At 35.2% G+C, this 72,089-nt stretch overlaps 1 protein-coding gene, 1 non-coding gene and 1 pseudogene across 2 annotated transcripts; 1 reads left to right on the forward strand and 2 right to left on the reverse strand.

The window, feature by feature from the left end:
- Positions 1-16,659: 16,659 nt before the first annotated feature.
- LOC124886527 lies at positions 16,660-17,530 on the reverse strand (annotated as a pseudogene).
- Positions 17,531-40,843: 23,313 nt separating this feature from the next.
- On the forward strand, positions 40,844-40,950 carry LOC124886826. Its single transcript, XR_007044233.1, has one exon. It is a non-coding gene; the product is annotated as a small nucleolar RNA R71 (small nucleolar RNA).
- Positions 40,951-43,084: 2,134 nt separating this feature from the next.
- On the reverse strand, positions 43,085-47,559 carry LOC107838972 (ultraviolet-B receptor UVR8). Its single transcript, XM_016682278.2, has 5 exons — positions 47,314-47,559; positions 47,051-47,227; positions 44,958-44,993; positions 44,704-44,819; positions 43,085-44,634 (listed from the first exon to the last, which is right to left on the reverse strand). Exons 1-5 carry the CDS (start codon positions 47,411-47,413, stop codon positions 43,327-43,329), a joined length of 1,737 nt encoding a protein of 578 aa, XP_016537764.1. The 5' UTR covers positions 47,414-47,559; the 3' UTR covers positions 43,085-43,326.
- Positions 47,560-72,089: the final 24,530 nt, after the last annotated feature.

Genomic DNA, 72,089 nt, shown 5'->3' on the forward strand with positions numbered 1-72,089 from the left:
ACAGATACTAGGGCCCTTCCGGTAGGAGGAGCCAAACCCATATAGCCCTAGGTGTTTTTAGGACGGTCAGAGATACACTGTATAGGTTAATAGGTTTAAATCTCATGATAAACCTTATTCCCTATCCAAACATCTTATATATATGTATATATACATGAATGTGAACATGTACACTGAGTTGCATATATGTGAACATGTACACTGAGTTTGAACTTGATTTTAAAATAATATTATTTTATCCTTATCCTGAGTTACATGCTAGCTCTCACCCCACTAACCATCCTAGGATTCTATATTGTTTTATAATGTAAGGTCCGAAGACACTTTTTTTCCCCTATACAACATTAAGTAATCCAATTCATTGGTTAGTTTGCGGTGAAGTGGTAAGATTCCATCTTTTGAAAAGCTTGGTCATTCTATCAGGTTCTTTCCATACTTTAAAATTAAAAAATTCATATTAACATTATCATTGTTATTATCACTTTCATGGTTGGGGGCATATCCCGACCTAGTTTGATATTTGAATTGGTTTAGAGGCTTTTATGGACATGTGTTAGTTGAATGGTGTTATGACTCTTAGAGCTTATTTTGAGTTACATTAGTGGTTTTATCTATATTATCTAGTTGTCTTTTTCTTTGTTATTATTTGTATTTTGCTTGATTAAATAGCTATGAGGGTGGTTTTCAATCCTCGATGGGTTGGAGATACCCATCATGACTTAGCCTAAGGTTGGGTTATGACAAGCTTGGTATCAAAGCATAGGTTTAGGGTCGTTGGGTGTCCACAAATCTGTGTAAAGTAGAGTCCATTTTATGGGTATGTAGTGCACCACACTTATAAGGAGAGACTATAAGACATTTAAGAATATTTCCCTCTCTTGTGTTCTATTTTGGGCTATAGAGTTTGGGGTCATGGAATTTCTCTAACTCCAGTTTTCCCATATTTTAGATCATGCCTCCTAAAAGATTCAATGTTTAGAGAAACTCTACTAGAACCTCTTTCCCATCAGAGGCAATGTAGATGGGACTCACCCCATTTATGGAGTATAGACCCGGTCTAGGGTCCTTGTTCCTAAATATGCCACTTCACTTAGGGTTCCATCGATCCCCATTAGTCCTTCTTGGGTTGGTGAAACTCATGCTCGGTCACCTTAGGGAGATACCTCTAATGTAGAGTTCTACTATTCTATTTATTAGTTGACTCAGTTGGTGACCTTCCAGTCTCACCAGTTAGTTCAGGGTGGTTCTATTGCTCCTTTTTTTTAGGGTACTTGGGTTGGTCAGTTTATAAGGCTAAATCCCCAACCTTTACTGATTCTAAGGTTGAGGAGAATCCTTAAGGGGTTTTTGATGAGATAGAGAAAATCTATAGGGTGCTATTTCTCTGGAGGTAGTGGTATGGATTGTGTACATCTTACCCTCCCCAGACCTCACTATATGGGAATACACTAGGTTTGTTGTTGTTGTTGTTGTTGTTGTTGTTGTTGTTATTGTAGAGAAAATCTATAGGGTAATGCATGCTTTTGATTCTAATGATGTGGAGTTTGCTGTATATCAGTTGAAATATATGGCATATTAGTAGTATGAAGAGTGGTAGCAGTTGAGAAGTGATGATGCTGAGCTAGCTATATGGGGTGAGTTCTCTGGTGACTTCCATGATCATTTCTTTCCTCAAGAGTTGAGGAAAGCAAAGGCAGAAGAGTTTGTGAATGTAAAGTAGGGAAATATGCATGTGAAGGAATATACCCTAAAGTTTTATGCTATGGTCCAAGTTTACTGTCTAGCATGAGAGCCAGAATGAGGAAGTTTGCTTCTGATTTATCTCAGGATTTGGTATTAGAGTGTAAGGCTGCAATATTGAACAATGTCATGGAATCTCCAGACTTATGGTTTATATGCAGTAGGTTAAAGATGAAAAGAAAAAGTAGGTGGAAATGGGAGTGAGGCAGAATAAAAAGTTCAAGTATTCAGAGTAGGGTGCAAATTAGTAGAACAGTAAAAGAGATGGTCGGCAATGGAGCAAGAAGAAGACTTGAGAAAATTTTGGTTCATATTCTTTGGTGAGTGAACCTTATCCTAAGCCATCTATTAATTATCACTTTTAGTATAAAAATGGTTTTAAGGAACAGGGTGCCAATCTCAAACTAGTAGAGCCCAGTCAGCCCCATCATATCTTCTTTATCAATTTTGTAAATAGCTTAACCATGGTCAGTGTGATGAGATGAGGAATTGGTTCTATAATTATAGTTATCCTAGTTATATACAGTGATATTTTATGATAGCTAAAGTTGCCATAGAAGCTAATAAGGTCATGGTTTCTACTTCTCTAACTATTGTACCAAAGGGTGCTACTTCAGGTATGGGCAGTAGCCAGAATTATCTTTATACTCTTGTTAATCACTAGGAATCTAAGAAATATCCTGATATTTTTACTGGTAGGTTACAAATCTTCTCTCTTGATGTGTATTGTTTTCTTGATCTGGGTCTACCTTTTCTTATGTGACCCCTTATATACTGTGTATTTCAGTTTTGGTCCTGAGATTTTTTCTAGGCCACTGTTTGTGTCTACTTTGATGGGTGATTCTACTATCGCTATAAAGATCTATAGGGGTTGTATGGTGTCCATCTTTCATAAAGATACCTTGGTAGATCTGATTGAGTTGAACATGGTGGATTTTTATGTTATCTTAGGGATGGATTGGCTCCATTTGTGCTATCCTTCTTTTGGAACGTAGGACCTGAAAGATCAGTTTTTAATTCCCTATTGAATCATTAATTGAATAGGAGGGAAGGTTTGTGGTGCCTAAAGAGAGGTTTATTTCATATCTTAGAGCTAAGAAGTTGATTTCCAAAGGGTGTCTTTATTATCTAGTTCTAGTTAAACATTCTAATTCTGAGGGTCCCTCCTTGTAATCTATCCATGTTGTTAATAAGTTTTCTAAAATATTTTACGAGAATCTCCCTAGCATTCCTCTCGATAGGTAAATAGACTTTGGGATTGATCTTTTATCAAATACCTATCCTATCTCTATTCCTCCTTATAAAATAGCTCTAAATAAAGAAAGCTAAAGGAACAGTTAAAGGATCTCCTTGATAAGGTCTTCATTCGACCTAGTGTTTCTCCATGTGGTGCTTACATGATTTTTATGGGTAATAAATATGGGTCTCTTTGGATGTATACATATTATCGGCAGTTGAGTTAGGTTACAGTAAAGAATAAGGACCCTTTTCCTAGGATTGATGATATCTTTGACCAGTTTTAGGGTGCTAGATGCTTTTCTAAGATTCATCTTTGCTTGGGTTATCATCAATTAAAGATTAAAGAGACTGATATCCCTAAGTCTTCTTTTTGAACCTCGATATGGTCATTATGAGTTCTTAGTTATGTCCTTTGGTTTGACTAATTCTCTGACTACTTTCATGTATCTTATGAATCGAGTCTTCAGGCAGTTTTTTGACTTGTTTGTTATTGTCTTCACTGATGATATTTTGGTGTATTCTAAGATTGAGAAGGATCATGTAATCACCTCTGAATTGTGTTGTAGACACTTAAGGATCAAAAGTTGTATGCTAAATTTTCTAAGTGTTAGTTTTGGCTGAATGCTATGACTTTTCTTGGGTATGTTGTTTCTAGCGAAGGGATTAAAGTGGATCCATAAGAAGTTAAGGTGGTTAAGAGGTAGCCTAGACCTACGACTCTAATTGAAATTCAGAGCTTCTTGGGCTTGGCTGTTTATTATAGGAGATTTGTTGAGAGTTTCTCTTTTATTGCTGCTACATTGACGAAGTTGACTCAGAAAAAGGTGAAGTTCTTGTGGTTCAATGCTTGTGAGGGTATCTTTTAGAAGTTCAAGGATAAGTCAACTTCTGCAACAGTATTGCCCCCGCCCAAGGGTACTGATGAATTCATGATGTATTATGATACGTCCCGCATGGGACTGGGTTGTTTCTGTATGTAACATGGCAAGGATGTGGCCTATGCTTCTAGGTAACTTAAAGTTTATGAGAAGAATTATCCAACTCATGATTTAGAGTTGGGGGATATGGTTTTTTCTTTAATAATTTAGCGCCAGTATTTGTATGGAGAGCATATAGATATCTATTCAGATCATAAGATCTTGCAGTATGAGTTTACTCAGAAGAAGTTGAATCTTTAGCGGAGATAATGGCTTGAGATGCTAAAATACTATGATATAAGTCTTCACTATCATCTCGGTAAAGCTAATGTAGTTACTGATACTTTTAGCAGGTTGTCTATGGGGAGCTTATCTTATATAGAGGAGGAGGAGAGAGGATTAGTGAAGGATATTCGTTGATTATCTAATTTAGGAGTTGTCTTTTGGACTTTGAGGATGGATGAGTAATTGTGCAAGAAGTGGTTAAATTATTTATTGGTGCTGAGGTGAAGGAGAAACAGGCTTTGGATCCTATTCTTATGCAAATTAAGGATGATGTGGGATAACAAAAGGTTATGGCCTTTGAGATAAGTGGAGATGGTATCCTTAGGTATCAACGTAGGTTGTGTGTTCTAGATATTGATGGGATGCTAGAGAGTATTTTGACTGAGGCTCATGAGTTGAGGTATACAGTTCATCCAGGTTCAACAAAGATATATCATGATTTGAAGGAGATTTATTGGTGGAGTAATATGAAGAGAGTTGTGGATAACTTCGTGGCTAAGGGTATGGTTTGTCAGCAAGTGAAGGTTTAGCACTTGAGGCCCGGTGATATATCTTAAGAAATAGAATTTCCTGTGTGGAAGTGAGAGATGATTAATATAGATTTAATTATGGGTCTTTCGCAGTCTCATAATTAGTATGATTCGATTTGGGTCATTATGGATAGGATGACTAAATTTGATCACTTCTTTCCTGTGAGGACTACTTACTCAGGAGAGGATTATGCCAAGTTATTTATTGAAGAGATAGTTAGATTGCATGAAGTGCCAGTGTCCATTATTTCAAGCCGAGGTATGCAATTCTTTTCGCACTTTTGGCATTTGTTTCAGAAATGTTTTGGGAATAAGGTGAACCTTAGCTCCGCTTTCCACCCTCATACGGATGGACAAGCAGAATGGAATATTTAGACTTTAGAAGATATTCTAAGGGCTTGCGTGATTGACTTTGGAGGTAGTTGGGTGGATCACTTATCTCTCATTCAGATTATATATAATAATAGTTATGAATTGAGTATTCAGATGGCATCTTTTATGGCTTTATATGGTAGGAGGTGTAGGTCTCCTATTGGGTGGTTCGAGGTTGGTAAGTCTCGATTATTTGGACCTAATTTGGTTTACCAAGCTATGGAAAAGGGGAAGGTGATTAGGAATAGGCTTAAAACTGCCTAAAGCTGCCAAAAGTCCTATGCAGATGCGAGGCAAAGGGAGTTGGAGTTTGAGGTTAATGATTTAATGTTCTTAAAAGTTTCTCCTATGAAGGGAGTGATGTGGTTTGGGAAGAAAGGGAAGCTCAGTTCCTGTTATGTTGGTCCATACCAAATTTTGAGGAGAGTCGGGAATATTGCCTATGAATTAGAGTTGCCTGGGAGCTTGGGTTCTATTCATCTAGTTTTCCATGTGTCGATGTTGAAAAACTGTGTCGGTGACCCTTCTTTGATTGTGCCTATTGAGAATGTTGGTATTTCAAATTTATTGTCTTATGTGGAAGTACCGATTGAGATTTTGGATAGGTAAGTTATAGATTGAGGACTAAGGATGTGGCTTTGGTTAAAGTCCTTTGGAGGAATCAAAAGGTAGAGGAAGCTTCTTGGGAAACAGAAGAGGACATCAAGTCCAAATATCCGTTCTTGTTCCCCGCGTTGGATGAAAGTGTTTGAGGTACGGGTTCCCTTTTTGCTGTTGTTGCTTTTTTGATTTTGTTCTTGGTTTTGTCATTTCTTTCTGTCTTGCATTCATGTGAGAGAATGCCTTAACTCCTCATTCGGTGATGAATGAACCTGGGGAAGGGGTAATATAATACCCCAAGTTTTGGACTCTGAATTTTTCTCAATCATCGTGCTTATTTCTCAGGGTATAACTCAGGTGATGAGTCACGAATACTCATCATGAGTTGTATAGAGCTTATCATGGTCTAAACAGTAAAGTTTACCTAAGTTCCTGCCAAGGTCACAACTAGGACAATACGAGTCGTAAGGTAATGTCACGAGTCGTGGTGAGGGACTTGTGACATTAACATTGAGATGGCCCAGGGTTGCTATCTTGGTAACGACTATACTCCATGAGTCATTAGGTAAGGTCATGAGTCATAGGGTGGGACTCGTGACCAAACTAGTGAGTGGCCTTGAGTCACTGCCCAGACTACGAGCCGTGGCCAATGACCATGAGTCGTTAGGTGACCCCATAGTGAATGAGAGTTATTTTCCTACACATTTTACATTAAGGGTAAATTGGTGTTTTTCCTTTCTTTATACTATTCCCATGACTTAAAACCTTCTCTAGCCCTATTTCCACCTATTAAATATAATCATAAAATACTTTTCTCTCTCAAATTCCCCAATCAAAAGCAAGGCTAGGGTTTCTAGGGATTGGTCATCTAGGGCTCAAAGTGTGGTATCTTCTCTAAATTTTTGGTGTTTTCAGAAATGTATCTCTTTCCGAACTTGTATTTTATCATGACATGTGATGGTTTGGTATTCATATGGTTTAATTGTTAGGTTTTGGAATTTGGGTTGAAGGTTTTGGATGATTATTGTTTGAATGGTATTTCCATGATTTACATGCATTTATTTATGCTTCATTAATGCATTTTTGAACTCATTGGGTGCATGGGTATGGATAATGGGATGGGGGTGATGGATTCTCCCAAATTTAGGAATAATGGAATGGGGTCATGGATTCCCCCAAACTTATGGATTTTGGTATTGGAATTGGTAATAATCTCAACCCACCTTATGAAATTGGCTTTGAAAGATGGCTATATGTATGATTTAACCATTTTTAAAATTGTTGCATTGTATAAAAGGTTAACAGAATATAAATGATTTTGAAAGGCCTTGTGGCCATGATTTGGTTTTAAATTGGAGCTCAGGGATTGTGGATTTTCCCAAGTTGGTGGATAATTGGGATGGTATAATTCTATAAGCTTGGAAGCATATTGGTATGACGATACTAACGGTGAATGCCTTAATAAATGGTTCTTGGTTAAATTGATGAGTTGTGTGCAAATATTTTAAATAGGCTTAATAGGGGTTGTGTAGCTCACCATGGAAGGTCTGATACTAGAAACCACGTTTGCCGGCATGGGGTTCTTCATGATTATGTGCATAGTTCACACTTGATATATATATATATACACACACACATTGGATTGGCGTGTGGTCGTGGATTTCCTGGCCTTTCCTGGGACTTCTATAGTTTGTGCAGCTAACATGCATTGGGGCCCTTTCGGTGGGAGAGTCGGACCCATATAGCCCATGAGTGTTTTTAGGATAGTTAGAGCTACACAGTCTAGGTTAATGTCTTTAAATATCATGCTAAACCTCACTCCCTATCCCAACATCTTATATATATGTATGTATGCATGTATGTGAGCATGTACACTAAGTTTGGAATTGATTTGGAAATAGCATTATTTTATTCCTATCTTGAGTTACATGCTAGCTCTCACCTTGATAACCATCCTAGGATGTTACATTGTTTCATAATTTAGGGCCCGAAGACACTTCTTTTTCCCCTGTACAGCTTTAGGTGATCCAGTTCGTCAGTTGGTTGGTGGTGCAATAGTGAGCTTCTATCTTTTGAAAATCTTGGTCATTCCATCGATTTCTTTCCATACTTTAGAATTGAAGATTTCAGATTAACATTATCATTGTCATTGTCAGTTTCATGGTTGGGGGCATGTCCCGACCTAGTTTGATATTTGGATTACTTTAGAGGCTTTGTGGACATGTGTGGGTTGGATGGTGTTGTTGAATCTTAAAGCTTATTTTAAGTTACATTAAACGGTTTTATCTTTATTCTCTAGTTGTCTTCCACTTTGTTATTATTAGATTTTTCTAGGTTGAATAGGCTATAGGGATGGTCTTCGGTCCTCGGTGGGCTTGAGATACCCATCAGACTAGGTTTGGGTTCGGGTCGTGACAAAACTGTGAGCCACTACGAATCCTATTAAAACTACCATGATATCGCGATATGTTATCGCTACCCCATTGGGCCTCCAAGTGCATCTCCTCCATAACCTGAGCATGGTCTGAAACCTTAGCAAAAGATCTACCTACAGTAACCAAATTTAGTGTAGATATGTAAAAAAGAAGTCTCAATCCCCAAACAAAACAATGAACCCTCTCATACTCAGTAGTTAGAATAGAAGTAACATGCATAACCAACTCAAGAAATTGAGCCTTATACTCCACAACAGTCATGGAACCCTACTGTAACCTCAAGACCTGATCCATCAGACAATACCTAAGACTACGAGGCATGTACTTCTACAAGAAGATCTCAGAGAACTAAGTCCATGTCAATGGGGGAGATCTAGGTGGCTTGGAACCAAGATGACCTCTCCACCAATGTCGAGCCACCAGGTCTAACTGAAAAGCAGTGTACTCCATACCACAAGTCTCAACTAGGCCCAAATTATTGAGCTTATACTTAGAATAAATCAACTCATATGCATCCTCACTGAGTTCACCAGAAAACCTAGGTGGAGCCAATTTTATGAATCTAACCAACATCTTCTGCTCCTCAACAAACATAGCAGGATGGGCAACCACCGACTGAGCAAATACTGGCGAAGGAGGGACCTCAATTTGGGAGCCGCAGCTACTGGCTGCACCCCCGCCTAAGTATTATCTGATCTACAGACTGTGTACCATTAGAAGGTGCACCACCAACCAATCTCAAGAGCTAAGCCAATTCATTCCTTATCACTAAAGAAGAAATAAACTTTGGCGGAGCCTGGGCTAGTCCCTAGCCCACCACTGGCTAAGGCAGAAAAATCTCTAGCTCGAGAGCAGGAATAGAGTCTTTTTAAGGCCATATATTCTGGACCCTAGCTGGGGATACATCTCTAGGATTTCCACGACCTCTAGTTCATACACAAACAACAATAGGATCTCTAGGTTTGGACTTGAGATCCTCATCTCGTATAGCAGTAGAACGTGTCCTAGCCATCTGTGAAAGGGTAAAACTAAGGGAATTTCTTAGAAACCAACTCAAATTCTTAGCAAGAAATACGTAAAAGAAGTGAAAAACTCATAAAAATGTCCTATAGCCTCTCGAAGATAAGAAACAGACATCATTATTCTGATCCGCAGGACTCTACTAGACACTTGCTCTTGTACCAACAATACTAGTGAATCTAGCTCTGATACCAATTTTCCATGAACTATTTATGAGTCATGATGACACCCACTTTATCCTATCAGTAAGTAAGCCAAACTGTAGCTCGGAGTTATAAACAATGGGCTAATTTGGTGTAAAATAACCTAAAAGCTAAAAATCATCAATTTAAGACTTGTAAAAATAATAAAGCAATAATAATAGTCTAAGAGATATATAAAACATCAATAACCATCCCACCACCTAGTAGTGTCAGTACAAGAGTTACTAGCAAGAGGAACATGAGTACTGAATGGATCAAATACAAATTTATCTCGAATAGTGAAAAAGTAGACATAGATAATAGAAGGAAAGAGGGAAACTCCAACTCAAATATCTCACCCTATCTACGTAGTCAACTCAGCACGATCGTCACATTAGCGACGACCACTAGTACTCAGTTCTACACCAAAAAGGTACAAAGTATAGTATGAGTACCAAAACCACGGGTACTCATATGCATCATCGACTGACTGAGATAAATCATGATGTAAATATGATAAAGATGAAAGATAAATACGCTAAGTCAAGGTAAAAAGGGGCAACCTTGGAAATAAGCTCCAGCATTGTAAATAAATAATCAGAATAAATATAATATGAAAGAGAGGATAATTATACTACAAGACTGGCCCTTATAAGCTAGAAGGTGTAGAAAAGTAAATAACCTAATGCGGGCTCCCATAAGCCCGAAGGGTACAATTAAAGAAAAGTAAATAACCAAAGTTCCATAAATTTACCTAATATCAAGCCCTAACCTCCATCCGTACCATTTCATATCATAAATAAACTCTCATGTCAGACTTGAATTAGAACTCATATCATCATCTTTATCATCATTTATCGTACTTTAAATAGAACTCATGTCATTAATATCATCATCCATTGTCAGACTTGAATCGGGACTCAATATAAAACAATCAATGGACTTGGCTCGAAATTAGTGCCAACTCCCACACACCAAATTATCATAAATATCATGTATCTAATATTCTCAAAGTTCAAAATAAGCATTTTAAAGGGTATAACATAAGTATATAAGTCCACATAAGCTAACACAAATCTTGGCCTAATGTGGGCCTAATAGGCCCACTTCAAATCCCCGAAATCCATTCTAAGGAAAATTCTTTTCCAGACTAGTTAAGGTATTTAAATTCACTTCTAGATGTTGAATAAGCCACAATTAGGCCTAAGATAACAATTCCACCTAAATCATGAGTGACTAAGTCAATTGCGCCTAGATTATGGTTTCTTAATTAGCTAAATAGTCCACTAATACTAATTATATCAAAACAGCCCCAATAATACTAATTATATCAATCATACTTCCAATACCTAAATCCATCACATATCTAATATAATATCATAACTATACTATGAATTAGCTCAATCTATAAAGAAGGTAATTTTTTCCTATCTGAACGTCGGAGAAAAGCCCAAAGAATCTCCTAAACTGATGATTTCTCTTTTCGAGAAGCATCTACAAGATTTCACGCTATCAAAATCATAATCTATTCATCAAAATAAGAACAATGATATCCATATTACACCTTTATGCTTTAGGCCCAAAATTACGTAAAAATTCATATTGAGTCATCTTGTGGAATCACACTTTTAAAATTGACAATATGTCCCTCTATGCGAAAGAAACATTTACCAACAAGAAGGTGTGATTTCCGAGGTCTAATGGTGCTACAATCAATCGATCAATATTCTAGAGATTTTGAAAAATGATAAGGATTTAATCATGAAATTGATGAAGCTTAACAAGAATCACTACAAGAAAAAAAGCCTATAATGAAGGGAAATATGGTCCTAGAAAGTCCAAATCTTGTCCCAATTGATCTTTTAGGACTAGAAAAATTTGGTCGCGTCCCGTCCTAACAGGCTCCGCCGCTAAAGGTCATTAGCGATGAGTCCAATAAAATGGTCCTTAAAACCCTTTTGCGACGGAAAAAAAACTGATCGTAATTGCCTTTTAGCGATGGTATATCTTATCCCAATACCCGGACTTTATTATTCTTTTGCAATGAGCAATCTCGTCCCAAATAGACTAACTACCTCATCGTAATTATCTTTTTGCGATGGTATTTCTCATCCCGAATAGACTAACTAAATGGTCATAATTATCTTTTAGCGATGGTATATCTTGTCTCAAATAGATTAACTACCTCATCGTAATTTTCTTTTTGATAAGGTATTTCTCATCCTAAATAAACTAACTACGTGGTCATAGTTATCCTTTAGCGACGAGCAAAATTTTTTTCTTAGATCAACATTTAAGGACGAGCAACATCTTGGTTCTAGATTAACCTTTAAAGATGAGCCACATTCTAGTCGTAGATCAACTATTAAAGACGAGCAACATCTCGTCCTATATAAATATTTAAAGACTAACAATATTTCTAATCTCTAATTGACCACAAATGAGCCTAATATCACAAAATAATAAATTTCATCAAATAAATACCGAATTGCTATCGAGAATCTCGATACAAAATATGAAATAATTAGAGACGAGAAAACTTAGTTAACATCTCATGATATTAGTTTCAATATTTGTTTTGCAAAAAACATAGTTACCATCCTGATCGAGCTAGAGTATGATATCGATTTTTTCATAACATTTGAATACACAACAAAAAAATAATCAAGTAACTCCTGTTTTTACTGTTTAAGTCATCAACTTTCAGTTCAAATTGCGAGCTTCTATCACAGGATCAAAAAATAATCAATTCCTCGACTTTCAATTCCTACTATTTCACCTAAATCAAGTAACTTCTGCAACAGTAAAGCAAAAATTTAGTACATCACTTCACCTCATATGCTGGACATAAATCAAGTAAGTGAATATCAAAGTATTAAATCCAATTTTTAAACACTTAAGTGTAGAGATGAAGTAACAAGTATAGCCCAATATGTACATCATATCTTTACACTAAGCATTATCAAATACTTCAGCAGTTAACAAGAGAACGAGTTCAAGATTATACACTTTAATGGGCTGCATCTATTCTACTTCAATAAGAAAAAAAACTGCGATCAGAGAAAGAAAATGGGCAAGGAAAGGTAAATGACCAGTGGCAGACTCAAAGGAGAAGGAAAAGCAAAAACCACCAGCAACAAAAAAATAACAACAGCAATACCAAAAAAAAACATATAAATCCAAAGGTCCACAAGGTTCTCAAGATGCAGATATGTGTGCTCAGAAACATAAGTTTGACAACCTTGTGTCCTGTCTCATTACTACCTATAAATCTACAAATCTAGATAGACATATGTACTGCAAAGCAGCACTAGAATGTCAAGTTTAAAATGAATAGGTTGTGTGTTAAATAAGCAAGATAAGCTTATAAAGAGGTAAAACAAAGAGAATAACAAGACATTGTTCTGTGGTAGTGTGGTGCATCATTTTAAAAAAATTGTACTCGGGTGTAGAGTTATAGTAGCATCTTTGTTGGCCTGTGTTATAGATGGAATAGAAGAACCTAACCCAAAAAAACTTGCCTATTAAATGGGAGAGTTAGGTGTTTTGGTACAATCTTGTGCTAATATTTTTTTTTAAAAAAAATTATGCTCCTACCAGAATGTTGTTGTTGCAGTAAAGAAGCTATTGAAACATTCAACACTAGCATATGTACAACTATAGTTGTTCCAGAATTGGGTCAATGAGACTTGTATATACAGATCAACAAGGTAATCTTTGTTTGAATTTCACTAAAATAGTCTTAAGGAGGATTCCTATATTATTACTCAATATAGGACCAACAAAATTAACATAGCCAACTTACCAAATATAAAGTAATTGGATCTTCATCATCTCCATCTATATTTGTCATTGGTAATGCATGGTACAATCGTGGGCAGAGTGGTGAAGGGATATAAAGAATATCATTAAAGTGTAAGATGTACACAAACTTCTGAAAAAGTGATATTATTCTGAAAAAGAAATGACAGAAAATATCAAGATATGGAGCAAAAAATAAATACTAATGCAGGTACTTTAGTTCTTCTTAGTTTTTCTCCATTCAAGGAACTTTTCTTTTCTATGTCTAACAACTTACAACATTTTAATGCACAAAAAATAAAGGTAATCTGGCTGGTTAAATGCCTTTGCGAAGGTAAATCTTTTTCTTTCGATTTAAAAGCTAAGATATGGTTCTTGAAAGGACTAGCTTCCCTAACAAGTGCAACCTATATTTCTCACTATGTACAGATGATTTTGCTATTCGAGTTTTGTTATCGGCTCTAAATATAAAGAGAGATACCCTAATATCAATATTTATACACCAGGGGAGTGAAAAAGAACTAAGAGAACACTCCACAACCAACAGAGATTTACTAAAGCAGTGTTCTTGAAAGATTTTCCTTACATCCATTTTAGCTTAGACCAAGTTCACTAAACAATATTTCTGTACACCGACTTCATATACCAAAAAAAAATTAATCCTTTCTTAAAACTTAGCATATGGTTTAGAAGGTAGCTCACCGCACATAGCATGTAACAAGTATCTCCCATCATATTTTCATACTAAGCATAATCAAATACTTCAATAGTTAACAAGTGAGCGAGTTCAAGAGTATACACAAACCTTAGTAGCACTTCATTGTCACAACTTGCATATGAACAGAGTTCTCTTAAGGCTGTATTTATTCTACTTCAATAAGAAAAAAAATGCAGGCAGGGAAAGAAAATGGGCAAGGGAAGGTAAATGACCAGTGGCAGACTTGAAGGATCGAGAAGAAAAAGAAAAAATCACCAGCAATAACAAAAACAACAACAATACCAGCAAAAAACTTATAAATCCAAAGGTCCACAAGCTTCTCAGAATGAAGATGTGTGCTCAGAACAACAAGAAGAAGCTGGAAAAGTGGTAAATCTGAATGTAAATAAAGTTGAACACAACAAGCTAGATTTAAGAACAACGGGTATTCTTTCTCCCCAACCCTGTGATACCTATGGTTGTGTGGCTGGTTTTATGCATGAATCTGGTGATGGTGTGGCTGGTTTTGTGCGAGAATCTAGTGATGTTGAGAAGGGTGTTAACCCCCATCTTGTTAATCCAAATTATGTGGTGTGTAGTTTGATAAATACATCCTAATTGCAGGATTTGGGAGAAGGAAAAGAGGTAGAAGTTAGGGTAGACAGTATTGCAGGTCCATCTACTGATGTGGTCAGTGCATTTACTGACCATATAAGTATGAAAATGGGGTCAAACATCATGTTCCTGATGATATGGTTATTGGTGGTGAGAAAGATGTGCAGGTACCAGTAGTCCATATAAAGGTACTAGTTCCTGATGATATGAGTAACATAATTTTTTTAAATAAAGGTATTGTATAGAACTTGGCATAAAAGAGTTCAAAACACTTTCAGTTTAAAAGTAAAGGTAAATTAAAATTCTGGTCACCAGAGGGCTCTCTCATAATTTATATACACACAACACACTCTCACACATTACACAGACTACCCTCACTGATCTTCACACATACACCCCCTCCATCAAGATATTCACATGCATAATACATATAATAAAAATATACATACTCCCCAGATTTTCCTTCAACGCAATACACCCATATATACTACACATACAGAGGAATATATGGGAGGGTTTTTTTTGGATTCATCACTTCAATTCCACTCACACACACATACTGGAATGGAGTAGACAACAATACAACACACAACACACATATTCATTGAGAAATAGGTGAGATTAGAAGGTAGAATAGTTAAGTTCAAAATAGACATACTTGTCACTACTACCAGAAAATATCCTCTCTACATCAGAACTCCAAGTGACACTCAGCGTACGTTCTGCAATCATCAAAACAGTAACTATAGAAATCCCAAAGCAATAATCAGATATTGTGCTATAACTCTTAGGGGCAGTTGCCTCACCACTGACCCTAGGCAATGATCTTTTATAAGACAAATTCTTCTTATCTGAAATGGTGTAGATTTGAACACAACCATCATCACAGGCAAATGTAATTCGACCAGTTTTACTAAAATCATCCACATGAATAACAACTGAGTCATCATCCTCTTTACCATCACTGCTCTTACTATCACTACTAGCACCATTTGTAAGATTAACATGGCCATTCTCAGACTCCTTTGGAAGATTTTAATGAAGCTATGACATATTACATGGTTCCACAACCATCTGCCATACTGAAACACCAATGGAATCTAGTACAGCCTATAAGTAACCATAGAAACAACAAGTTCTCTCAATTTAACAAAACCAAATCTAAAATTACAGGTAAGAAAATAGATGGATTTTGAAGTACATTGATTTGGGAAGACCCGAATCCCTGATGGCATAGCCATATAGACTGTATTTATGTCAAATCCATGCAAGGAACTGGAACAGCAAAGCATCTTACATAATTACAGCTAAAACAATAGATTAGAACAATATAGAACTCGTAAGGTTTTACCAAAAATACTTGTCATTTGTGACTGTGCTCCACTCAATTTAAGAGTTTATTAAGGGACAACAAGAATAGAGGATTTAATCTCTTTTGAGTCTCTTAACACTATAAAATGGAAGCTAAAGGTTGTTTTTTCAAAAGCAGTTCTAAGGAAATCCACTAATTTATGTACTCAAAAAACTATAATATATGTCGAGGGAGGGAAATAGATAAGATAACATAATTTTGCATAATGAATATACCGCGACAAAATTTCAAATTCCTTTTATGTGGTAGTTCAAGTTGCCTTATTTTCTATGTTCATCAAAAAAGCACTCGAGAAGTTCATCATGTTAATTGTATTTCTATCCACTCATACATCAACCAACCATGCCTCAATTACAAACCTATGTTACTTGAATCCCCCTACCATTCAACACAATACATGTCATTTTTTTTACTACTAAATAATCACCTTTAAGGACCAGAATTCACTAATTATCCATACACCAGTCACCCCTCAAACGAATATAGGTGGTGTAGGTAGTTCCTCCAATTTGATCAATCAATATATCATGCACGCATTGCACTTATTCACTTGCTAGAGTTGGCTGTACTTTCTAACAAATGGGAAGTAGCAAGCAAGAGATATCATGAAAGAGAAGAATGCAGTTCCACTCAAGTCAGTTTATAAAAAGTGTACAACAACAATAATAAAGAAACTCAACCACATTACAAACAACCCTACTTTTAATTCTGGTAACAGAAAAGGACCATACCAATTCACGTGATTTGATAAAAAAAAGAAAATCATTCACTTGACTTTATAAAGAAGACAAAATACTACATGAGCTCGACATCAAATAAAAATTAATTTAAAGAATAAACCTTGTGTAGAAAGATCAAAACTCCTCATCAAAGCTCTAAGGTCCTATAATTTCTCTCTAAGACTTTTGAACATATCTATCCCATCATATTGTAAAATGACTTTAGATCAGATAGTTGTTTCATTGTAATTTTCCCTATTACTTTCCTAGCCAACCCCTCTTTCTCCTCATTGATTTTCAATTTCTACAAATAGGATAATGCATTCCTTACTATTTCTCCCATTTGCATTAACCTTGTTTTTTGTTTTAAACTCAATGATTTATTAGACTGTAAAAAAAACATCATAGTTGTTCGTTAAGGCGAATACAATGGATGGAGTCAGTAGGTTCAAAATTAGTCATGTACCTCTAGAAATTCTGCTCCTACATCTAAGTCTAAAGTTTTAGATGGCTAGATTGGATGACCTTTCTCGTATATATCTCTAGCAATGGAAAAACTTCTAACTATAATTTTCCTCTTTTTCTTCATTTCTTGATTAAGCTTCAAAGGATTTTGAACTGTTGTTGAGCTATTTTGTCACTTCTGATAAGCAACTGATGCCTTTACAAACTCCTATCAAAATCACATTCAACATGGTGTAAGATTAAGATATATAATACTAATAGTCTGATAAATAACTGTTTCTTTTAATAATAATGTTGACATCTAATTTGGTACCTGATAAGCAATTGTACATCCAGGATAATCAAATTCATCACTATCCTATTTCCTCATTCTCTCAGAGTGAGGGCGAAGTCCCATAATAAACTTACCCTCAGCAGGATTATAAGCATCCAAGTAATAAAAACCTTCAACTAAACCATTAGGGGAAAATGCCATAGGCACAAACCTCTGAGAGAACTTTTTGACTCCTTGATGGTGATAACTATTGACTGAAATTTCCATTTTTCCTTGATGGTGAACAAAAGTATTTACTCTTATCTTTATAGAGAGATAATAAATCATACCGATAATAGAAGTTACGATTGGACATAAAAGAGATTAGGAATGCATAAGAGAGATTGGACATAACTTACGAATGTCATTGATGTGTGCTCAACCCCCAATGTACATACAAATAAAATTAATTTAAAAGTGATTTCACTTTTTTCAATAAATAAGGAATTCAATCAGCACAAGGCTCCATTCTTCCCATGAAAATTTCATCCCTAGTCTTACACTTCCCTTTTATAAAATGTACTAGGATAGCCCTTCAATATCCTTTCCACAACCATCCATCACTTCTGTTGTTTTCACTAAAAAATAAAAGAAATAGGATTACTATACTTATCAGTAATCAGGGAGAGAGTCCCAAGTGAATGAAACTTTTCTGAAAATAGGTTAGGAATATTTCACCAACCAATTCATGTCGAGTTCTAACATCAAGTTATAGGTTTAACTAGCCTACTGAAGATTGTACAAGTCGAGTAAGATGAAGAGAATGAAGATGTTACCAAGTGAAATAAGAAGGAGGGTTTCCAATGATAGAGCAAGAAGCGACGTCTCTTGTGATATGGGTCACCGTAGAGTTGAACAAACTTGACGAAATCGCTATCGGTAGCATTCAATGAGAAATTTATCAATGGAAATTTTGAGCAACAATAACTAGGGCATGATATTGGAGAATAGCCCATGGAAATTTTGAGCAACAATAGCTAGGGCATGATATTGGTAGAATACAAAGAGTTTTTTCCTTTTTGGGGCCTTAAGTTTGATTAGCATATATTATTTTTATTAAATATTTTATAATATTATAATAATTTGGCGGTACTTCTCTATAAATTATTAATAGGGACTAGTTAATAATTTTCTTAGGACTAGATTTTATTCCTTCCCAAAAAAATGCACTATTAGGGACCGGAATTTAATTTCGTCCTAATAAGTATACTTTTAGAGACCAAATTATTGACTCATCCCTGAATGTTGGTCTTAAATAGACCTTTTTCTTGTAGTGAATTGGGAGAAGAAACGCATTACTCGAGCTTACGAATACCCTAAAATCACCCACTAATAGTTCTCTCAAGTTTTCACACTTTTTAGGATTCTATACTCTTGAAACTGGGTGAAAATGGGAGAAAATGGGTTAAGTAGGGTATTTATAGGATTTCAAGGTGTCTAGGTACCGCTAAAGCAGGCCCTGGGTTGCTTTAGCCGTTAATGCTAAAGTCGTACTCACACTGATAGGGTATCTGCTTAAGCAGTCAGTTGGCGCTAAAGCGGGTAGCGCTTTAGCGGCCAATATACCACCAAAGCAATACTTGCAGAGCTGGCCAGGGCAACTTAGGCGTCGGAAGGTCGCTAAAGAGCCCAAAGGGCCGCTTTAGTGGTCACACCAATGAAGTGCATCAGCTGGAGACTTGAAAGTTTTTTAGTCTCTTCTGACCCCTTGATATTCACTCGGAATCTTGTATACACAAAAAAACCTATGCTACCCTATTCGGAATCAATGGAGCAGTTAAAATTCCATTTTGAGGTTGTTTCGACAAAGAGTGTGTCCCACACCCATGTGTTATTTTTCTTAACTTTCGGCCAATAGCTCGAAATAAGTTTGGGAGCCTCAAAACTTGAACCAAGAATACACCTAGCCTAAAATTAATGTTTGGAGCTGTTGAAACTGTTAGAATTGGTATATGAGGTTGTTTGACTGAAGTTTTTGCCTGGTAGCCAATTCTAACTAATGGAGACTTTAAAATAGAGAATTGACTCTAAAAATCAAATAAGCTGTTCTATAATTGAACTGTCATCTCCAAGAAGTCATAAATGACTTGGGACAGCTATAGAAAAGCTCTAAATGACAAAAATAAGCAAAAATATAAAAAATGACCTAGGTGTCATTACAATAAAATAGTAAAAATTACATAATACCACTACTTAACTTACTATAACTACTTAAAATCTCAACTCTTTTAAGGAATTACACAAATTATTAATTCTAGTTTTTCTATCTAAAAAGTTTAAATACATTCCACACCCTTCATATTGCATCCTATCCCTCCTTTCTCTCTCACCATTTCTCCTTCTCCATCGACAACAACACCATCATGAAAAATGACCTTCATTAATTCTCCAAACATATTCACTACCACTCCACCAACAACAATATTTTTTCTCCATTTTTCATCATCAACATTCTAACATCAAACCTCCATCAAAATCAACCATCCACCCGCAAAAACTAGTCTTCTTTGCTTCAATTTCCATTAGAAAAATCACCACATCTCTAAAAAAACCCTTTTTCCTTCGTTTTCTCTTTCCTTTTTTGCTTTGTCTCCATCTTAATGGGATCCACACAAACAACCAGCTCATTGAAAATTTGTAAAGAGTCATTTTTTCAGTGAATGTCAGAGAGTTTTATTGATACAAGCAAAGATCTGGCCAGATCTTATCAGAAACGGTTGTTTCCTCCGATAGAAGAATTTCACAAAATTAATATATATATATATATATATATATGGATTTTTATGTGGCTAATATATGAACTAATGTATCTAATTAAAGTTATATATTAGACTGATGTTAATATTACTGATACACAAAGATATCTTATTCTTGGTACATTATGCGTGAAATATTACCGAATTAGTTGGAAATATATCTGAGTCATAATGTATTCAGATGATAATGATGTATTCAGGTAAAATTATTTCATTATTTTAATAATATTGAGTGATGTATCTGTGTAAAATTAAGTGATATATCCATGTGGACCAAATCATTGACTTTTAGTAGTATTGAAAATGAGTTGGGATAGGGAGTAATTAGCTTCAAAAGATGCAAAATTTATATTGTTTATACTATAAAATATGGGTAAATTGGATTTGGTTAAATATATATAAGAACAAGAGGAACAATATATAAGATAATTATCTTTCTTTAAAGTGTTCATATGTATCAATTGTATACAATATGAATCCTTATGCCCCTATTTATAGTGTTACATAGAGGCATACAAAAGGTTATTATAAATATGGTATTAATCATGAATATAATGGAGAAGTTTATGGAGGTGTAAGGTTACAAGAATAATGGTCATGAATGGTGAAGGGTATCTTCATAATGGAGGGAAGTGATGGATATAAGTTGAGGGAGTAAATTCTTGAAATAGTGGATATCCATACTATAATATTTTATAACAATCTTCCTTGGATGCCCTTAGATAATGTACCTTGTTACAACCTTACTAGGAAAAAATGTTGTGGGAAAAATCCTAGTAAAGAAAAAAGAGTACACGTATCTTAAATATGCATTATTTTGTTGTCTCATTAAAAACTTATCAAGAAAATTCAGTGGAATGAAACCTCGATCAAGATAAAAAGTACAATGCGTATTATACTTCCCCTGACTAAAACATCACTTAATTCTTCTTATAATGTCTTCCATTCTTGTTTGCCAACTTTTCAAATGTCGAAATTGACAGAATATTTGTGACCAAGTCACATTCATGAATATATTACATTCTTGAACTCATCCTGATACACTATTTTCTTATTTCTTGGATATGTTGAGTCTTTGAGCTCATTAATATATATTTTTGATAATTATTTTATTCATAACCTCATCATCACAAGCAATTTGTTCATTCATTGTTTGTAGCAACTTTCAAGTTGCGGACACTTTTATTTGCATGATAATAGAATTCTCTATCTTGTACAATAACATGATATGACAGTATTCTCATTTACAAATAGATAACTTTCATGTGGTACGACTTATGTGGATCAAATAACCTTTCGCTATTTGCATAACCAATAATTCTTGATAATACTGGTTAGAAATAATAGATTCATACCGATGTTTGATCTCACTCAAATATATCCACATAAAGGTAAATTATATCTTGCCTTTAATAAAATTATTATCTTTTGGATAGTAATAGCAGAATATATAAGTCCACCAACTGCACTAAAGTATAGTATGTTCAAACCACTTTCATAAGATCTAAATTGATTTTACTGTATTTTATCCGATTTCACATCCATTGGGGTACGATTTAATGGTATCGGTTTAAACTTTTTAAGTCCTCAAGAATTTTCATATAACATGTACCATCTAGCTAGACATTACAAACATTCATGATACGTATTCAAATTTTTCATCTATTATCAGACTGAAAGAAACATAAATGCATCCACCACAAGAGAATATATCTCCATACAATAATGTCAGAGTTTTTGTGAAAAAATCTTTATACCACAAGGTACAAACCATAATTTATTTCTTATGGATTTACATTTTCATTTTACTTTCGTACAAGAGTTGATTTGTACCCCATTTACCTTGTACCTTGGTCTTTGGATTATAAGCCCAAAACCTCACTTTTTCAAGTAGAATAAAATATACTTGAATTACATAGTTTTATTTGGCAAATCATTTATCTATTCACACTTTTGATAGATTTGAATTCACTATCCTCTTCACCATACATTATATCAAAGATATCATCGACGGTCATTTGGATATTAGTTTCAGTACGACATAACTTGTCAAGTTTTCTTTATTTTTTATCATTTTTTGGTATCTAAATTTTTTTCAATAGCTTATGAAGTATTATGTCATGGTACTCTTTTAAACCAATTGCCTTATTACAATAACTATTATGATCATTTGTTCCTCTTCTTCTTCTTCTTCTTCAAGGAGTTTTATCTTTGAACTGATTAATCTATTCAAACATGTCATAGACTTTATTCTTCAAGAACTTTTTATTGGAGCATTTACAGTTGAATTATAACATTGGTCATTGAATGTATCTGACAATGAACTTGCAATATTTTGCAAATCATGAATTATGTCTTGAACTTTAAGTTTAACTTTTTTTATGAGGATATAGATAATTCAGCTTTTATACAGAATTTCAGTTTCTAATTATCTCTCACTCCTAATATTAGAAAATCTAACATTCACCTTAACCTCATTTAGAGATCCATCTTTGTGCGTAGTGGAGAAATTAAATCAGATGTTGCATATTCAAATTTTTAGATGGAAATCATTTGGTTTCTGATCCTGAACCAACAAAATAGGAAAATGTTGTTGGCTTAATGCATACAAGTCCTGCTACATTTTAAATAACACATCTCATATATACCAAGTTTCTTTTGATAAATTTGTTCTCATAATCAATAGTTTAGCGATAATACATATTTTGCTAACCAACCAGTTTTATCAATAATTTTATAGTTTGAAACCATGCTCTTAGTTTAATATGAGCAAACAACCTTGCAAAAATCAAGTTGCAAGGTGCACTATCAAAGAACATGTGATCAATCATACATGCATCTATTAAATCATATAATAGTTACAATCCACATGGTATGTGAACGGGTCCATATTCACATTTTAAATATTTCAAAAATTCAAGGGATATACAATCTCAACTTTAGCTGTATAATGATAAATTTATCATGAGAACAAGCAGTATAAAACAATTCGTGAAGAACCTTTTATTTCATCAATATATAAACATATGAATCCTCAATTATTTTTGCATCACATTTAAATCGGGATGACCAACCGATCATGCCAATTTATAGTAAACTTTTAGTTTACCATCGCATGTGATTTCATCACCATGCCCATATTTCTATTAACAAACATGAATAAAAGATGAGTAACCTTTCACATAAATATTTAAAACCCCTTTAGTTGTAGTTCTATAAAGATGTTAAATCTTCTCATAATTTATAGTCTCAATATATTTTTAATTTTGGTTAGTGTATTTGAAACTTAATAAGTTACTTTTGAGACTTACTACAATCTTAATATCATATATGAACAATTCTCTAAGTAGTAACACATTAGCTCTTTTGGAGATATCAAATAATTATGTACTACCACATGTCTCATAACATTATTTGTATGGTGAACATCTCCTTTAGGGAGAAAATTATACTCTTATTCACATGGTCATAATCATTACAAGCAAGAAATGTTTCTTGCTCTACTATTCACATTGAACCGAGACCTGACCTTTACACGAGACTCGTGACCTGACCCCCACTCTGGATCTAATACCATACCCCGATTCTAAACCAAAAACCTAACCTGAGTCTACACCGTATAGCCTACAACTTCTAATTTTTTTCTTCATTCTTGAGGCCTGAATTCAAACCTTCCAAAGACTAACTTAAAATCCAAAGGTATGAGGTTTTGATAAATCAAAGTTCAAATTTGATTTCAAATTCTAGACATGCAGATCTGAAATTACGTTTTGTCAGGTCCCGACTTCAGACCTACATGTTTGAAGTTTGACTTCAAATCCATGTCTTTAACTTCAAACCTGCATATCTATAGTTGATTCTTGGCGTGTTATACCACACACACAAGTGTAAATAGTCTAGCAAGTAGTATAATGATTCTTAGAAAGCCGAATGTCGAATCCACAATGACTTATGTGCTTAGCAATTCAATCAATTCAATTCTTAATAGTACTTTAGACAAGTGATTGGTTGTACCAAAAGGTTTAAAAAATTTATTATTTTCTAATAATATGCTAAAGGAAAAATGTCGATTATGATCTTTAGCAAAGCTTTAACCAATATTTAGAGAGATTCGAGGGCTACGGCATGTAACACAGTCATGTTTAACATTTATTCATTTCAATGAACTTTATTTTTCAAATTGTGGGCTATGGGGTTATGTATACAATTTGGGAATAGTCATTCTCTAAACAATATATTCACGGTTTTTCCCTTTGATGAATTTTGGCTATGACCAATGTCCCACTAGCTAAATAGGCGTAAGAAAAAGCTACCTAAGAAAAAAGCAAGGTGCTTCTTTAATTGAACTCGACAAATTGCATTTTGGCAGAGAGATTTTTTTAGAAAGATTCTCTATTGGTAATTCTAAAATAGAAAAAATATAAATAAAGGCGCATACAAGGGAAAGGTCCCCCCCCCCCCCCCACCTTCTTAGAATTCAATATTTATGTTATGTTTTACTTCTTGTTTGCCTACTCTTTATTCAAGGTGATTCAAACCAGGGAAGGATTTTCTATCTTTATGGTCATAGCACCAGTACTTGAATGTGTACTTTTACCACTCTTTTCAGGTTTATCTCTTTGAACTAGTCTCACAACTACATCATTGAGCGAGGATATGAGTTTCTAATTAAAATTCTTTACGTTTTGATTCCATTTGTAGCTAAATAAGGCATTGTCCCTGATACAAACAAATTATAAGAAAAACAAAAGATGGGTGGAAAGAATCCCTGTGCATCTACTCCTCCTTATACTCGTTATAATCCTCTTCAAACACAAACTCTAAATCTACTTCAGAATCAACTCTCCTCTCATCCTCATTCATAAGTACATGATCATCTAGTGGCTCCTAAAAGTCAGGTCCAATGCAATATAGGATTCTAGCATGCTTGCTCAGTGGGTAATCATCCTCAAGCTTCTTCAACTCAACCTCTGTAGGGCGCCGATCTACACACATCATAGTCAGGTGTTTCATGCCAAACATGAAACTGGTAATATTTTCATCATGAGCAAGCCTCTCAACATGTGTAAAGTAGGCCCAAAAAATATTTGGGCTCCTTCACCCAAGAAACATCAATTCCTCTCACACTTTGAGGTATCTTGAAATTCGTTGGATCTTCCTCCGCACCATGACTCTTTAAGAACTATGATATCACTCCCCTAAAGCTGTACCTATAGCCAGTTTTTACTCTCACCTTCCTCAAAGGGGATATCAACACTAAACCTGTATTTATAACTTTGTTAGTCATAAGAGCATAAACTAGAATTACCCAATCACGAGTAATGTTGGACAAGTGAGAGACTGGGACCAGGCAGACATAAATAATTCTCAACCAAAATCTTGCTTCTTTGTTCAAGTGTGCATAAGGGAAAGTATTGTGATATCCCTTATACTTGTGTTTTGTCCACTTGACCACGGACCTAGAATTCCACAAATTGTAACGAATGACACAATACGGTGGTTGACTGAACAGAGCCCGCAAACCTTTGGTATCCCTAAAAAAGTGTTTAAGGACGCCGCATCAAAATGCATATTGTTTTCCTGAACTTGAACATAATTTTCCCTCTTTTTGGAAACCATTAGATAGAAACTCATGCACCATGTCCAAGTTACAATTATCCCACTCATTGAAGATAAAGAGCATCCCCAACTTCTCTATGCATGTCACACTACCTGGATATTTAGCCCTCAATGTCTCTCTATCAATCTTGTATATCAGCACATATCATGCTACATCATTATCCTTGTACCATTTTTGGTCGTCTGTGTCAACAACTTTCACCTAAAAATTACCTCGGGGAATATGCGAGCCTATGGAAAGTGGGGCCTTACCAGTACGGGACCTTTTCTATCTTTGGCTCAAAGGGAATGCTACTCATTTGCCTTTTCTCAATTAGATTCCATGAGTCCTGCAACATAATGAAAATTAAAAAGTGCTAGTGAAACGGAACTAGCTAACCACAACCACGCTTTAGGTTAGTCGTAATCGCCTCACACTTAGTTTGTTAGCCAACTCCAACTAATCTTTTTGGTTGGGTAGTCAGACTTCCCCTACTAAGTTTCATTGATTAGTGTACAAAATTCATCTTTCAAATGCATTCTCATATCATGACACCAATACAAATTACGATTGATTTATTTCCACAAAATACAATGAACATCGATAATTAATCCACCACCTCAACCATGCATGCAATTTACATATAACAAGAGCCAACAAGAATACCAAATTCACAAAGATTCAAACTTCACCCTTCATATCAAGCAGCCACAAATGAAAAACATGCAATTTGCTCACACAAAAAATGCACACATTAAAAATTTCCACACAACTTTATGCCACTAAGTTGAACAACTACTAACCCATATGAGTTTTGATAGAGTTTAGCATTATAAACACAATTTCAACACCATAATCACTCAAAATTCAAATTTTAACTCACGTTCAAGGTTAAAAAAAATAAGGTTGCAATACAATAAACCAACAAAAAAAGGATTAGAAGACTAGAGTTTAGATTTACACAAAGAATCCCTCACTCTAGCACAATAATTTTGTCCCCAAGTTGAAGATTAAGAAAACATACCTTTCTCTTGTTGAGGAATATAAGAGAAGAAGATTTTTTATGGTTTTAAGATTTGCTATGCACGACATTGGTAAAGGGGGGGTTGATGTGTGATGCTTAGGGTTTAAAATGGGGAAAAATATCTATTTGAGGGTTAAATAGGGGGTGATTGGGTCGGGTTTGACCCAGTCAAAACAAGAAAAAATTTGAACCCTCTTATCAACTGTATCACAGTCTTCAGTGCCTGAGCCAGGATCCACAGTGTGAAGCTCAGCGTGCAAGTATTCCAGTAGCTCCTGATGACCACATCTACGGTGCGGGGCTCAATTAATGGATTGGGCTCCTTGGTGCTAACCTTATTTGAATTGGCTGGCCTTTTTCTTAGTGCAATTTCACTCTGAATTTCACATTTTTTAATGTTTCCCAACATTTCTTCACTTGAAAGTCCCTAAAAAAAACAAAAATAGTTAGAAAAGTGGGTTGCCTCCCACCAAGAACCTGAGTTTTGGTTGCGACATGACTTACATTTTTGTCTATTCATTCTTTTCTTATTTTTTTCAAATAGAACTCCTACACTATTACATTACATTCATGTGTTGCCTCTCATACAGTGCCTAATTTAACATTGTGGAAAAACCCAACTCATAATCACTCATTGGAGACTGTAATGACGTCCTTTGTCGATCCTCGTCTTTACCCCAGTAGTGTTTAACTCTTTGACCATTTAGTAGAAATGTCTTACCTTCCTCTTTATCAACCAGTTCAATAGCCCCATGATCATTTATCCTGACCACTTCAAGTGGGCCATACTACTTGGAATTTAGTTTATCGGGGAACAACTTCGACCTAGAATTGAACAACAACACCCTCTGTCTAAGCTCAAATAAGTGAAGCACAATATGTTTGTCATGCCACCTTTAGGTCGTTTCCCTGTAAAACTTTACATTCTCTTTGGTATGCAATTAGAATTTCTCAAGCTCATGTAACTGCAACATTTCTATCCTACCCTGTTAACTCAGCATCAAGGTTCAATTTTTTTACGGCCCAACACGCTTGGTTTTCACTTTTTGGTCTTTTTTTTTATAAATCTTTGCATTCTCACAGTCATACAATTGGAATTCCTCAAGCTCATGTAACTACAATATTCTTTCTGCCCTGCTAACTCAACATCAAGGTTTAATTTATTTACAACCCAATATGCTTGGTGTTCCAACTCAACTGGCAAATGACATGTTTTCCCAAATACTAACCTATAGGTGATGTCCCAATAGGAGTCTTGTATGCAGTCCTATATGCCCACAGTGCATCATTAAGTTTCATTGCCCAAATTTTTTGCTATGCATTTATCGTCATCTGCAAAATTGCTTCACCTCGCAATTTGAGACCTCAAATTGGCCACTATATTAGGGATGATAGGTTGTGGAAATCTTGTGTCCTACCCTATACTTGGCCAAAAAATTCCTGAACCAACTGTTGATGAAGTGTACACCACCATCACTAATAATTACTCTCGGGGTTCCAAACCTTGTGAATATCTACTTCTTAATAAACTTAACCACCACCTTGGAGTCATTAGTAAGGACTGTTTCTGCTTCCACCCACTTAGAAAGATTATCTACTATAACTAGAATGTACATATTTCCATATAAAGTAGGAAAATGGCCCATGAAGTCTATTCCCTACACATCAAAGATCTCTACCTCCAGAATATTGTTCAAAGATATCTCATGCTTCCTAGAAATAGAGCCTATGCACTGGCACTAGTCACACTCTTTAGAAAGTCTGGCTTCATCCTTAAATAAGGTGGGCCAAAATAAACTAGACTATAGTACTTTGTGAGTTATGCGCTCACCACCATGTGGCCCTCATAAAGAGATGGATTACAACTCTCTAAGACCTATTTTACTTCAGATTTTGGTATACATGTTCTGATTACACAGTATGATCCCTATTTAAACAAATATGGTGTATCCCATATGTTGCATTGGGACTCATGGTACAACTTCTTTCTTTGTTGACTTATGTTCTAAGGTTGGTACACCCCACTCACTATCAAGTTTATGCTATCATCATACCAAAGTAGCTCTGTGACGCTCAATGCCAAGAGTTGTTCATCGAGAAACTCCTCTTGAATTCTGCTATTTTCTAAAACATGAAACCAACTCTCCCACCTAGATAGATAATCCGCTACTTGGTCTCAACCCCCGTCAATCTTTAACCTCCAAATAAAATTCCTGAAACTACAATATCCACCAAATTAGATATATTTTAGCATCTTTCTTACTAAAAAGGTATTGAATAGTTGCATGATCCGTGTACACTATTACTTTGGTACCCACTAAATATGACCAAAACTTATCAAACTCATACACAAGAGCCAACATTTCTTTTTTATCATCGTGTAATTAGATTGAGCTATGTCCATAGTCTTGCTTGTATAATAAATTGAATAAAAGACCTTTTCTTTTTGCTGCCCAATATGGCTCCCACAGTTGCATCGCTCTCATCATACATTAACTCAAAAGGTAACTCCTAATCGGGAGTAATCAATATAGGTTCCTCAATCAGCTTTTTCTTCAACACATCAAAGGCTTCACACAATCATCATAAAATTGAAAATTTATCTCTTTCACTAAAAGTTTGCACATAAATCTTGGAGAAATCCCTTATAAACAACTTGTAGAACCCAGCATGCCCGACAAAACTATGTATACCCTTCATAGATATGGATGGAGGTAGCCTCTCTATGACCTCAATCTTAGAACGATCAACTTTTAAGTCTCTTCGTGATACTTTATGGACAAAGACAATGCCTTCTCAGACTAAGAAGTAACATTTCTCCTAGTTAAGTATTAGATTCATCTCTTCACATATTGCCAGCACCCTATCAAGATTTTGCAGATATACATCAAATGAGTTACTGAAAATAGAAAAAGCATCCATAAATACCTTAACAAATTCTTCTACCATGCATAAAAGATCACCATCATGTAGCATTGAAAAGTAGCAGGTATATTGCATTGTCCGAAAGAAATGCTGGAAGGCATAGGTACCATAGAGACATGTGAATGTCATCTTTTTCTTATCTTCGAGAGCAATGTCTATCTAGTTGTTGCTTGAGTATCTATCTAAGAAATAATAACACTCTTGCCCTGCAAGCCTATCAACCATTTGATCAATGAAGGAAATTGGATAATGATCCTTTGGAGTGGCTTCATTCAACTTATGGTAGTCTATGCAAATCCTTAATCTTGTGATAATTTTAGCCGAGATCAACTTACTTTTCTATTTAGTAATCATGGCCATGCGTCCTTTTTTTGGGAATTCATTGAACTACACTGACCCACCTACTATTTGAAATAGGATAAATAATGACTGCATGCAGTCACTGAATCACTTCTTTCCTTACCACATCCTTCATTATGGGATTCATTCTACACTGATGTTGAGCACTAGCCCTGTGCCCTTCCTTTATGAAAATTTTATGCATGCAATACGATGGGCTTATTACCTAAATATCATAAATTCATCAACCTATCACCTTTTTCCTTATTTTTAGAATAGAGAGCACCTCACCTACCTGTGCTTCAGATAAGTATCATTGTCCCCCAAGTAAGCATACCTAAGGTGTGATGGCAAAGTCTTCATCTCTAATTTCGAGGCTTCCAATGGTGCCCTAAGAGGTCTATTCAATGGCTCAAAAGCCCTTGTGCAAATTAATATGTTGGCTATATCTAGAACTTATAGCATATCATTAGCCTCTGCATCTTAAAAAATATCAGACCCAACCAGAGCTCTCTCTAAAAGATCCTTTAAAGTAATGAGAAGAAGCTCCGATTTAAGATTAATTATCGTGATAGTTGATAACTCCTCATAGATAGCTGGTAGCGACATAGCCTTGTAGATATCAAACACTTCAACCTTATCATGTGCTCTCATTGTGAGTTTCCCAACAACCAAATCTTTAAGTGCTTGACCATTAGCCAAGAAAGTTCACCCCAAAATAAATGGGACTTTCGGATCTATATAAAAATCTAAAACAATAAAATCCATGGGAAAGATAAGAGACTCTACTTGCACCAGTACATCATTCATTATTCCATCGGGCCTTGCCAACGAACGATTAGCTAACTGTAAAATGTGTTATGGGTCTTAGAATTACCAATCCTATCTTCTTGAACAAAGAAGTGGGCATTAAGTTGATGTTGGCTCCAAGATCACACAACTACTAGCTTTGATGGACTGCCCAATAATGATCTAATTGATGAAATTTCCTGAATCTTTGAGCTTTGTTGGTAGTTATTCTAAATTCTGGATGTGCACTCCTCAGTAAGTGCAATGGTAGAATTCTACGTTAGGCGACTCTTGTTAGATATAATGTCCTTTATGTACATGGCATACCTAGGAATTCCCTACAAAGATTAATGTGCACCTACTTTAATAAATCAATAAACTTTTGACAACGTACTTCCTCCTTTTGCCTTTTCAACCGTTGTGGAGATGGGGGAGGTGGATTCACACTTTCCACATTGTTTTCCTTGCTCTCAACTATTTCATTCTCAATTTTCTTCTTATCTCTGAACACATGAGTCACCTTTTTGGGCTAAAACTCCTCCAATTCTAGACCACTGTGAGTAGAAACTAGATTAACTTGCTTAAGATTAGGATTGTCATTGCGTAGACCTCCTTTAGGTCTAGTGTTATGTGCCCCAATAAGTTGTCCCAACTGAACCTCCAAAGTATTTGTAGCTAGTTGTTGGTTCTTTATATCAGCCACTATTTATGCTTGGATTGCCATGATCTGCTATGACATTTCCTCAATATTATTGGATTGAGCATTAGACTGATATCCTATGCTTGTTGTTGAAAATTTTGATTTATTTGGCTTCTATGCTGATTCACATTCTTTCCCTAATTCCACCCTATGAGTAGTTAGGGTGGTTACACCAATTTACATTATATGTATTCCCAAAATTTAGATTAACTTGGCATTGTGCATTACCCATAAAAGTTCACTGATTTTGAATTAGCAGCACAGGCATCTAGAATGATCACTATTTCCAAATACCTCACACCAAGTTTGAGTCTGCTACAAAACATTAATCAAAGCTCGTTGATGCCCCAAATTCAAGTTACAAGACTAAGTGTTCATTTGATTCTGGAAAGAGAAAATCTGTGTTGTAATAGATGTCAATTGATTAAATTATAGCAACCCTGTAACCTTTTTCATGGCACTTCTTAAAACATTTGCATTCCATTTTGAGTTCCCATGTGAGATATGATTTAGAAGTGTGTGCAACTCATTATATGTCTTCACTTACGCCTGTCCATACTATAATACCCTGAGATTCCTAACCGATAGTAGAACCATACTTTAAGCTCATGAGAAATAAATTCTAGTGATTTGGTAGTTTTATGATCAAGTTTGGTGTATATTAAGGCCTCAAATACATCCTAGTTATTAGACGAATCAAAACATCCCTTACAAATTAAATTCTTGGGAAGGATATTGGTCTCATCAACTTCAAATGAGCATGCCTCTTGTTGTACTATAAATTTTTGAGCTCATAACCAACAGATAAATAGATAATTGAATTAGCTTTACAATGATACCAATTTCGCCCACATCCGATATCGGAGCAAAATATTACACCCATTTTACTCCAACATGTCAGCCTGGCAAGTAAGTGACGACATAAGCTGACGGATTATCATAGATCTCACGGCTTATCAGCCCATGTAATTAGACTTAGATAGAAACCCATCAATTTTACCTCCCAGGTGATGACCTGGGCTGACGTGCTATCACATATCTGACGGCTTATCAGCCTTGGTCGTCAGCTAAAAATTTCAGCAACTGGGAAGTGATTTCATATGGGTATTTTGGTCTTTTCCCTCATTCTAAACCTTACCCCCACGACATAAAATGACAAAAACACGTACTTAGATATTGTGATTTAGTTTCAAAAACTCTTAACCCTCTTTTTTCCCAAGAATAAACTTAGAGTTTCTTCTCAATTAAATTCAAGACCCCATCACACTCTCCATAAGGTAATCAAGAATTAAGATTCCCATTCCAGAACCTTCAAGAAAAGTCGTTCTCTTTCAAGATTCAAGCTTTTAAGGTATGTTAGATGTTGATTCTTGGGTTTCTTTCACCAAGAAGTTCAAGAATCCTTTTCTAAATTCAAGATTATATATTTATGAGATTGTCATGATTTTTGTGAATAGAAATTGAAGTTCATGTTGTTAATGAGTTTTAATTCATGACTTGATTTCAAAAATCCAAGCTTTGATCCTACTATGTGATGTTCATGATAAAACCCCTTCAAGTTGCATGATATTGATGTATTCATGATAATTAAGTATAGAATTTGTGGTATAACTAAAGCATGCTCCCCATATGTTTGATAGAATGCGTAAGTAAAGAGAATAGTGCCTTTTTAGTATGTTAAGCATGAAATCCCCGATTATATGATAACTAGTACATGCCAAGCGTTTGTTGAAATGCATTAGTGAATGTATTATGATAAGTTGCATGCATTCTTATCCATGTGTATTCCTTATTGAACAACTACTAAATATTAGTATGCATACCGTATACATTTACATGTTTATGACATTCAAGTGATTGACGAGATATCGTATTAATTGTGTTGTGAGTGAAACTCCATTGTCATGATATTCAAGTGTGGTCCTATATTATTTATTTATGCTATCGAGTCCTAGGGGTATTTATACCCAAAAACTTAGTTGTTTGTCTAGAGCCGAGTCAGACTCAAGATAATCTCAGTCGTGCTATGATCAGTAGAATTCAGTCAGCTACAGAACTTAAGAAAATTCAGTAATCTTAGTACTAGTTCAATCAAGTCTCTGTATCAGTCTAACTCAGTTTCGTATCTAGTTTGTACCTCAGTAATATTCAGAACTCAGTTTAGATTTCAGTAAAGCTCAATAAGTTATAGAACTCAATAGTATTCAGACAGAAAGTATAATTCTGAAGTGTTTCGTCAGACAACGAAATCAAGTGAACTCAGTCAGATCAGTCAAGTGAGATGATCAGTAATAGATTTAGCTCAGTCTAATACAGTTTAAGAATCAGTTCAGTATCTTTTATTTGGGAGTAAAAACTAGCACCGAGCAATTACAGGGACAACGACTTCCCCATTAGAGAGGCAGAGTCATTAGCATCAGTCCCTGAACTCTAGAACTGTGTAGCCAGCGCAGGACCAGGAGTCACCCATATGATTAAGGCTTGAATACCTTGTAGGAGTCACACGATACCTTAGGCTTAACTTTCTGTTCAGGGTCACCCGTTAGAGAGGCTTGACCATAGTAGTGTCTTTACCCATGGCATGGTACTGACATCCTTCCAGCTAGGGTTACAGGTTGGACCCCACCAATTCAGATTAGGGCATGTCGGTTAAGTGAAAACTCCCACAGTTTCAACTTCAGATTCAGTCTCATTCAAGAACTCAGATAGTTCTTCAGATTTAGGGCCGCCAGATGTGGTCACACAGCTCAATGAGGGACTTAGATAGTTTCCCAGATTCAAAGATCACCCACTAGATAGGCTTGATCTCAAACTCAGTCAATCATTGTGATTATTAGTAGATTCAGAGATCACCCACTAGATAAGCCTAATCTCATATATAAACCATCATATCATAGTAGAATCAGAGGTCAGTCGCTAGATAGGCCTGATCTCAGATATAGTTAATTATTATTATTATGAGTAGACTCAGTTGTTTAGTATCCAGAGTTAGTGAACTCAGATATCAGTACTAGTCGACTCAGACATCATTAAGTCAGTATTCAGAAACCAGTATTCAGAAGTTAGTATTCTGTGTTACTACATTTCTATGATAGTTTATGCATTCATGCATGTATTTTCATTCAGCATACTCAGATTGTCTAGTTAGTATTGTTCATGCATAAGCCCTTGTATTTAGCCTTACCTTATCTAGAATACCAGTACATTCAAAGTACTGACACATACTTTTCTCTTGTGCTATGGTATCTTATACCATAGGTTCAGAAGGGCGAGATCCAGAGCACCCTTAAAAGTTCAAACTCAGTCAGTAGTAGTAGATGTGGCAGTGAGTCCTCATCATTCGAGGATGCTTCTTATTTTAGTATTACATTAGATTTAGTTTATTTCAGTAGTTAGAGTTAGTTGGGGATATATTCCATCAACTCCTTATGCAGAAAGTTTAGAGGCTTTCAGACTACAAAGTTTTTCAGACTAGTTATATAGACAGTTATTTCAGTTTTGATATTGATAGACATTATTCAGTTGTATGTTAAGTTTTTGAACCTTATGGAAAGTTTTCACCAATTTTTTGCATGTATTTCATTATATTATGCAGTGCTCAGTACAGGTACCAGAAAAGGGTTAGCTTGCGGTCCTTCGGGATCATAAGCACTGTGTAGCATTTCGGTTATATAAAATTGGGGCGTTATAAACCTTGTATCAGAGCCTAAGGTTCAATAGTGTCCTAGGGAGGCTGAAAGCCGCATCTAGTAGAATCTTGTACATGGGTGTGTTGCACGCCATATTTATGTATAGGAGGCTATCAGATGTTTATAGAAACAGTTTCTCTTTCTTCCTGTCTCAGATCGTTCTATAGAAAGGCTCTCTAAGAAACTTATGTGGATTCTCTTCAAGTTTCATTCATGTCAGCTTTACCCTACTTTTAAGGTAACAGAAGTAGTGAAGTCCAAAGTCTTACAGATAGAGCTTTCTCAGACAGTCCCTACAGATAGTTTCGGGATAGTGTTGTCTAAACTTGGGCAGAGTATGTTTCATAGGTTTAGTTGTATAAAAGGTGAATCAGTAGGTTTGAAATAATGTATGCAAGAGTTTAAGTTTAGTAATTCTAAGTTATATGTGTTGTTAATGTGAGTATAGTGGTAATCCTTACGGTATGGGGAGAATATAAGTTTAAGAGATGTGACATTTGAAGGCTAGGATGAGAGTAGAAAGATTATTAAAGATTTGTGGATATTCATGTTATGCTTTAGAAACTAAGTTTGAAATCATTGAAGAATTTAAGTTAGTGGACTTTAGACTAAGTATGAAGGTGTGGACGTAAGTTAAAAGATGTGATATTTGCAGCCCATGATAGTAGCGGATGTTATGTTGATGTATAAGTGGCTAGACATGTTTTAGAGATTTTAGTAGGCTTGAACAGTGCAGGGAGAATTTAAGTTTATGATCTTCAAACTAAGTATTAAGGTGTGGAGGTGGTATAAGTAGCCTATAACGAGTATAACTCAGTTCATGCGTTAGGCATTAGATTCAGATCCCAGACGTTTAGTTATGAACCAGTTCATAGGTGCCTTGTGCATCGCCTCAGTTTTCTTGAGTTCTTCAATGAAGTAAGTGTTCTTAGAGGGACATAGCATACTAAGGGGGATATACCCTATAACTCCCCGATGTTTTCAATTCCTAAAACCCATTCAGTTTTATGCTCAGATTCTCATTACAAGCTTTGCATCAGTTATCATTGCATAGTAAGTCATGCTTTCAAGAGTCAGTTCAGTCAAATATTCATGCATTAGATATGCATGTTCAGTAGAAAATTTCAGTTCATCAGTGTATTCAATCATGCGTTTGTGAGAGCAACTCTGTCAAGTATCCATGCATCAGATATGCATGTTCATTATGAGAATTCAGCTTATCAATAGTTTCAGCCGTGTATCCCATGCATCAGATATGCATGTTAAGAATAAGAACTCAGAATATCAGTAGTTACAGTTTCATAGTCATGTTTTAGATTTTCTCATCCCTTAAGTAAGCTCAACCGATCAGTACTCTTAGCCTAATAAGCGATATTCGAGGATGAATGTTCCCAAGGGGGAGATATTGTAATACCTTGAGATTCTCAACTGATAGTAGAACCATGCTTCAAGCTCATGAGAAATAAATTCTAGTGATTTGGTAGTTTTATGATAAAGTTTGATGTATATTAAGGCCTCAAATATGTCCTAGCTATTAGACAAATCAAAACATCCCTTACAGATTAAATTCTTGGGAAGGATATTGGTATAGTCAAAGTCAAACGAGCATATGTCTCATTAAACTATGAATTTTTTAGCTCATGACCCACCAACAGATAGATAATTGAATTATCTTTCCAACGACACCAATTTCGCCCATATCCGTTATCTGAAAAAAATGTTGTACCCATTTTACTCCAGCATGTCAGCTTGGCAACTAAGTGACGACGTAAGCTGGTGGCTTATAACAGATCTGATGGCTTATCAGCCCATGTCATCAGACTTAGACAGAAACCCATCAATTTCAGCTCCCAAGTAACAACCTGGGCTGATGGGCTATCACAGATCTGACGGCTTATCAGCCTTGGTCGTCAGCTGAAAATTTCAGCAACTGGGAATTAATTTCGTAGGGGTATTTTGGTCTTTTACCTCACCCTAAACCTTACCCCCACGACATAAAATGCTAAAAACATGTACTTAGCTATTGTGATTTAGTTTCAAAATATCTTAACCCTCTTTGTTCCCAAGAACAAACTTAGGGTTTCTTCTCAATTAACTTGAAGACCCCATCACACTCTCCACAAGGTAATCAAGAATTAAGATTTCCATTCCAGATGCTTCAAGAAAAGTCATTCTCTATCAAGATTCTTGATTTTGAGGTATGTTAGATGTTGATTCTTGGGTTCCTTTCACCCAAGAATTTGAAGAATCCTTTTCTAAATTCAAGATTATATATTTATGAGATTGTCATAATTTTTGTGAATACAAATTGAAGTTCATATTGTTGATGAGTTTTTTAATTTATGACTTGATTTCAAAGATCCAAGCTTTGATCCTACTATGTGATGTTCATGATAAAACCCCTTCAAATTGCATGATATTGATGTATTCATGATAATTAAGTATAGAATCTGTGGTATAACCAAAGCATGCTCCCCACATATTTGATAGAATGCTTAAGTAAAGAGAATAGTGCCCTTTTAGTATGTTAAGCATGAAATCCCCAATTATGTGATAACTAGTACATGCCAAGCGTTTGTTGAAATGCCTTAGTGAATGTATTATGATAAGTTGCATGCATTCTTATCCATGTGTATTCCTTATTGAACAAATATGAGATATTAGTATGCATACCCTATACATTTTCATGACATTCAAGTGATTGACAAGATATCGTATTGATTGTGTTGTGAGTGAAAGTCCATTGTCATGATATTCAAGTGTAATCCTATATTATTTATTTATGCTATCGAGTCTTGGGGGTATTTATACCCGAAAACTTAGCTGCTTATCTAGAGCTGAGTCAGTCTCAAGATAATCTCAGTCGTGTTATGATCAGTAGAATTCAGTCAGCTACAAAACTTAAAAAAATTTAGTAATCTAAGTACTAGTTCAATCAAGTCCCCGTATCAGTCCAACTCAGTTCTTTATCTAGTTTGGACCTCAGTAGTATCTAGAATTCAGTTTAGATTTCAGTAAAGCTCAGTATGTTACAGAACTCAATAGTATTCAGACAGAAAGTAGAATTCTGAAGTGTTCCTTCAGACAACGGAATCAAGTAAACTCAGTCAGATCAGTCAAATAAGATGATCAGTAACAGATTTAGCTTAGTCTAATACAGTTTAAGCACCAGTTTAGTGTCTTTCAGTTGGAAGTAGAAACTAGCATCGAGCGAGTGCAGGGATGATGGCTTCCCCATTAGAGAGGCAGAGTCGTTAGCATCAGTCCATAAACTCTAGAACTGTGTAGCCAGCGCAGGACCAGGAGTCACCCCTTAGATTAAGGCTTGACTACCTTCTAGGAGTCACCCGATGCCTTAGGCTTGACTTTCTGTTCAGGGTCACCCGTTAGAGAGGCTTGACCATAGTAGTATCTTTATCCGTGGCACGGTACTGACACCCTTCCAGCTGGGGTTACAGGTTGGACCCCACCAGTTCAGATTGGGGCATGTCGGTTAAGTGAGAACTCCCATAATTTCAACTTCAGATTCAATCTCAGTCAAGAACTCAAATAGTTCTTCAGATTTAAGACTGTCAGATACGACCACACAGCTTAGTGAGGAGCTTAGATAGTTTCCCAGATTCAAAGATCACACACTAGATAGGCTTAATCTCAAACTCAGTCAATCATTGTGATATTAGTAGATTTAGAGATCACCCGCTAAATAGGCCTGATCTCAGATATAAACCATCATCATCACAGTAGAATCAGAGGTCACCCGCTAGATAGGCCTGATCTCAGATATAGTCAATCATTATTATTATAAGTAGACTCAGTTGTTTAGTATCCCAGAGTTAGTGAACTCAGATATCAATACTAGTAGACTCAGACATCAGTAAGTCTGTATTCAGAAACCAGTATTCAGAAGTTAGTATTCTGTGTTACTACATTTCTGTGATAGTTTATGCATTCATGCATGTATTCTCATTCAACATACTCAGATTGTCTTGTCAATATTGTTCATACATAAGCCCTTGCATTTAGCCTTAGCTCATTTACCATACCAGTACATTCAAAGTACTGACGCATACTTTTCTCTTGCGCTATGGTGTCTTATACCATAGGTTCAGAAGCGCGAGATCCAGAGCACCCTTAGCAGTCCAGACTCAGTCAGCAGCAGTAGACGTAGCAGTGAGTCCTCATCATTCTAGGATGCTTCTTATTTTAGTATTACATTAGATTCAGTTTATTTCAGTAGTTGAAGTTAGTTTGGGACATATCCTATCAACTCCTTATGTAGAAAGTTTAGAGGCTTTCAGACTACAGAATTTTTCAGACTAGTTATACAGACAGTTATTTCAGTTTTGGTATTGATAGATATTATTAGTTGTATGTTAAATTTTTGAACCTTATAGAAAGTTTTCGCCCTGAACTCTAGAATTGTGTAGCCAGCGCAGGACCAGGAGTCACCCGTTAGATTAAGGCTTGACTACCTTTTAGGAGTCACCCGATGCCTTAGGCTTGACTTCCTGTTCAGGGTCTCCCGTTATAGAGGCTTGACTATAGTAGTGTCTTTACCTGTGGCATGGTACTGACACCCTTCCAGCTGGGGTTACAGGTTGGACCCCACCAGTTCAGATCGAGGTATGTCGGTTAAGTGAGAACTCCCACAGTTGTAGCTTCAGATTCAGTATCAGTCAAGAACTCAGATAGTTCTTCAGATTTAGGACCGTCAAATATGGTCATTCAACTTAGTGAGTAACTTACATAGTTTCCCAGATTCAGAGATCACCCAGTAAATAGGCTCGATCTTAAACTCAGCCAATCATTGTGATTATTAGTAGATTTAGAGATCACCCGCTAGATAGGCCTGATCTCAGATATAAACCATCATCATCACAATAGAATCAGAGGTCACCCGCTAGATAGGCCTGATCTTAGATATAGTCAATCATTATTATTATGAGTAGACTCAGTTGTTCAGTATCCAGAGTCAGTGAACTCAGATATCAGTACTAGTAGACTCAGACATCAGTAAGTCAGTATTCAGAAGTTAGTATTCTATGTTACTACGATTTCAGTGATAGTTTATGCATTTATGCACGTATTCTCATTCAGCATACTCAGATTGTCTAGTCAGTATTGTTCATGCATAAGCCCTTGAATTTAGCCTTACCTCATCTAGCATACCAGTACATTCAAAGTACAGACGCATACTTTTCTCTTGCACTATGGTGTCTTATACCATAGGTTCAGAAGCGCGAAATCCAGAGCACCTCTAGCAATCCAAACTCAGTCAGCAGCAATAGACATAGCAATGAGTCCTCATCATTCGTGGATGCTTCTTATTTCAGTATTATATTAGATTTCAGTAGTTGAAGTTAGTTGGGGACATGTCCATCAACTTCTTATTCAGACAGTTTAGAGGCTTTCAGACTATAGAGTTTTTTAGACTAGTTATACAGACAGTTGTTTTAGTTTTGATATTGATAGACATTATCCAGTTGTATGTTAATTTTTTTTAACCTTATGGCAAGTTTCTGCCAGTTTTCCGCATGTATTTCATTATATTATGCAGTGCTTAATACAGGTGCCAGAAAAGGGTTAGCTTGTGGTCCTTCGAGATTATAAGCACCGTGTAGCATTTCGGTTATAGAAAATTGGGGCGTTACACACCCGCTAGAATCTTTGTATTAGGCTCAAGCCTCTCTATAAAAGTATATACCAAAACCTCATTGGTCTGATGGTGGAGTGGAAAATCACGAAGCATGGGCTTGAACCTCTCTCAAACTTGATAAAAAATTTCACCATTCTTTTGTTTGAAGCTCAATATTTCATTCCTCAACCTTGCAGTCTTTTTTATGGAAAGAAACTGATTAGAAATTTTTATGCCAATCATCCCAGGAAGTGATGGAATTAGGTGGTTCAGTCTTCAACCACCTTTTAGTTTCCCCTAACAAAGAAAAAGGGAAGAAGGTGAGTCTCACATAGTCAGTCGAAACTTCTGCGGGGATATACATATCACTGATCTCAAAAAGATTTATGCAAGTGCTGCTTTGGATCCTCATGAGATAGTCTTATGAACTGGATGGTGGTGTGCAATAGTAGAACCATATAATGTTTCAGCTCGAAATTGACCTCCTGCATTCAATTTGCGAATGCTATTGGTGAAATTATTGGCAAGTGGGATTGCCACCTCACGAACTGGCCTAGTCGCTGTCATTTTAGCAGGAACAATTTCTACTGATCAGCCAACTGAAGTTGTTGAATTGGGTATTAACGAGCTATTGCCCTCCACCGCTGATGAAACACTCATTCAGGCTCCAAGTACGTTTCAACTAATTCTCTTTCTCTTGTCAGCCCGAGGTACAAATTAGACCTGCAAAAATCAACTACTAAGATTAAGTTTTCAACACTTGTATAATATTATCGAAAATAAAATACAGAAAATTACTAATTTCTTAAATCTTTGACAACGACGCCAAAAAACTTAGTGTGACCTACTGCATACACAAGTGTGTGTGGTCTAGCAAGTAGTATTGTAGCTCTTAGAGAGGCAGATGTCGAACCCATAGGGACTTGTGTGCTTAGCAATTCCCTCAATTCAATTTCCAATAGTATTTCAAACAAGTGATTGGTTGTATCAAAGGGTTTGTAAGATTTATTATTTTCTAATAATATGCAAAAGAATAAAAGATGTCGATTACGATTTTTAGCAAAGTTTTAACCGATATTTAGAGAGATTTTAGGTCTACGACATGTAACACAATCATGTTTAGCATTTCTTCACTTCAATGAACTTTATTTCTCGAATTGCGGCTACAGGGTTAAGTATACAATCCGAGAATAGCCGTCCTCAAAATCACTTATTCGAACTAATCTTACAACTATATCAGTAAGCGGGGATATGAGTTTCTAATTCAAATGCTTTAACGTTTTCACCCCATTTGTAGCCAAACAAGGAAAACTAGGTATATTTCTATCCTAGTTGCGGATCACCCTAACTGTCATAAGAGATGATCTTATTCCTCATGTCCTTCATCCTATTCTCGCATTTCCATGTTCAGTTCATACAAGAATTACACATTTATTCTAATGTTGGTCAGACACTAAAATAGTATATCCACGAACACAAGCACAACCGAATGAGAAATAAACTCCATGACACAATCAATTACTAAATAATCATGTTTTAGACATAATCCCAGGGTATTAGTTACTCATAGTCTGAAGAAAAACATAATAATTAATGTTAATCATAATAATTAACCGCCTCAGAATTGATCCTGGGTGTATTTATACACATAAGTGTCGTATTTTATCCATGTTTCGGCTCGGCTTAGTTTTGAGGATAAACACGTATATTTGCTTATATCTTGTGCTTTATCAATATAGATGAACTAAAGAATGTGATTAGCATGTTTCTGGTAAAAATGCAGCGGAAAGAATACCAAATGATAGCAGAAGCATGCACGAACACGATAGGAAGTACGAGGGTAGTTCTACAGCCAAATGGAGCTCCGAGTTGTGCATCCAGGAGCCATGGAAGTAAGCTCGTGTCGTGCAACTCAGGCCTGTGCATTGGACGACACCCCGCACATATCTGCCCATCGATTGAATTTTGTCAAATTTTAGCCAACTTCCAATAGGCTTGAGTTTTGAAGGAATCCATCTTTATAAATACCCCAAGGACGACCTGCAGTCATTAGTTTACGATTTTTGAGAGATAAATAGAGAGCACAAGGGTTTTTTACGAGGGTTCTTCATGTTGTAACTTAAAAATCTTAGTAAATTTCAGGTATTCTTTAAATAGAAACACACTAAACACTGTTATTTGGGCAGTTGCCAATGCAATGGCTTAATCCGTAATTCTTTTCGTTGTTGTTGATAACCGTGGTGTTCGAGCCAGCTTTGGCGACTCTCAACTAAATCCACAGGAGTTCTTTCCATACTGAAATGTTAAAAGAACCAAGATATTATAATTATAACAACAAAACAACATCACTTTCAATTATTATTTCTTCAAAGCTAACTAATTACAATCATCAGGAGGTTTATCCATAACAGGGAACAACTTTCCATCTCCTAGTTTTACATATTATTATTTGGATAAACAATATAATAAATATGTGAAGGCATTTTCATCATAATTTAGATATGCACACCAAAAAAACAGCTGATACAAGATAAGACAAACATAAATTTGACACCAAAGCATTCTGCATTACTTGTTTCGTTGAGTGGATTCTGAAGGCAAAGAACTCTGACACTCCAGGAAAATCTCCTGAATCCGTTTCTTCAACAGTTTATCTTTGACACCTGCTAGCATACCACGATAAAACATCTCTAGTCGGACAAGCTTTCCACGATCCAAGGTCTCCAACATGTGTTCCCACTCCTTTGCAATGTCAAATGAACCTCCACTGCGTAACGAGGCTGGCATATCTCGCTCTTCAAAAGGTTTGCCAAAGGTGGCACCATGAAGAATGCTAGCATACCTTTCCATTAGAGAGAGTTTTGACTGAAGAATCTTTACATCCTCTGCTGCCATAGAAAGTTTCCTCTCCAATTCTACCACATCTTCAGGTTTCTTTTCTGTACCACTTTTATCGCCGCCATCATTTACACTCTGTTCTCTAAAATCTGCATCTAGAGGTGGCCAGAGTGCCATAATTGGAGAGTAGCAATCAATCATCTTACCATTTCCAAGGACACCACTCCATCCTCTACCCCAAGACCACATCTTATATCCAGCATCTGCCAGAAGAATAGTATGGGCAGCACCACAGACAACTTGAACAGGTTCTGGAAATTTAGGCCCGTATAGCCCAGCACAGGGAATCAATAGAGGAAGAATTGCATCACCTGCATCAGCTCCACTATAACTTGCTTCAGGACATAGGCCAAGGCCTTTCTCCATTCCCCATGACCACACATCTCCAGCAGAAGAGACAACACTTGTGTGAAATAAACCACAGTCAACAGAAATGAGAAATGCATTCCACGGTAACCCTTTCACTGGTTCAGGTGATAACACACTTTGGGTTGTCCCATGACCTAATTGCCCATTATCTCCCTGGCCAAATGTCCAGCATACACTTTCAAATGTTTCACTTGGACTTTTCTGAGCCAGTAAAGCAGTGTGAAAAGCTCCACAGGCTACCTCATATACTGTCCAAGGGGCATCTGAATTGAAGGGCTCAATAACTTCAGGATACTGTCTGCTCTGCCTGTCTCCCAAGCCTAACTGGCCGTGGCTGTTGCCACCCCAAGAATAACAAACCAGATCACTCCCTTTGTAACCTTCACCAGCAGTGACTAATGCCACAACATGCTCATTTCCGCATGCCACCTTAACAACTGTGTGTCCATGGAAATTCCAGACAGGCATTGGGTTGCAACTACTAGTAAGAGGGAATTCACTCTCCATAGACTTGCTTTTCTGTGGTTCAGGAAAGTTACCCCACATCCATAGAGATCCAAGACTATCAATTGCAGATGACATCATCCCGCCACCTTTAACTGAGGAAATCTACAGGAGAAAACAGAATCAGTTGCTGACATCAATCTATTTCCTCATTAATTTCAACTTGTTTCATACCGTCAGTTTCTTCCTCTCTGAGCCACTAGCTGATGAATTAGGGGAACCTAACTCAAGGAATCCCTCCAATAAATGAGGAACCAAGGAATTTTCTCCGTCAAAACCAAGTTGTCCATCCACAACGAAGTCAAGGAAAAGAATGATTAATAGCACATGCACAAGACAATTGCAAATTCAATAAGTTCAAGCAAATAATACTGGACGTTCACCATATAAAAGCATATACTAAAATCAAAGGAATCTCTCAAGGATACAGATATTATATCCCCAGCCCCATACTGATCCATCATCTGCAAAAACAAAGAAAAGTCAAAATAAAAGAGAAAAGGGAAACAGAGTCATGGAGTTCAAGATAGTTAAACATTTTTCCTTGTAAACAGCATTGTTGCTCTTCTTAGTATAAAAAAAGGGCAGCCCGGTGCACTAAAGCTACCTCTATGTGCGGTGTCCGGGAAAGGGCCCCACACCGCGCTCTTCTTAGTATCAGTTTTGTTAATAAGCCAAAAATTGTAACTATCTGAATGTTTTTGTTATGCCTTCACATATTAGTACAAATCTCATGGTTCTATAATTTTAGCACCTTGGATAAAGCAAACAAATAATTAGCTCTCAATCCCCCGCTCTTTGTTTGACAAGAAAACACTTCACCCATTTGAGTCTTAAAGAAGAGTGAACTCTATTTAATCCTCCAATAAGGATTTGACAGTTAGATTAAACCCATAAGCCATGTCAACCTACCTAATATGTAGATCTTTTCAGTTTGTGGAACATGAGTGAATTAGCAGCTATCTACCTAATTCATGGTAGAAACCTTGAAAACTGTAATATTTCTCCCTTCGTCAGAATTATGTTATGGTGTTTCACTTGACACAGTTTAAGAAATTAAAGAAGAATTTTGACATAATAAACATATGCCAAAGATATCATTTTAAATGAGTGGTGGTGAGAGTTCTCTACGTCTTTCATTATATGGTGGTAAGGGTTTCAACGTGTCATCTCATAAAGAATAAAATGGGGATGCTAAAATTAAGTAATTTCAAGAAAGAGAGATGTCATTCTTTTTGGAACAAATTAAAAAGGAAAGTGTCACATTAAATGAGACACGGGGAGTAATATTTTCCTAAGTTGCAAAAAACTCGAAAATTTTAAATTAGTAAAATTACAAAAAAAAATAAATAAATAAATAAAACATCATTGGCATTATAATATGCTTTCGTTGAGAGGGACTCTACGACAAATTTTTCTTACTAAGTGGTACTGTGTAAGAAAAATACTTTGATCTATAAGATTCAGCATTCCAAACTGCCTTTATTTATGGAAGACGCCATCTTTGATTCGACAGTGGATTACTGAGTTGTGGTTAATGGTAAGACGAGGCCATAGACCATATTAACTATGGGTCCATGTTTGGTAGAACTCGCAACTATCTGCTAAATCCTCTATATATACATGTATTGGGTGTTAAAAGCAAGTCCAGATAAAACTAGTAAATTTCAAAACCATACTCTTAATTCAAAACCAACATAGTCTAAATTACTGATCCACTACTGCATATATGCACATTTCATAGATCACATGAACTATTCTGAAAGCAAACACAAGACACAAATTGTAGAAAACGGTCATTGACAATCTAACCCATGGCTTTATATCTAGAAGTAACAAGATAGAATAATTTCAATCTAGTGACAGATGAAATTGGGGATAGCCAGCCTAAAATTACATATCCAAAGAGATGAACTTCAAGATTTCACTGCCCAATTAACTACTACTCTCCATTTTATGTAGCACCTTTTGGATTTTGAGATTCAAACAAGTCTTTCTTTGACTATAATTTTTTCATATATCTTTTCAAATTCTTGAATTATCGATTATTGTAACTAATACTACTTTTTACGTAGTTTTCAAATATGTAAATTTTATTTTGATAAACTTACAGATTTTGACGGGATCCTTGGAGCAATTGGTAAAGTTGTTGACATGTGACCTGGAGGTCACGAGTTCAACCAGTCAAAATAGCCTCTTGCAAAAAATGTACTGTAAGGCTGTGTACAATAAACCCTTGTGGTTTGGCCCTTCCCCGGACTCCATGCATAGCAGCTGTAGTGAGTTTTAGAGCACCGAGCTGCCCTTTCTTTTAAACTTAAATATTCCATGTCCAAATTTTCGGTCAAAATTAAACTATTTGACTCTAGAAATGATAAATGTGCCACATAAATTGGGACATAACAGTAGCTTGAAGAAAGTAAGCAATATTTTGACTATAAACCAACAAATTAAACTGAATTTAAGTTTGCATCAAAGCAAAAGATAGAAGAAAGTGAAATGATAGAAAAAAGGGTATAACCTGAAACAGCAAGACTGTGATAAGCACCAACAGTAATACCAACAATCTTGACCCGTTTATCTCCATTAGAATCAGCCAGGCCAAAGTTGATTCGAACCGGGTATAAGTGGTCAGCTTCTGAACCGACACCAAGTCGACCGAATGTTCCTCTTCCCCAAGAATACACATCTCCATTTGCTACACAACAATTTAGATACTGTTCAGAGAATCTTTTTGGGGTGGAAGAATATAAAAGAGAGAGTTCAAAAAGATGTATGTGTTACCAGTGAGAGCAAGAGTATGAGCTTCGCCAGCGGCGACAGCTATGATTTTGTTAAACAAGTTGCCCGATCCTGACGATTCAGATTCCAGTTGCTCCGCCATTTCTTTAACTTTGATCAGGAATGTAACTCACTGTATTTTATCTCACAAATTTTGGGAAATTGATTTGTTACTACAAGTGGTATTACTCCCATCCCTCCAAATCTTTATGTATGTGACGACTCAAATAGATATCAGGGAAAAGGTCACTTCTAAAAACAAATAACTCAAGTTTAAAAACTTTTTAAAAAGTTTTCTGTATTTTCGTTTTATAGGTATTCCTTAATTTGAGTTATTTTAACCTACTTAATTCATATATTATATTGATACAGTTTATTAACAATATTGATACACCATCCAACTTGAGCAATTCGATCCTTTTAAAAATATTTTAATTTTTTTGGTTATAAATATTTTAACTAATCAAATATTCTACTTTTTTTATTATTTAAAAATAATAATTAAATTATATAAAAATGATATAATTGTTAAATAGAATATGTATCGATATAATATATATGTATAGAAATTATGTAGTTCTACCAAATATGTATATGTATAAAATATATATAAAAAAATATATAGAAAGTGTATGAAAATTATATAATTGTTATATAAAACGTGTAAAAAAATGTATAGTTATTGTATAGATTGTGTATCAAAACTATATAATTTTCATATAAAATATTTCTATGTATAAGATATGTATAGAAACTGTATAGAAGGTGTGTAGAAACGATATAGAACACGCCAGTAAATTGAAATGGCTAGAAAATGGAATTTAAATTTCATAGCCATTTTTATAAAAATAGTTTGATTTGAAGTGTCGTTTCTGTCATTCCCCCTTGATATTAATTAGTTTAGGTGTACGCATTTCACCTTATTTAATTGAATTTAAACATTTATTTAAATAATAAATATAATATAATAATTAAATTGAATATTTTTAGAGAATTTATTTAATTAAACCTAACCTTCACAAAAAAAATCTATCAAAGTCGATCGACATTCATCTACCACCTGTAAACTGCAACAAAGCAATATAATGATAGAGACATCAAAATAATATAATTAAATCTAACCTTTACACAAAAATTTTCTCAAAGTCGTCTGACACTCATCTACCACCTCTAAACTATAACAAAATAATACGATAATAGAGATATCAAAAATAATACAACTAAACTTTACGTCTACACAAAAAAAATTCTTAAAATAGAGATATAAAAATAATACAATTAAACCTAATCTTTACCTAAAAGAATTCCTCAAAGCCGACCGACATTCGTCTACCACCTGTAAATTCATCTATGACCTATAAACTACAATAAAATAATACAATAGTGATCACAAAGCTTAAGAAAATCAATTTCTTCGGTAGTTTAACGTGCATCTCAATATTTATAGAAGTATTTCCTTAGTAAAGTCTTATTTTAGGAGTATTTTGCTATCCTATTTTAGGAGTATTTTTCTAATTGATCACTATAAAGGAAAATGTTAATTGATTCTCCTTCTATATATTTTAGGAGTTCCATATATTTTAGAAGTCTAGTTAATATAATAAAAATAATTAAATAATAAATTTTAAAAAATAGTAAAAAGACAGTTTTGCCTAAAGAAAGGTCTTTTAATGAAGGACAAAAAGTTCAAATCATTTTTTAAGGGCCTTCACACTTTTAATATATTATAGATATAGATATAAATATAAATTATAGATATAGATTATAGATTATAAATTATAGATTATAAATATTAATATTAATGTTTAAACTTTATTCAGATTTGTAAATATTTAACACATATAATGGTAAAATGGTCTAGTGTACCCTTGTATTTATTCGAGTTTATAAAATAAATACCTTTACTTAGCATTTTGTCATCTGAACTCCTCGATTCAATATTTTAAATCTTATTTCGGTGTGTGTAATACAAACGCCTCCACGTCAATTTTTATGTTATTTTTAAATGCTACATTAAATTTCACGTTATTTTTAAATGTCACATAAGAAATTAAACATTAATAAATAATACATATAAAAAATAAATAACACAAAATGAAATTTCAAACAAAACAACCCCCCCTGCAATTTTTTTACTCGTTTCTCCTCACTCTTCTTTTTTTTCTCTTTTCTTTGTCTTTCTGCTCCTATGCTTTAACCCGACAAACACCCTTCTGCTCCTTAACCTTCAATCCAACAACACTATCTCCATCTCTCTCAATGCTCTATCAACCAAATAAAATAAATTCACTCATCATCATAATTTTCTAACAAGATGATTAACGATTATAATTTTAAACAAAAAACTACAAAAAATTCATCAAATAATTGCTAACAACGGTCTCATAATCAAAGAAATTGACAAATAAAATTCTTATTCCTTAATTTCTTTTCAAAAATATTTATTTTTCTATATCCTATAAAATGTTGGTATTGGGAATTGATTGGCGGGGTGGGGATAGTGGGTAGGGGTTGTGTTCGAAGAAAATGGAGATGAAAGAACGACAGAGTAGAAGGATGGTGGGGATTGAAGAATAACAAGAAGATGAGGGTGGGGGTAGGGTTGGCTGGATGGGGTGGGATGGGTTGAAGAAGAAGCGAAGCATTTTGGGATTTCCTTTTCTATTTTTTTCCTTTTGTCTAAATATATATTGTTTTCTTTAAAGAAAAATCATGTTTTTAAAGGTGAAATATTGGTTTCACTAGCCATTAAATGAGTGTTTGCATGCATATTTCTAAGTCAACAATATTAATGTCACATCAGCTCAGTCAATGATCAGAGGGGTTTAGAATTTTAGATTTTAGATTTTTTTGAGTTGAACGGTTAAGATGTAAAAGACTAAATAGAAGTGGTCACTTTACAAATTAGGACAAGTACAAGAGTTCAATAGACCATTTCGCGCACATATAATACATAAATGTGCTCTTAACTTGAGTTAAACTGACATTATGTCTGTAGGTGTGTACAAGTATATATTTAAATTTTTATAAAGGTAAACAAATAACAGACCTATTCTATATGATAATTTGATTGAGATAAATTCAAATTGATTTATATTATTGTCATGTAGGACGTATAGATTTACTTGTTCAATTTTATAAGTTTCTTCTTCTATACACTTAAATTAAAGTTGGAGTTCATAGATATTGATTAAGATAAATTTAAGAGATACATTTATGTATTAGACTTATTTAATATGGGTAAAACACTAAAACTTGGTGTTCTCAAAGTATTTCCGTTCAAGCTTTTTTATTTCTACCTTCTTTTATATTATTGTTATGTTAAATGTTAAATAACACTTGTCCGGTGAGGTCATGTTCATAGGAGTGACGAGAATATATTCAATTATATCTTACTTTTTAATTTTTACATATTTTATAATTACAATATCTCAATCATAATGTTTTGGACAAAGTAATTTTTTTATAAAAGAAAAAAAAAAGGAGTAGAGAAAAAGAAAAACACTGATAAGGTTCATGTAAAATTTTCTGGAATACATTCATGACAACCGACAAATGTAAGGAATTTAGAATATTATTTAATTATTGTGTGGATGTGGCATAGGGACACGAATAACTATAGTTGATTAGACTCAAGAATTAACAAATTCATTCTCAAACTGGTAAGATTAGATAACTATAGTTTGAGTAATTAAAATTTGATTGAATTTAGACTTTGAGGTATGATGAGTCAAATTTTTATAAAGAAGACGCAAGGGATTTTCTTTTTCCAACAGACGCAGGGGATTGTCCTTTTAATCTAATGTTGATTCTTTCTCTTTTATTATTTTTTTAAAAATAAATACTAGAACTAGAATAACGAAAGATATTGTTTCTCTACTGCAATAAAAGTGTGGGTAAGAATTGACTATCAACATGATTGCTTATATGTCATTTAAATTATGTTTAGAATTTTTTTAGTAATTTTATATGAGCTGTATAATATAATGTGGGCTTTTCTACTGTTACCAAGTCAGTTTTTAGTAGAGTAAAACATGTCCTCCATGTCTCTTACCACGACATATCTCCCACGTTACTCCCATTTATACTTCTTTGTTCAATTTTATAGTATGTAACACATACCCACACTCGGCTCGGTTGCTTTCTGATCATTTGAGCTTGTTGTTTTAGATTCAAGTGAGCTATTCCGTCAAATATCTCTTATTTATTGGAGCCCTCACATATTTTTTATCCAATTATTTTTTTCTTAATGTGATTATTTCTAACAATAACAATCATTGAAATTATGCATCCAAATTGTTTAATGATATGCTCGACTCAGTTTATTTGGAGTGATAGAGTTCGCCAATTTTATTTAGTAACAATGGAAAGTTAGTCAACTCAATTTATGGGTTTGTGTCTAAGTATTTGTTGATTATAGTCTATTTTGCATGTGGGTTTGCGATGTTCATTGGGATTTTGGTTGGAAGTTTAATTTGGATAGGTTTATTTTACAGGAGAGTAACGATATTCAAGCTTTTCGCACTTTGTTAATTATTACTCGGAATAGTAATCTTGAGAACTTTTTGCAGTTTGTTATACTGTACGATGTTTGTGCATATTAATATATAGTAAATTTGTTTCTAATTTCAGTGTGTATCCAGGCACAAGTATCCAAAGACTATTTGATCTGTACTCATAAGTGAATGAGTTGAACAATGAGAATGTGATTATATGACTAACTGTGCATTTTCTCGTACTAAACTAGAGAAATATGACAACGAAATACATGACACAACTAAAGCTATTGAAATTGACTCTAAATATTCGAAGGTTCATTTTGAATTGTTAAATATTGAAAAGGAATTATGGCTTCTTTGCTAAAGGTTTCGATGTAGGTTGGTTTTATTGTTGTGTGTGCTTACTTGCTGATGGGTTGTGATCGTGGTTACTAAGTTATTATAGGCAACGGGATGCATATTTGGCAATATGGAAGTTCAAAGATACACTCAACAATTTTCAACAGATTGATATTTTTCGATAACTTCTCCAATCATCTTAGCTGTAAAATATTGTTTATGAATTATCAAACTATCTGGGCAATTCATGTCTTTAAGTGACATTCTACGTGTATTATGACATATAAGATACGCGTGTCCACTTGTTCAACTTTGTGTCTACTTGTTATGACCCGATTTCTGAGTTATGATGGCATCTAGCCCAGAGCTATGATCAATAGGCTAATTTTGTGGGAAAATGACATAAATGTCGAAAATTTTACAAGTAAAGACTTACAACAATAAATAAGGCAGATAATAGTAATAATAGTACTAACATGGAGGATAAATAAGATAAAAATAACATCTCACGACCTAGTAGTGTCAGTACAAGAGCTAATAACAAAAAGAATATGAATACTGTAATAGTCAAATACAAATCAATCTCGAATATGGAAAGACTAGACATAAATAGAAGAAAGAAAAATGACAACTCAGACTCCGAGAGCTCACCTTATCTTTGAACTCAAATCAGCATAATCGCAGTGTCAACGACAGTCACTAGTACTTGAATCTGCACCAAAAATGTATAGAAGTGTAGTACGAGTACCAAAGCTACGGGTACTCAGTAGGCATCATCAACCGATTGGGCTAAATCATAATATAAGTATAATAAATATGCAAGATAAATAGGCTAAGTCAATGTAAAAGAAAAAGCCTGAAATAATGCTCCACATACTATAAATGAAAAAATAAATCAGAAAAATAACGTAAAGTAACACATAACTAGCACTATAAAACTGGCCTCCGTAAGTCAGCAAGTACGGAAAAATAAATAATCCAATGCGAGGCCTCATAAGTATGGAGGGTGCAATCACAGATAATAATAATCGAAATCATACTAAATAACCATATATCAAGACATAACCGAGAATCATTCCATACCATAAACCTTAAACTAAAACTAATTCTATAACCTTCATAAGCAACTCCTTAATGCCGAACTTGAATCGAAACTCGTATAATCAAATGTCCGAATTGAATTGGAACTCATTTAATCAAATATTGGACTTGAACTGATACTCGTATAGTCAAATGACGGATTTGAACCAAAACCCATATCATGAATAATGTTGGAATCAAACTAGTCTTAAGATCATAAATCACCAGACTTGAACCAGAACTAGCATCAACTCTCAAGTACCAATCTAGCAAAAGTGTTATGTAACCAACCTATCTAAGCTCGTAAATATACAATCTAAGGGATACAATACATCTATAAAATTTACAAGAAACTAATAATAGTCTTGGCTTAAGGTGAGCTAGAGGGCCCACTTTTAATCTCCGAAATCCATTCTAAGGCATATTCTGCCCTGGAATAAGCTAAGGTATCTAATATCACTACTATATGCTAAATGAGCCATATTTTGTCCTAAGATAACACTTTTACCCTAAACATGAGTAACTAAGTCAATTACGCATAATGTACGATTTCTTAATAGGCTAAATATTCCAATTAGTACTAATTTATACCTCCAAGTCCTAATCTCCAACCTATATCTAGCACATTATCATAAATATATTACGATTAAGATTAATCTACCAGAAAGGTAAGCCTAGTATACCTGGACGCTGGAAAAAGAATGGTCAATTCTGCTAAATCAGTGAATTTTTCTTCTGAAAAGCTTCCGCACAGTACCACACTATCAAAGTCATAATCTACTTATCAATTTGAGAACAAAGGTACCCATATTGCATTTTCATGCTTTGGGTTCAAACTTACATAAAAACATCATGTGTGGGCCACTTGCAAAATCATCATTGCGTTTCTCTATGCTCAAGGAATATTTATCCTAAAAATAGGTAAATTCTAAATAGTGCTAAAATCAACCCACTAATATTCTAGGGGTTTTGAGAATTAATTGAGAAACTACCCATGGAATTAATGAGAACTTAGCAAGAATTCAGAGAAGAAACAAGTATTTCAAACTCACAAATACCCCAAAATCTGTTATTGATGTTTCTCCTAAGTTTCCACACATTTTAGGGTTTCTCACTAGCAAACTTGTGCGAGAAGTGGGAGAAAATCAACTAAATAGGGCTTTTAATGGCTCCCACGTACTGCTAAAGCAGAAACTAGGCCACTTTAGTGGTCGCCGTTAAAGCTCCCAGGTGTAGCTAAAGTGGTACTTGTACTTATTTGGCATGCTCCTATAGACGAAAAGCAAGTGCTAAAGTGGCTTGCACTTTAGCGGCCAACTTTTCGCTAAAGCGACTGACTTGGCTGGTTACCCGACCCGACCCAAGGTTTTGTCATAATGGGCATCCTAATTTTGATCGGGATTGGAGACCACCCCCGTTACCTAACCCAAACTCTAGCCGCCTACCCTGAGTTGGTGGAATTTCGAGCATATAACAAGATAGAGTAACTATTCAATTTACAAACTCTGGGATAGGTCTTTTACAGAGATTGACCCAACCGAGTCCAACCGTTTGAACCCAACCAATAGCCAAACCAATCAAACCATAACCATATGAGTTCCATAACAATTATATATAATCCCAAAATGAAAGAGGATGGAACAACCAATAATACAATTAACTAGTATCATCCCCAATACCAATGCCAATACTAAGGTTGGCACCCCTACCGATCCCACCCATTCTAACCTATAGTAGTTCCACAAAATTCTCTAACCAAAAGAATACCAAAATCCAGTTGGGATATGCCCCCAACCATAGGTAAAACCAAAGTATAAAATAACATTCATGAAATGGAGCCTTCCAGAAAGATGGAAGGTCACCACTTCAATCCATTAGATGATCCCAAATGTTCGATAGCTAAGCAGGAGGAGTAGAACGATAGGTTCCTGCATCGCGTAGGGATACAACTGCTCGAAGATGGGTTAGCGGGTGAACGCTACCATGAACTCAGGATAAGGATAAAATAATGCCAACCAGTAAAACCAAGTAAATTAACCATATGCATACAAGCCATATATATATATATATATATAACTATGCCGAAAAAAGGAACCGGGTATAGCATGCATTTAAAATCATTAATCTGGGTATGTGAAGCTTAATCGTCCTTAACCACCCATGGGCTATATGGTTCCAATGTAACCCCCTGAACGGGCCTCGATGCGTGTAGCCGCACGACCCAGAGATACCATAAGAGTAAGGGATTCCCAAGTACCCTCACCATCCATGATACATATATACAATGTACTTAGAGGATTCCTGCGTACCTCATAGTATTATAAAAGGGTCTCCATGCCTTATCCCTCATGTCGGCAAACATAAGTTTCCAGTGTTCATTTATTGAACTTCCACTTTCCCGGTTTACTATCACACCCCGTTATTATTGTCTAATTAAAACCACTTCCAACCAATCCATTATTCCATTTATCATTTACCAAGGCTATTAATAGTGGTATCACCATACCGACTATAACTTACAAAAATTATCCTTAGCCAAATCTTGTAAGGTAAAGGGATTTCCGTCTACCTATTTACCAAGTTAACTTGGGGGAGTCCCATGTACCCCATGAGTGTTCCATTATTAAGTTTGCTTGGGGGAGTCCTATGTACCCCACAAGTGTTCATTTACATGTTTACTTAGGGGATTCCATGTACCCCACAAGGAGTCCAATTAACCATAACCATGACCACCAAACCATTCCATTTAAACCATTCCAAACCATTTAACTACTTAGGGTTGCATTACTAAGTTTAAACTATGCAATAGTTCCATTAAAACCCAACAATGTAGTAAAAACATTCCTATAGGCATTTTATCAAACATATTGGGGGCATAGTATTTCCAAAACCAAAGCCAATTATCAAATAACCCTTCCTATGCAACCAATTATCTAAAACTACCATTAAACTATATAAAAGCATAATTAAAACATAGGAAAATCATAACCAAGAATTTATAACCAAAACCCTCAAATTATATTTGAAAATCCAAAACCATACAATAATCAAACTATGAAAACATTGTATAAAACCATTCCTTTAGTTGGAACTAACAATGAGGGAAGAGAACATTCCTTAAACCAAGAATACGAAGGAGAAAAATCACCAACACAAGCCCCAAATTAATCCTTAAGATAAAACCTTAGCCTTTCTTTACCCAAAAGCTTTAGAGAGAATTGTAGAGTGTTTAAGAGAAGTTTCTAGGTGTTAATGAATGAAATAATAGAGCAAATAACCTCCTAATAGGAATATAAGTCCTAGGGCCTTATTAGGTTAAGTGGGGAAATGTTCAGATTGCCCAAGTCCATCTCCCTTGGACCCAATACTTTCCAAGGTAAGACTTACCCCATACCATGTCGTATCCTAATATATGACTAGTACCCATGATTTGTACTCTTGGCAGAATAGAATCCCAAGAGGATTGAATGTTGACCACCATATGATTCCATGGTACGACTCATACCCTGGCTTACAGCTCATGGTGAGCCACTCTTACTCAGATCCAACTTAAGTTACAAGTCTAAGACTAAGTGATGTAACCAAACAACCCATATCCACCGATACGACTCGTACAACCCAAGTCGTATCCATTCCAAAAACCAAATCTAATCCAATAACCAATAATGGTCAGTATATGACTAACCTATACCACTCGTATCCCAGTGTACGAGTCATTTCCCCTAGTCGTATCCTGTACAAAGACTAAAAATCTAGGAAATTTTCCCTGGGCCAGGAACCCAGGGTGTTTCAGTCTCCCCCACTAGGTTCATTCATCCCCGAATAACAGACAAGTAGAGTAACCATAAGCACGATTCATTTGCATTATCAAATATCTATCCAACCTTTAACCAAGTTAGGAAACACAGATACAAAAATACTAATATTTCTTTTAACAAACTCAGAAAATAAAGATGTGTTCAAGAACACATACCTTCTGCATGAATCCCAAGAGCAGAAAACAGATACAGGTACTCAGACTTTATGTCCTCCTCTACTTCCCATGTAGCCTTTTCCACCTTGTGGTTTCGCCATAGAACCTTAATCGAGGCCACATCCTTGGTTCGTAATCGATGAACTTGCTGGTCTAGTACCTCAATCTGGACCTCTTCATAAGACAGAGAATCTGAGATACCCAAGCCCTCCAAGGGAACCACTAAAAAAGGATCACCGAGACACTTCCTCAATGTGGAGACATAAAATACCGAATGAATGGAGCTTAAGATAGAAGGCAATTATAATTCATAAGCAACACTACCAACCTTCTGTAAAGTTGCATAAGGATCAAACAACCGGGGACTGAGCTTCCCCTTTTTACCAAAATGCATTACTCCCTTTATGGGAGATACCATTAGAAACACCTTATTCCCAACCTTAAACTCCAAATCTTTACACCTTATATCCATATAGGATTTTTAGCAACTTTGTGCAGCCTTAGGACTATCCTGAATCACCTTTACCTTTTCCATTGCCTAATAAACCAAATTCGAACCAAACATGTCCGCCTCACCAAGTTCAAACCATCCAATAGGAGATCTACACCTCCTACTATACAATGCCTCAAAAGGGGCTATACCAATACTAGAATGATAGCTATATTATAAGCAAACTCTACCAAAGGAAGATGCTCACCCCAATTGACACCATAATCAATCACATATGCCCAAAATATATCCTCCAATGTCTGAATAGTCTCTCCGCTTGCCCATCCATCTGAGGATAAAAAACAGTACTCAGATTCACCTTAGTACCCAATCCCTTTTGAAAAGACCACAAAAAATGAGATAAAAACTACATACCATGATCAGAGATAATCAAAATAGGTACCCCATATATCTTCACAACCTCCTGAAGATACAACTTTGCATAATTCTCCGCCAAAATGGTAGTCCTCACTAAAAAGAAGTGAGCAGACTTCGTCATCCTATCCACGATGACCCAAATAGAATCGAATTTGTTCCACAACCAAGGAAGACCGGTAGCAAAATCCATATTGACCACCTCCCATTTTCACTTAGGCAAATCAATTTCTTGATACAACCCTTCAGGCCTCATGTGCTCAACTTTAACTTGTTGACACACTATGAACTTGGCTATGAAATCAGCCACATTTCTTTTCATACCATTCCACCAATATATCTTTTTGAGATCATGATACATCTTCATGAAATTGGGATGAACAACATAGCACGATTCATGTGCCTCAACTAAGATCCTTTGTCGCAACCCATCGACGTCAGGAACACAAAACGTTCCTTGGTACTGTAAAGTATCATCACTACTGGTTTCAAACAGCATTATATTTTGCCCACTTATATCACTCCTAATTTTTATCAAAATAGGATCTAGCACTTACTTTTCCTTAATTTCTGCACTGAGAGATGATCTAATTGCTTCCTGTACCAACACACGACCATCCCCAGAGTCTAAGAGATGAATTCCAAGATTAGTCAAGCGGTGAATATCCTTCACCTATTGCCGCTTCTCCTTATCCACATGAGCTAAATTCCCTACGGATAACCTACTAAGGGTATTAACAACAATATTAGCCTTACCTGGATGATAGTGAACACTCATATCATAGTCCTTGAGAAGCTCCAACTATCTTCTCTGCCTGAGATTTAGCCCCTTTTGAGTGAATACTTACTGTAGACTCTTATGATCAGAAAAGATGTCTATATGCACTCCATACAAATAATACCACCAGATTTTCAAAGAAAAGACCACCGCCAACAGTTCTAAATCATGAGTAGGATAATTTCTCTTATGCACCTTCAATTGCCTGGAAGCATAGGCAATCACCATCCCATTTTGCATTAAAACACAGTCAAGTCCCACCCCGGACGTATCACAATAAACCACAAACCCCTCATTATCTTCAGGAAATGTCAAAACTGGATCCAAAGTTAGATTCTTCTTAAGCTTCTTAAAACTCCCTTCACATGCTTCCGACCAAGAAAATTTTACCTTCTTCTGAGTTAACTTGGTCAAAGGAGCATCTATCTAAGAAAAACTTTCCACAAATTGCCTATAATACCAAGCTAAACCTAAGAAGCTCTGAATGTCATTTTTAGTTATGGGTCTAGGCCACCTTTTCACCACCCTAACCTTTTGAGAATCCACCATGATCCCCTTACTAGAAATAATATGACCCAAAAAAGTTATAGCATTCAACCAAAACTCACACTTGGAGAACTTGACATACAACTACTATTCCTTCAAGGTCTACAACACCACACGGAGGTGATTGGCATTATCTACCGCACCTTTAGAATACACTAAGATGTCATCAATAAACACAATGAAAAAAACATCACAGAACTACCTGAAAACCCTATTCATCAAATCTGTAAATGCTGTCCGAGCATTAGTCAAGAAAAATGATATAACCAAGAATTCAAAGTGCCCATACTAAGTATGAAAATTCATCTTAGGGATATCCTCCTCCCTAATCTTAAGATAATGATACCTAGATCAAAGGTCTATCTTAGAAAAGAACTTGGCACCTTGCAACTGAACAAACAAGTCATCTATCCTTGGAAGAGGATACTTGGTGACCGTTACCTTATTCAACTATCGATAGTCGATGCACATCCGAAGGAAACCATCCTTCTTGCGCATGAACAACACTGGTGCACCCCATGGGGATACATTAGGACAAATAAACCCCTTATCCAGAAGATCCGTAAGATGATCCTTAACACTCAACTCAGCCAGAGCTATCCTATAAGGAAGAACAGATATTGGATGAGTGTCTGGAACCAAATCAATACCAAACTCGATTTCCCTATCTAAAGAAACACCAGGAAGATCATCCAAAAAATCCTTAGGAAACTTATGTACCACCGGACCGAGTGAAAAGAAGGACCCTCCAAATTAGAATCTTTAACCCAGACCAAGTAATAAAGACACCATTTGGAGATTACTCTCCAAGCTCTAAGATAAGAAATATACCTTTCCTTAGGAGCTAGGGAACCACCCCCACTCTATAACTGGTTCACCAGGGAACCTAAAGACAACTTCACGGGTTCAAAAATCTAAGGACGCGTAAAAAGAGTGTAACTAATCTATCCTTAGAATAACATCAAAATCCATAATATCCATCTCAAATAGATCTACCAAGGCCTGTTTTCTACCAACAGATACCACACACCCCTATAGACTTTTTTAGCAATAACTGAGTTATCTACCAAGGTAGAAACAGAAAAGGATCCAAAATAACCTCGGGATCAAAACCAAACACAAGCCATATATGGGGTCACATAGGAAAGAGTAAACCCCAGATCAAGCAGACAATACACGTCATGAGAAAAGAGTTGTAACATACCAGTTACGACATCTAGTGATGGCTCAGATTCCTGTCGAGATGTAAGAGCATACAAAGTATTCCGATTAGTGCCAATACCAGAAGTGGGAGCAGACGTAGAAGTAGAACCACTAGGTGCAGGAGCAAAAGATGAAGCAACTAGAGCTTTGACTACTCTCGAAGCACCCTTACCAACCTGACAGTTTCTAAGCATATGACCTAGCTGGCCATATTTAAAACACTTATCCCTACCTTCATCACAAAAGCCCCAATACAGAACCGATAAAATGGAAATTAAAAATTTGATCGTGCCCTACTCACTTGATATTACACACCCTGTGCCTAAAAATTATCACCAATTTGCTGATGCCTATCACCCGACTACTTCAAATAAAGAGCGCTATCAGTAGAGAAGAAACCAAAGCTCCCCTACTTCTTCTTTAACCATTTGCTGCCATCCCAACTACCCTAATACTGAGGACCACCCTGCACAGAAAACTTGCTTCTCTTACCGTGTCTTTCCCTAAACTCTGCCTATTTCCTCTTTTCATCCTCCACCTATTGCATGTGGAAAACCAACCACAAAATATCCATATACTTAATCAGCAAAGTAGTTTTGCTTTCAAGGATCAAATCCTGAGACATCCCAGAAGTAAACTTTCTTATCCTTGCCTTTATATCAGCCACCAAATCTAAAGTATACCTTGAAAACTGATGAAATTTCAAGGCATATTCCTTGACAAATATTTTTCCCTACTTAAGATTCACAAACTCCTTCATTTTTACTTTCCTCAGCTCCTGAGGAAATAAGTGGTCCAAGAAATCACTAGAAAAGGCCTCCTACAAAGACAACTCTTTCACATCACCTTTATCTATGTTCCACTCCTCATACCATTAGTATACAATATCTTTGAGCTGAGATGATGTAAAATTTACCCCTTGAATATTAGTGGTCGGTATCACTCTAAATATTTTTTCCATTTTATCCAAGAAACCCTAAAGATCCTCCTCCACTTTTACACTAGTAAAAGTAGGAGGATTCATTTTCATGAACTGGCCAATCCTTGTGGCCTTAGCAGATAGAACACTGGATGTATCCCGCTCAGCCTGAGCAACAATCAACTAAGCAATAGTATGAATCAACTGATGAAATTCTACATTAGTCACCTCACCTTGAGGAGGACTAGTAGCATTCGAAGGAACTCCATAATAATTAGGGATAGGACCCTGAGATCGAGTGCGAACTCTAGGTGTTGGGCGTACTCCATTAATATCTTCCCCAGATGGGATAAAAGGATTTTCTTGTGTTCCAGTTCGATGAGGCATGATCTAAAAAGTGAGCAAACAAGGATTAAAGGAAATTCCAGGACTTAGACTCCAAACTTGAAAATAAAATACCAAGAAAGTGAAACATTCCTAAATGTCTTGTAGGCTCTCTCTTATGAGTGTGGTGCGCTACACACCCCTAAAAGAGACTCTACTAGACACGACTTTGTGGAATCACAATTGACCATGAACCTAAAGCTCTGATACCAACTTGACACAACCCAACTCGGGGCCTTGTCGTAATGGGTGTCCTAAGTTTGATTGAGACCAAAGATCACCCCCATTACCTAACCCAACCTCCAATCGCCTGCCTTGAGTTGGATGAATTTTGAGCATCTAATAAGATAGCATAACTATTCAATTTATAAACTCAGGGATATGTCTATTACCGAGACTGACCCAACTGATTCCAAACGTTCGAACTCAACCAATAGCCAAACCAACCAAACTATAACCATATGAGTTTCATAAATATTATATATAATCCCAAAATTAAAAGGGATAGAACAACTAATAGTACAATCAACTGGTATCAACCCCAATACCAATACCAATACTAAGGCTAACACCCCTACAAATCTCACCCATTCCAACTCATAGTAGTTCTACAAAAGCCTCTAACCAAATGAATACCAAAACTCAATTGGGATATGCCCCCAACCATAGCCAAAACCAATATCCATAAATAAAACAAAGTATAAAATAACATCCATGAAATGGAGCCATTCGAAAAGATGGAAGCTCACCACTTTAATCCAGCAGCTGATCTCAAATGTCCGATAGCTAAGCAGGAAGAGTAGAATAGCCGGTTCCTGCATTACGAGGGGATATAACCGCCTAAAGATGAGTTAGCAGGTGACGCTAGCATAAACTTAGGATAAGGATAAAATAATGCCAACTAGTAAAACCAAATAAAGCAACCAAATTTATACAAGCCATACATACACATATATATATATATAACAATGCTAGGAAAGGGAACCGGGTTTAGCATGCATTTAAAACCATTTACCTGGGTATGTGAAGCTTAACCGTCCTTAACTACTCATGGGCTACATGGGTCTAGTGTAACCCCCTGAACGAGCCCTGATACGTGTAGCAGCACAAACTAGAGATACCATAAGAGCAAGGGATTCCCAGGTTACCATCCATAACACATATGTACAATATACTTAGAGGATTCCCGCGTACCTTATAATATCATAGAAGGGTCGCCATGATCTACCCCTTATGTCGGCAAACATAAGTTTCCAGTGTTCGTTCATTGAACGCCCATTTTCATGGTTAGCTATCACAACCCGCCATTATTTCCCAATTAAAACTATTCTCAACCAACCAATCCATTATTTTATTTATCATTTACCATGGCTATTAATAGTGGTATCGTCACATGGACTATAACTTGTAAGTATTTTCCTTAGCTAAACCTTTTAAGGTTAAGGAATTCTCGTATAGCCATTTACCAAGTTAACATAGTGGAGTCCCATGTACCCCACAAGTGTTCATTAATATGTTTACTGGGTGAATTACATTGTACCCCACAAGGAGTCTAATTAACCATAACCATGGCCACCAAACCATTCTATTTAAACCATTCAAAACTATTTAACCATTTAGGGTTCCATTACCAAGCTTAAACGATGCAATAATTCCATTAAAACCCAATAATGTAGTGAAAACATTCCCATAGGCATTTTATCAAACTTATTAGGAGCATAGAATTTCCAAAACCAATTACCAAATAACCATTCCCATGCAACCAATCATCCAAAACCACCATTAAAGCATATAAAAATATAATAAAACATGGAAAACCATAACCAAGCATTTATAACCAAAATCCCTAAATTATATTTGAAAATCAAAAACCATACAATAATTAAACCATGAAAACATTGTATAAAACCATGCCTTTAGTTGGAACTAACAATGAGAGAAGAGAACATGCCTTAAACCAAGAAGATGATAGAGAGAAATCACCAACACAAGCCCCAAATTAATCCTTAAGATGAAACCCTAGCCTTCCTTTACCCAAAAGCTTTAGAGAGAATTGTAGAGTGTTTAAGAAAAGTTTCTAAGTGTTAATAAATAGAATAATAGGGAAAATAACATCCCAATAGGAATATAAGACATGGGGCCTTATTCGGTTAAGTGCGGAAATATCCAAATTGCCCTCACTTAAACTCCTAAAAATCCCGTCAGGTGGGTACAACTTTCTATACCAGTCGTACCCTCCAATATGAGTGGTACCCACCACTAATACCCAAGGCTATCTATCTTGGAGCCAATACTGTCCAAGGAATGATTCTACCCAAACCTTGTTGTATCCAAGTATATGAATAGTACCCATGATTCGTACCCCTTCTAGAATAGAATCCCAAGAGGATTGAACACTAACCACCATACAAGTCAATAGTACGAATCGTACCCTGGCTTATAGCTCATGGTGAGCCACTTGTACTCAAATCCAACTTAAGTTACCAAGTCTAAGACTAAATTAAGTAACCAAATAACCCATATCCACTGATACAACTCATTCCACCCAAGTCGTATCCATTCCAAAAATTAAATCTAATTCACCAACCAACACTGGTCAACATACGACTAACCTATACCACTCGAATCCCAGTATACAAGTCATTTCACTTAGTCATATGCTGTCCAGAGACTAGAAATCCATGAATTTTATAAGGGATAAAAAGCTAGGGTGTTTCAGCTGGCTAGACTGCTAAAGCGCCTAGAAGGACGCTTTAGCAGAAGCACTAGCTGAGTGTACCAATTGGAGACTTGGAATTTTTTCATGTCCCCATATACCCCTAGGAATTGGTTCAAAATACCATGTATGCAATCAAATTATTCTATCCTATCAAATTTGATGCTTTGGACTCAATGGAACAATCAATTTTTTTTTATCTATGGTCATTTCAACAAAAATTGGGTCCTACACCCACGTGTCATTTTATCAATTTCTAGTCAATAGACAAAATAAGTCTGTATGCCTTGGGACCCAAACCCAAGGTTCCGTTATCCTAAAATCGATGACTATTGGAACTGTCAGAATTGGCATACGAGATTGTTTAGCTAAATTTTTACCCGGTAGGCAATTCTTACTAGCAAAGACTTTAAAATAGGGAATTGGCTCTAAAAATCAAAGGAACTACCTGGTAACTAAACTGTCAGCTCCTTCAAGTCATAAATGACTTGGGACAGCCATAGGAAAGCTCTAAATGGTAAAAATACATAGAAATGCTAAAAATGACTTAAAGGGTCATTTCATTACTTGTCCATATTCAAAATTGGAGGTCATGTATGAAAATTGAGGCCAAGTTAAAAGGTATGTTTATGTATTATGCCTTCTATATGCTACTATATAAAGTGATAGATTTAGCAAAAAACTATTTTAATTAGGGTGTATGTAAAACTCCACCAAAATATTTCAGGACAAGGTCTTAACTAGCATTTATACAATAAGTGGTAATTTGTTATAAACTTCCAATGAAGAGTTGTACCATTATATAAAAGAGGTTAAGCAAGAAACTAAAAATGTGAACAAAATCTTTATTCATGCTTAGAGAAAGTCGGTTATCTTAAAGCATATTTGGTATTGTTATGATAAAGATTTTTTTGATAATATAGTTACAAGGTTAAGCTATAGTATGTTTGTAGAGTTTTCTTAATATGTAAAACACACCATAACCCTCTCCCCACTTATATTCAGAAGTGGTTTATCCAAAAATAGAATATGGAAAGCAAAACAAGAAGCTATAATTACAACTTGGTGCTCCTGTCTATCAAAACAAGACTTTAACACATCTTTTGGTTTCTCTTGAGGGATAAGAGTCATGGACTTTTTCACAATCTCCCAATTTCTTCCCAATGGTTTATTTTAAGTTAGTTTATACCCACAAAACATAGTTTTATACATATACATTAGTGGTAGGTTAAATAAGGAACTAATAATTAGCATCGTAAACTTTTAGGCTCATGAGTTGGTCTAGGCCGATTTCTAAGGTGATGATTCAGGATGGTTTAAAGGGAGGCCTAGTACTTGAATGATTTAGCGACCTTGAGTAAAGGTCTCAAGAGGCAAAATGGTTAATTCAGAATAGTTAGATCAGTAGCCAACACATCAAAAACCTTTTTTGAATTTATAAAAACAAAAATCCAAGAGATAAAGACAAATAACTAGACTAAAACACAAGAGTCCAAGAGATAAAAAGTATATTCTGAAGTTTTAAGAATTTTATATAAATTATATAGTAAATTATGTATGTGTGTATAATTTTAATAGATATTACATAATTGATTCATGACTTATTAAGATTGGAGATTACATATTTTATTATTTCATGACTTTGGTGTGTGTTAGGAGTATGTTAAATAAGGTAAATGATTGATGCATGACTATTTAAATGGCTCGGTAACTGTAATACATGATTTTAAGTATATTTTGAAGTTTTTATTGTTTCATGACTTTAGTCTATGTTAGGAGCGTGTTAAAAGAGGTAAATGATTGATGCATGATTGGAATAGTAACTATAACACATGATTTTAAGTATATTTTAAAGTGTTAAATCAATTAAAAGACTTCATATTGGTTTATGACTTTCTTTCTTCGCTATTGTAGACATTCATTTATATTTTCATATTAGTAAATAGAAAAAAAGAAGATGCAAGGGTGAAAGTTATCTGAATGTAATTGGGCTATTCAAGTTGATGTTAACAGATGAACTAGACCATTTTTGGCTATCGATAATTTATGTTTTGCCTCATCTCGAACTTACTATCCTAATCTATTCATACCATTTTAACCAATGCCAACTTTGATTATTCTCTGCACACATATAACCAAAATGGCTAGTTGACTAAGTCTTGATGTTTCATGCTTGAAGTTAGTTGTGTATTATCTATTCTTACCTTGCACTTTTTATATTTACCTTGATGAAACTATCACTATCATAATTTTTGTTATGTTGCTTTATCTCTTGCAAAAACACCAACAAGCCAATGCCTTTTTGATTAACATTTCTTCAACAATTGTGTAGGTGATTTTAAGTATTTCCTCAACCATAACAATACTATGGCTACATAACTGCCAAGAACAATGATATAGTAACTGACTGTGTTACTATTTTTATTTTTTGGACAAAGCTAATTTCTATCATTATGTAAATGTGTATATATATAGACAATGTAATAATGTATGCATATATCACCAACTTAAATAGTATCAACTATACAACACTTTTTTCTCCTGCATTGAGATTATGTATTGACAAGATTAAATTTACATTCAAAAGCAGTTCTACATAGATACATATAGGTAAATATTTGGCCCATGCGTGCACGGACAATCGCCATCTACTATTCTAAAAGAGTAAGATTGAATTTATGAGTTTCAAAGTACGTTTCTTAATTTTTTTTTAACATTCATTTAATTAGAAATATAAATACTACTATTATGAACAATAGCGATGATGTGGTGGACAAAAAGACTAGTCTGGAAGTAAACAATAAAGTTACTTAGACTAGAAGAGGTAACCATGTGAAAAAACCGTCTAAAAGATTGATTGATTTTGTCGTGAAATGGTGCAAATAAAATATGATGGGGAATGATTGTTATATTTTTGGAATGTTTAATTAATTTTATCATAAAATGGTGCAAATAAAATATGATGGGGAATGCTTGTTATATTTGTGGCATGTTTAGTAACCGTAATGTAACTGTAATTGGCTATAAGTCAGTATCTGTAGGCATAGTTAGGGAAGGTTATTCTAATATGGTGTAACTATTTCTTATCTATATCGTAATGCCTCGAGACTACCTCTGACACACGCTGCTTAGAATCATAAGTAATTCCAAGCCCATGATACTGGCAGAATTCATGAGCAACTCAATAAATTACATAAAACTTAAAAATAATAAATGGAAAAAAGTCATGATCTGAACTTGTTCAATACAATACTATTTAAAAACATTTGTATCACTAGATTATACAAAAGGAAACTAAAACTGAATACATAAACTCTGACTGACTATCTATGAAGCCTTTACTAATAATGACTATAGGTAGCCGGTACATGACCCCAGCTATCCCAAATCAATACGACTAAAAAAAATAAAATACTAAATATGCAAATGACTTGAGTCCCCAAATAAGGAGAACTCATCACCTACTGGTTTGAAGCTGCGAACTGCCTGATCATGATATTGTGGGCTACAATTAATACCTACAATATGAAATAGTGTATCCACACAGACGTATATGTGGTCAGTACTTCTGGAATTTATTGAGTAAATAGAGGGAATGCAATAAGTAAAACTGATACTAGTCATAAACTGTAACATTCATGCTAAGTGTAAATAGGTTCACCTTGATCATGAACAAACTGAAAGCCAAATCATCTTAAAGCATAATCAAAATACTTGAATTAGCATAAGCATAAATCATAAAGAAACAAATGATTAAAAATTGTGAGCCAAATACAATTAATTTCTAAAGTCTTCTTTACTTTTCTATGGGAGATTCTTTAATCTACAAAAACCATGTTAGCTAGCATGGAGTCCAATATCTTATCCCTGTTGAGGAGAGTTGTTTTACCCTTGACATCGGAATAGAACCTTAACTTAGAGTGATCACTAAAATCAGCTCCTTAGATTAAGGAGACACTCTCTAGTGAGGCCCCTTAAAACTATGGTGGCACGTAGTTTTTGAGAAATAGGATGGCTAAACCCACATTCCCCTCTCGATGCTAAATACTACTCCTAAAATATACACTTATGCTCATACTTCAGAAATTCACCTTAAAGTAGCATGTGGCTTTATAAATTTGAATACCACCAATGCTTTTCTAGATTATATTATACTCATAAAGAAACTTGTGAATTTTGTTTCTTGTCTACATCCAAATGCACACGCAAGTGTATACAGTCGTACAAGTAATATAGGATTATTAAGTTCAAATATCTTACCCATAGGGACTTTTCAATTAACTATTTACTAAATTAGACGAATACTAATTATTTATTCAAGGGGTAAAGTCCAAAGAGGTATTTAAAAATTAACTAAACTAAAAATAAAAAGAAAATAACTAATGAACAATTAACCAAATAAAGAGAAGATTTTTACGCAATCAATGAATGAATCAATCTAGGATTTAGGACTCACTAACAATCAAGTCGAGTATCAATTTCATCAACTTATTTGATTATTTAGTTTTTGATTTATGAGGTTGATTATACGATAATGATTTTCCGAGCCTCTAGTCATATATTCGAATTGACCTCACAACTACATCATTGAGCTGGGATGTGATAACCCAATTCGAATGCTTTTATATACTTCTCATTTTATAACCATGTAAGGTGATCTAGGTATTCTCCTATCCTATCCACAAATCAATTCATTATTTTACTAAAGTAAAAATCTTGCTCCCTATAATATTTGTTCTATCTTATTGATTCTTCTTCCAGGTTCACAATAAGAATATAAATTTATTTTAATGATAGCTAAGCATCAAAATAGTAAGCACAAGACTGTAAAAAAACTATTATGATAATCAAATAAATCAAATCAATAAATTTATAAACAATCATATTGTCAACTACCATAATCCTAGAATGAGAAGTTTAACTCTACATAGATATGGAGCAATTACAATAAATCATCCAAAGAAATAGCATAAAAATAAATAATAAAGAAGAAGAAATAATGAAACCAATATTATCCATCCTCTATGGCGGCTTCTATCTCTCTCTAGTTCAAAAGTTATGCAAAAGCTGATTTTATGGAGTAGTTGTAAGTGTAGGAAAAAACTCAAATAAACTAACAGATTCCAAAATGGACTAGAATAAATAAAAGCGGACTATAGGGAGTCTGTATGTCATTCCCTAGTTGTGGAAGGCTACTGGAACTGGCCGCCAATCTTTAGTTCACTTAATGGGTGACTTTTGATTATTTTATTAAGTTTATTCTATTAAGCCGCCTGCTTGATTTTCTTCTATAATTTTTTGTCTTTAATTCATTTTCGCTCCATATCTTTTCATCTCCATGTCATTTTTATCCTATAAATTAAAATAATATTAGGCAAAATTAATAAAATTAATGCTTAAAAAGGACAAATAAAAATACTAAATATAAGAAAAATAATGAGTAAAAACATATAATTTTGGCCCAACATCACCACCCCACACTTAGAATCATGCTCGTCCTCGAGCAACAATAAAGCTCATTTCAATAATTCGAGTTAGAAATACACCACTTTGATTGATGAAAATAATTAGACCATATAACAATTCAAAACATCAAGTTCACTTCCCAATCATTATGAAAGAAATACAAATAAACAACAAACCTCTAACCTTCTAACCTTAAAGACAGACTTTAATTCATCAAATTTAAGCTCATTTGCCTACTCATATCAAAGAAAGCTAATAACATCACCTATCTATCATGAAATAAGTGCCCTCATAAGAAAAAATAATAGTCCATACGCTCAATTCAAAAGATTGAATATAATTTAAGGACTTAGCATCATAAAACAACTCTCACACTAAAAAAGAATTCACATATACACACAAGGAATCATACGCTTTCCAATTATGTATATACCCACTAATTAGGCGTGCTCGAATAGAATCAAATAGGACTTTAATTGGTTATAGTGTTGGCAAGGGGATGGGTAAGAAAACAATATAATAGTGACTTACACTTTCCTAAGCACTTTGCACTTTTAGACTTCATCACCCATTATTTTCTTCACTTTATTTTTAGCTTTCTTTTCAACTCTTATTTTTGATCTTCGGCATATTTACACATTCAAGTGTCAATATTTACCCATATTTATACTTGTTATATGAACTAAATATTATAAATTATATTGTGTTTGAGCTGAAAATGTATTCTTGATGTTAATGGACATGATTATTATTGCAGGGCTTGATTTTGGTGCAATTGGACATGCTTTTATGTAATAATATGAAAATTATGGACTATGGAAGTATTTGGAGTGACATGATGAACATGAAGGAACTAGAAAAAGATTCGAAAAGCATGAAATAAAGTGGTGAAGAATAAGCATCAAATGATAATTTTCAGCGAGGGTCCGCAATAGCCTCACGCCACGGACCCTGACCTCTGCTATATCCTCAGCATCGTAGAGTGTGATTATTTCAGCAAGTCAAATTCTAGTGAGGTTCCACGATAGACTTGTACTGCAGACCCTAGTGTACATGATTACCTCCATCTCATGGAGAAGATAAAAGTTCGTGCAATTGTGCCCCACTATAAAAGGAACACTTAAAACACAAATCAAAACATCTTGACATACGTATAGCAAAGGCAAAAACAATTACGAGACTTCTCTTGGGGTTCTTTGAAGTTTCATCTTTCAACAGTAACTTTGGTATGATAAACTATATTTCTTTGATGTTGATTTTGAACACGAGTGGCTAAACAACCTTGTTCTAGGGTTGAGGCCAAGAACATGACTATATTTCAATATTATTATAGTATTTAATATTGATTTATTGTATGGGTTATTCTTATTCTCTTATTTTTACTATTTTAATGAATGGCCACCATTAGAATACATCTATAATTCCTTTGTGAATATTGAAAAAGAATCATAGGGATAGATTAAAGAGATTAAGGAGCAAGTTCCTGTTCTTCTATAGATCGAAGAATGGGAAGTAGCGACTAGGATAGGAATATACCTAGAAGCTTTGTTTGGTTCAATCGTAGGAATATAACTTAAATAATATAAATGGGTTATTACATCCCCGCTAAATGATGTAGTTGCAATGCCCTTTACGTAGAAGATTAGAGGTTCAGAAGACCATGATCATAATATAAACCATGCAAATCAATAACCCAATAATCAACATAACCACGATAAGGATAGAGATTTATATGATTTTTAGGAGTGCCTCAACCCTGGAATTTCTTCTCGTATTGTTTACAACCAAGATCACATTGCGATTATCATACTTTATTATTCATTTAGTTGTTAAATTATTCATCAAATTGTTCAACCTATTTTGATACTCTAAAACACTTGAATACATTATTGTCAAAAATATATTAATTAAATTGATAATCAAGTAGTCCTCATAGGTATGATATCTGATTCTTTGAGTCACTAAATTACTTGTACGATCATATGCACTTGCCTGCGTGATAGATCACAAT

Source organism: Capsicum annuum, chromosome 8 (assembly GCF_002878395.1).
Source record: "Capsicum annuum cultivar UCD-10X-F1 chromosome 8, UCD10Xv1.1, whole genome shotgun sequence".
In the NCBI taxonomy this organism is placed as follows: Eukaryota; Viridiplantae; Streptophyta; class Magnoliopsida; order Solanales; family Solanaceae; genus Capsicum; species Capsicum annuum.

What these genes read in the sequence shown, in the direction of transcription:
- LOC107838972 (XM_016682278.2), bottom strand. Translation starts at nt 47,413, where the DNA reads ATGGCGGAGCAACTGGAATCTGAATCGTCAGGATCGGGCAACTTGTTT. An exon ending in TCATACTCTTGCTCTCACTG is followed by an intron (nt 47,228 to 47,313) that starts GTAACACATACA and finishes ATTGTTGTGTAG; the next exon opens with CAAATGGAGATGTGTATTCT. An exon ending in GGGCTGGGGATATAATATCT is followed by an intron (nt 44,820 to 44,957) that starts GTATCCTTGAGA and finishes ACTTCGTTGTGG; the next exon opens with ATGGACAACTTGGTTTTGAC.